We start from the raw sequence: 60274 nt of genomic DNA, 5'->3' as shown, positions 1-60274 counted from the left end.
AATGTTAATGGCGGGAGCTCGCCTTGGATAGGCAGGAGTGGAGCAAGAGAGGAGAGGCCTTTGCCCAGCAGTGGGACACAAAAATAGGCTAGCTGAAAAAAAATGTTAATGATTATTTTATATATTTACTTATACGCATTGTATTGTATCGTATTCGATGTGGACACTGCTTTATTGCTTCCTAGATAATGACTATTGCTCTAAATATATCACCTGAATGGGACTATGTCGCTCGTTATGGGGAGATGAGGGGTTTTTGATGTTGAGTTCGAATCGTAAGAAAAATATTTACGCGCTATCTTTTCCATGTAATAGCTGAGAAAGAAATAGTTCCCAATCCAGGATCTACAATCTAAGTGTTTTATATTATAAGTTTTTGTACTGATTTGTGGTGTGCAGTGTAATAAAGAATATTTGTATTTGTACATGGAAAAGTAATCTTCCCACTTATACTAATACGGTGTTCAGTGACAAAACACTAATGATTGCAGGTGCGGTTACAATTAGCACTCTGGTTGTTTACTCCATGAATTATTTTATAGGTATTTGTGTCAAAAGAACCGAAACAAATCCAATTGTATTCCAAGCTATGTACCGTCAAAATACCTATCTCAGTTAAGTTATTCATTGCACGTGGAAGCGTGACCTTAGGGGCCTAAGATTGGATTATCGGCCCAAGGCAAAGCGAAGGTAAATAGATTTGGTCGACATTTGGTATCAGTTTGACGTATTGTTGATACTCAATGCTTTGTGAAAGGGCTGACAAATTACCGCTCGGGGGCTAGTAGTGAGGGATACGACGGCTCCAGATCATTTTTTTTGGTCCAAAATGGCGATTTTGGGGCGGGTCCAATCCTAAAAAAAAAAAAAAAAAAAAAAAAAAAAAAAAAAAAAAAAAAAAGGAAACACCCCCACTTGGAGCGATTGGACGAGGTCTGAGAACGCTCCGCCCACTCCTTCCTGTACATATGTACTTCACTTCTGGGACAATGGCAACTCCGAAGCACCTAATCATAAAAGGTTCGACCCGCGAACAATACAAGCCGCGAACAATAGGCGCTCATTGTCCCTTTACCTGCTCTCGGCTCTGGCGCTAGCTCTATTGTTCCACTCACCTGACTACCGTACCTTTTTTTCATTCACTTGTTTCCTTTTACTACCTGGGTTCGCCGCACCTCTTGAGTTTTTCGAAATTCATTTGTGGCATTACATTTGAAATTTACCACGTGTTTTACGGTGGAGGAAAACATCGTGAGGAAACCTGCTCAAACCTGCGAAGCAATTCAATGGTGTGTGTGTGTGAAGTTCCAAATCAATTTCGTAACTTTAAGGAATGGCATAAATCTAACCTAACCTAAACCTATCTTTTAGCAATATAATATATACTGAGCGGCAAAAAAATCTGGTCCTCAAATATATGCAATAATAGGTAATTTTGTATGTGGAGTGGGCCAAATTTTGTGCCGCTGAGTATATGAGAAATAGTAAACTATTAAGATTGAAATTAAGAAGTTCGTAAAGTTTGTGGGCGTCGGCTTCACATTAATGCTTTTCATTAGTACTTTATCAAACAAATCGTTATCTTATATTGTTAAAGCACATACATACATACTTACTTTATGTTTTGAGTTATACCTACACTTAATGTTTTATTTAATTACTCCTGTCTTTTTCGTCATACGATGCCAGTCTTAAAAATGCTGGTTTAAACTTGTACTATAAGCCATCAGCGTCTTTATAACGCACGTTGAAACTTTTAAAATTCTCATCTAAGACATCTCCAAATGCAGGTTTGAACTTGAAGGATCTAAGTGCATACACAGTGAATGATTCATGGTTTCCCTTTTACCAAACCACCCAACGTGCACCGTCTTCTATTGTTAAAATTTAATTACTTCGTTTCTATTGACCATGCGCCGCCTTTCTCAAAAAAATGCTGGTTTGTAAAGGTCCGATCCTCTCCTTTGTTCACCGGCATCCTTTGTGTGTACCCACCTCGGAAATATGCCATGCACAAGTCTAAACTTGCAGGATTTCATTGCGTATAAAAGGAAGTTTAAACCATTCCGCTTCATATCGTCTCAAAGAATTCATACGACAAGATCTCCGTCCAAGCGAGTCGTCGCGTAGTGTAAAAAGTTCAGTGTTTGGTTGATATACCTAGCAGTGTTTCGTTGGTCGAAGCGAGTCGTCGCGAAGTGTAAAAAGTTCAGTGTTTGGTTGATATACCTAGCAGTGTTTCGTTGCTGATATGGATGTAAGTAAGCTCTTGTTTTCATTGTATTTGGACCTGTTTGTTTTAATTTTTGTTTGATTGATAATTTTTTACTATGTATCTCTGTGTTTCCTTAGGTACCATCTAACTCAACTTTGTAGCATTGTTTAAAATATCGTTTTTTTTTCATTGTTATAGCTGACTGAAGAAAACACATTTAAGCACTATTATTATCCAGAGAATCACGATGAACTCAGCGATGACGGCGAAGGAACATTAGCTTTCAAAGTAAAGAGGGCAATCGCCAAGAACAAAAGACCTAATAACAGTATTCACGGATTCTTTGAAAAGCGCAAGAAAAAGAAGGTTCCCAAAAACTCTTCGACTGTTAGTCAAGCCACTGCAGATGGTGTTGCTTTTATCAAAGCAAACCAAGACGAATCAGCTTACGCATCACACCTCATTAAAATCGAGGTGTATGATATAGACAAGATTAAGAACATTCCCCCGACAGAACAATGGAAACATGCCGAAGTCCGTGTTAAATATTACGCCCACTCCGAAGAAGATGAACACGTTCAACAGACCAGAGACGTCATCTACAACATCACTAAGCAGTTGTCAGCAAAAAGTGATTGTGTTAATTTCGTTTTAGACAATCAAAAATAATTTCTACTTAATTTCTTTCGGTTACCTGCTTAACTTCTGACTATCCTTTTCTTGTGAAACACTCTCATTGTTTCGTTTGTGGAGGCAAAGTAATAATGTAAAACCTTTTTTTCTTTTACTTAGTCCGCCGATATTTTGTTGTATTGTTTCATATCTAAACATTTTTGCCTGCTATACAATAGCAAAACGGTGCGTGTAATCTTTAAGGTTGAGCTTGGCTGGTATAAATAGAAGTCGGTCTCACTTAAAATACCACGTTTCCAAAAACATTCTCATGGATACGCAGAGCTGCAGTTTCTTCGATCAACAACTTGACCAACTAGTTGAAGATCAGGACTTGTACGAGCTATGCGAAAAAGTCGAGCAAGAATATTTCAAAACGTAAGTTACTATTTTTGTGATAATTGTACTATTTTTTCATGTTTGGACAGCATTGTCAAGACGAGCGTCGCGTTGAAACTTGTTTGATGTTAGCGACTTTAGGAAGGGGTGGCACCCTTGGGTATAAAAACCGAGTCTCCTTGCCACTTCAACCATTGTGACCGTGCCGGCGATTGCATTTTACGAATTTTGTTTAAAATGTATTTCAATTTGGACTTATCGCTAAACGAAGTTGCAAGTTTAGACAAATCTCTAATTTTGAGTAAATTCCATCGTTACATTCGAATGTGGTTTTTAAATAAAGTTTTACCGGTAACATGGTTAGAAGATCTGGATTTTATTCCATATTTTACACCATGCAATGGACACAATTATAACATGGAAGAATCTGAGGCATCTGATGTAATTGATGGTGTATTTCCAATGCAAGCATACTGTTTACTTTGTAAACATGAAAAGAGTTAGTTTACATATAAATTTACCTTCGGTGTGTTTTACAGTTTATATATATTAATATTAATGATTAATTTATTTTTTACAGATTTTTGCAAGCTGAACTAGGAGGATGCGGTGTAAAAAGAAGGTCATCTAAATCGACCAAAAAGACTCCAGTTAAGGCAAAGAAAATACGCTCTAACCCACCAGCCAGCTTCACATCTACGTCAACCGCATCGTCTTCAAATCAAAATGTGAGTACAGAAATTAATGATAATATTGAATGTTCTGTGTGTCATGTGTCAGTATCGCGAAAATATTATACAAATCATTTAAAAAGTAATACTCACAAAAATAATGTATTAAGTATCAGCAGAGAATTTAAAAATGTTCAGATAATTGAAAGCGCGTTTGGGAATAGGGTAGTTACGTACAGAATTGCATCAGATTCAATTGCAAATCAACCGTTAGAAACACCGAGATTATTTTTAGAAAACATTAAAGACAAAATATTTACATTATTTGATCAATCCATAGCAGAGCACTTTGTAGTAAAGGTAAATTTTATACTTCATGCCGACTTTACACAACAAACTAAGCAATTAAATAATACATTCGATTTTCAAACGTTTAATTATGTTGTTTGCAAAGGTGATTCTAAAGACTACATATTTTCATTACTTGCAAACGAAATTATAAATAAAGTAACCAATTTCGAAAAAAAAGACAGCGGGTGGAGTCTAACAAAAATAAACTATTTAGACATGAATGTGAATAAATTCAATCCATTACGTGGTTCATCTTACATAGATTTACCAAAAGATATAAAGAACAAAAATGCAATTATAAACGTCCAAAACAAAGATCATGAGTGTTTTCGTTGGGCTGTATTATCAGGGTTATATGCACCTAATAACAACGCGAACAGGGTTGCATCATATATATCTCACAGGAATAAATTAAAATTTGATAATCTTTCTTTCCCAATTAAAATAAACGATATCCATAAATTTGAAATGCTGAACAATCTAAGCATTAATGTCTTTGGTTTGGAGTACGACTCAGAAAGCAAACAAAATAAGGTAGTTGGTCCATTACACTTAACAAAAAGTAGGAAAGCCACCCATTTAAACTTGCTGTACATAAATCAAGGTACTAACGGACATTATTGCTACATAAAAAGTCTTTCGAGATTAGTATCAAAACAAATGACATCATCAGAACATGCAATCTTTATTTGTGATGGATGTTTAATTTATTTCAAATCACGTGAAAATTTGCAGAAACATCAAGATCATGATTGTTTCCACGTCTGTACAAACTTGCCCTCTCAAAACGTAGCCAAAAGAAACTGGTTTAATGAATTAGTTCCATCTAGCGAAATATCATTTAATAATTACGATCGTAAATTGAGGCTCCCATTTGTTGTATACGCAGATTTCGAAGCATTTTTAAAGCCTATTAATACTTGCACAAACGATCCAAGTAAATCTTCGACAACTAATATTCAGGAACATAAGGTGTATAGTTTCGGATACTATATAAAATGTTCATATGATAATACTTTGTCTGTATATAGGACATATACAGGTGAAAATTGTGCAGAATCATTCATGAAATTTATTAAACGAGATTTAGAGAACATTTGCAAGAAGAACACTTTTGTAAAAAGTCCTTTGCCTTTAACGGAACAAGATAAAGTAACCATCGCCCAAAGTAAAACGTGCTACATCTGTCAAAATAATTTAAATGGTGAATTATTCGTTTCTTACAACCATCATACTGGTGCTTTTGAAGGAGTAGCTCACCCGTCTTGTTCTAAGAAATATCGAACCCCAAATTTTGTACCTGTGTTTTTACACAATTTAAGTAACTATGACGCCCATTTTCTAGTACATGGACTGGGATTTGAAGAGGGTAACATAGAAATTATTCCGCAAAACAAAGAGAAATATATTTCTTTTTCGAAGCAATTAAATATTAATAATAATCGTACTATGAAATTAAAATTTCTTGATTCTTTTAAATTTATGAGTAGTAGTCTTGATAAATTAACCAAAAATTTACTACCTGAACAGTTTCAAGAACTTCGGCTAAATTTCCCCTGCGAACAAGACTTTAAACGTTTATTAAGAAAAGGGGTATACCCATATGAACATATGACATCTATAGAATCATTAAAATTAACTAGCCTTCCCGAATATAAAGCTTTTTACAGCTCATTAAATGATGTCAATATTTCAAAAAATGATTACCAACATGCCTGTGATGTATGGAATCACTTTAATTGTCAAAATATGGGAGACTATTCAAACCTTTATTTAAAAACAGACGTTTTGTTATTAGCGGATGTATTTGAAAATTTTAGAAATGTTTGTATGGAAACATATGGATTGGATCCTGCTCATTATTATACAGCACCGGGTCTAAGTTGGGACGCCATGTTAATGTACACCAAAATCAATTTAGAACTTCTAACTGATATCGACAAAATTACTTTTATAGCAAATAATATAAGAGGCGGCATTTCCCAATGTAGTAACAGACATGCAAAAGCAAATAATATATTTATGCCTGAATATGATCGAACTTTGCCATCATCATTTCTGATGTATCTCGATGCAAATAATCTGTACGGTTGGGCAATGTCACAATGTCTTCCCACAGGCAAGTTTGAATGGGTGGATGTGAATACAAATTTTAAAGTACCTGATGACGCTGAACATGGGTACATTTTGGAAGTTGATTTGGAATATCCTAATAACTTACATGATTTACATTCTGATTTACCATTCTGTCCGGAAAATGTGTGTTTAGGCGGCTCTAAAGACAAAAAGCTGATTCCTAATTTGCATAACAAAACAAATTATGTCATTCACTATAGAAACCTTAAACAATGCTTAGAATCGGGGTTAAGTTTAGTTAAAATTCATAGAGTTTTAAAGTTTGAGCAGAAACCGTGGTTGAAACCATACATAGATTTGAACACACGTATGCGTTCTATGGCCAAAACAGATTTTGAAAAGGACTTCTTTAAGTTAATGAACAATTCCGTGTTTGGCAAAACGATGGAAAATGTAAATAAAAGAGTTAATGTAAAATTACGGAACCACTGGACAAATCGCGGAAAAACTGAAGGCGTTGAATCTTTAATTGCAAAACCAGAATTTCACAGTTTATCTATATTTTCCGAAAATTTGGTTGCAGTTCAACTGAAAAAAACAAAAGTTTTGTACAACAAACCTATTTACCTAGGATTTTGCGTACTCGATTTGTCAAAAACGTTAATGTATAACTTTCATTATGATTTCATGAAAACTAAATTCAAAAACAATCTTAAATTGCTCTATACAGACACGGACAGTCTGGTTTATCAGATATTTACAGAAAACTTGTACGCTGATATAAAGCCAGATTTGGTATCGCACTTTGATACCTCTGACTATCCTCCGGACAATGTATACGGTTTTCCATTAGTGAATAAAAAACAATTGGGATTCTTCAAAGATGAAAATAACGGCAAAATTTTTAAAGAATTTGTTGGTCTTCGATCAAAAATGTACGCAATGGACGTACAAAGTACTATAATAGCAAAAGCAAAAGGTGTCAATAAATGTGTTACCAAAAAATTATGTATGGAAGACTATAAAGACTGTTTATTCAATAGTAAAAAACTGTTGTGTGAAATGATGCGGTTCAGATCAATCAAACATGTAATATTTACTCAAAAAATAAATAAAATATCATTATCACACTGCGACACGAAACGATATCTGTTGCCAAATTCAACTGACACGCTTGCTTGGGGACATAATAGATTAAAGAACATTCAATTTTAATATTACTTTCTGTACAATATGTGATGATACTAGTGATATAAAAATTTATTTTCATTGTACTTATATACTTATAAGGTTTTGTAATTGTTGCGCATGCACTAGCGATAAGACGATAAAAATTGGTTTCATTGTACATATATATAAAAAAAATTAAAAAAGGTTTTGTAATATTTGTGCATGCACTACTGATAAGACAAAAAATGTGTATCCTACTATAGATTTTTTGAAAGAAGAAAAAATTACTGCCAAGTTTCTTGCTACGCATTCTTCTTGGCAATGATGGTCTTTCCGAAACGCTGGTAGTTTCAATAAAAGATTTATAAAATAGTATGTTTGTTTCTTTGCTTTTTTTACCTAAAAACCCAAACGAAAACTATATAACCATATATGAACTTTAATTTCTATCATTTGTGACTAGGAACTTTTGAAATCAGCACGTATTTCCTTGCATAACATAATAAAGTAATGATTCACTTTTGTCATCCTTTCACGGCCATAGTAGCTGGTCCAAGTGGTTGTGGAAAATCAAACTTTGTCACAAACTTTTTAAAGGATTGTAAAATAATATGCGACGTAGATTTTTCGGAAGTAATTTGGTGTTATGATGAAATGCAACCTTTGTACAACCTGGACAATGTAAATTATAGTCAGGGTATACCTGATATCAACATGTTCGACGGGAAGCAACCTAAACTTCTTATAATCGATGATTTGATGAGAGAGGCAGATGGACGGATCGTTGACATTTTCACGAAAGGTAGTCATCATAGAAACTTAAGCGTGTTTTATATTACACAAAATTTATTTCACCAGGGAAAAGGCCAGCGTGACATCTCGCTAAACACAAGTTACATTATATATTTTAAAAATCCTAGAGACAAAACTCAAATACGTTACTTGTCACGACAAGTTTGCCCTGAAAACTCAAAGTTCGTAGATGAAGCCTACAAAGATGCCACCAAAGATGCTCATGGTTACCTAATGATTGATCTGAAACAAAATACTGATGACTTATGTCGTTTCAAAACTAAAATATTTCCATCCGATAAATATTGCACAGTGTATATTCCTAAAAAAGGATTTAAATATGGCAAGAGTCAACTGGTTTTGGTCAGTTCTAAATGATGTCCGAGAGTGTGAGCACATATAAACATTTACTAGAAGCGCTGCAAGTACTCAAACCAAAATATCGCACAGCATTGCTTAAAGCTTGTGATGATGATGAAATAAACATTATATGTGAGTGTATTTATAATGTTTTAAAAGGGAAAATTCCATTGGAAAAAGAAGAAAAATTAAAATTAAATAAACATAAAAATATATTGCGAAAATTAGTTTCAAAGGGAAAACAAAAACTTAGAAAAACCATTATCATTCAAAAGGGCGGTGCTTTTCTACCTCTTATATTAGGCGCAGTTTTAAGTGCTTTATTTAACTCTATAACATAATCAAAATGGAGAATATGAAAAAAATGCTATTAGTGGAGCAAGATTTCGTTGAAAGACTTAAACACAATGAAAATCTAACTGAAAACTCATCATCTCGTCTAGATAGGGAGATGCAAAAAATACTTAAAGGTAAAATGGATGATCGTGAAAAATGGGCATTGTATTCCCAAGCACTACAACGATTTTTGCATTTTGCTGAAGCAGATCGAAAACCTTTTAAAATACCTATAGTCACGGATGGATTTGACCACCGCAACAACGACCACAAAGATTTAGTCCCAGAGCTAAAAAAGGAGGAAAATGTTAATAATGATACAGCTTTAAATCCGATCTTACCAGAACTTGATACCACCCCACCACCTGACACACCGACTCAACATTATCCTTTGGAATTTACTCCATCTCATATCATAGAGAGAGTACCGAAATCTTACAAACAGAAAACCAAAACTTTACTGGATAACATTATGCTTCATAAAAAAAAAATTTGGTGGAAGCCTGGAGGGGAAGTTGTATTAAACAACCACACCATCCCAAATACTAATATTGTTGATCTAGTAAACGATGTGATTAGACCTCTTAAACGTACAAAACCAAAGGGATGGGAAGAATTCACCTTAATTTTAAAAGAAATAAGAGTGCCTGCATCTTGTATAGGTAACCCCACTAACGCAGAATTTTTTAAAAAATCTCTTGGAGAGAGGGAATTAAAGGAGCTCGACACACCATTTTCGTCTACAATTGCAAGAAATTCATCATTAGCGGAAAACGCATCTACACCTATTTCTAGTAGAACACGTGATTCGAAAAAAAAGAAATTAGATTGGGAAAGATGGACCCCCTATTAGATATTCACAGGATTTACTACGATGTGTCCAATCCTGCCGGATACAGTAGCATCAATAAGTTGGCGAAGGAGATGAAAGGTAAAATGAGTAAAAAGGAAGTAAAAAGATGGCTGCAGTCTCAGGAAACGTACACATTACATAAACCTGTTCACAGAAGGTTTACTAGAAACAGGTACATATTATCTAATTATAATGAACTCTGGCAAGCTGATCTAAGTGATATGCGTACTTATGCTCAATATAATGATGGATACAAATATATTCTTTGTGTTATTGACGTGTTTAGTAAATATGCTTTTGCGCGAGCAATGAAGAGTAAAAAACCTGAAGTTGTTAAATCCTGTTTTGATAGCATTTTTACAGAAGCTAATGCCACTCCTCGCCATATTCAATCTGATAAAGGTACAGAGTTTGTTTCAAAAGCTGTACAACAGTACTTTAAAAGTAGAAATATTAATTATTATACTACTAATAATCCTGATATTAAAGCTAGCATAGTGGAAAGGTTTCAGAGAACTCTTAAAATGAAAATGTGGCGTTACTTTACGTTTAAAAATACATACAAATACGTTGACGTCTTACAAGATTTAATATATTCATATAATCATAGTTTCCATTCAAGCATAAAAATGAGACCAAGCGAAGTAAACTACGATAATATCATGACTGTTTGGCAAAATTTGTATGGAGAAAAGGAAAATAAAACATATATGAATGAATGTCCCTCACTTCAAATAGGTGATCATGTTAGAATAACTAAATATAAACATGTATTTCAAAAAGGTTATGAAACTAATTGGAGTGATGAAATATTTGTGATTGATTCCATTATTAGGAGAACTCCTTGGATTGTATATACTTTAAAAGATTTGGAGGGTGAACCAATTACAGGTACATTTTATTCAAAAGAGCTACAGAAAGTATTTTATGACCCCTCCACTAAGTACAAAATAGATAAAATAATACAATCGCGTCGCGTTCGAGGTAGAAAGGAAGTGCTAGTCAAGTGGAAAGGTTATCCTGACAAATTTAATAGTTGGATCCCGGCATCGGATTTAGAACAAATATGAGTGAAGACAGTTTTTACCTCACGCTGTTGAGCAATAGCTCCATTTCTTATTTTCCTGGAAACACAACAGCCAACTTCATAACTAAGTTACCTAAAACTGTTAAGTTAGAAGGGGAATGGGTCGTTGGTTTGGTTGAGTTTCATTATCCATGTACAATGTTTAATGTACAAGAACATGAAAACATTCTATACGTAAAGAAGAAAACACGTTTAGACGAAAGTGCTGATTCAAAAAAGAAAACTGATTCGAATATAATTGTAGAATATAAGGCGCATATTCCTGCGACTACGTACGATAGTGTTAATCATTTTTTAAGTGCTTTTAATGACCACCCATTGTTACGAAATCATTTTAAATTGAGATACGATGAAATAACCAAACTTGTAATATCAACTCGTCAGGATGCTGACGTAATATCTCTAATCGCATCACCGCAATTAAGTCTCCAGTTAGGTTTTGAACCAAATACTAATTTAGTCACAAAACCAAATGGGAAATATCCCATTAACTTGTACTTGGGGCTGCCATCGCAGCTTTTCATTTATTCAGATATTATCCAACCGCAGATAGTAGGTGATGTAATGACATCATTAATACGAATCATACCTCTAGATCCAACGAAGTACATTTATGGAGCATACAAAATGCATGCATTTTCACCGGCGCACTACTTACCTGTTATGCGCAGAGAGTTTGATACGATTGAAACAGATATAAGAACAAGCGTCGGCGGTAAAGTACCATTCCAGTTCGGTACATCGTGTGTTAAACTGCATTTTAGACGTATAAAATGAGTCGAAGAATCGTTAACGGTCTTTGCCCGTACCAACATTATTATTCAAATCAGGCTGGATCTGGGGTTGGTATAGTGTATAAAGGTGTTTCTCATCAACGTGGTCATGGAATTGGAAGTTTCTTAGGGGGGTTATTTAGATCCGTTTTGCCTTTGTTGTCAAGTGGATTTCGAACCGTTGGGAAAGAAGCTTTAAACGCCGGTGTTGGATTACTATCAGATATGATGAATTCACACCCTATGGAAGAGTCTGTAAAGTCGCGTTTTAAAAATGCTAGTGCTAATTTGAAAAGGAAAGCTGATGAAAAAATCGAATCATTAATGAGTGGTTCAGGGTATAAAAGTATAAGAAAGTCGAGAAAGCCCATCATTAAGCGTAAAACACTACAAGGACGACCATCTAAATCATCAAAAAAATCTAAATTTGAAGATATTTTTTCCATCTAAACTATGTCGTTTTTACATAATCATTCATGTGAATGTGCTAAGTCAGAGTTAGACTTATTTGCTCTACCATCAACTCAAACAAGCGTCGAAAGCGGTCAGTGGATTCATTATAAACCAATTTCATCATTAAGTGATGATGGACCTATAGAATTTCAAGTACCAGGTACTGGAGATGATTATATTGATCTGTCCCACACTATGCTATATATTAAAGCTAAGATAGCAAGTGCTGATTCAAATGACATTTCTAAAACTATTCATGTTGCACCGGTTAATAATTGGCTTCATTCACTTTTTAGTCAACTAGATGTATATTTAAACCAAAAACTTGTGTCACCTCCTAATAATACATATGCATATCGAGCATATTTAGAGACCCTACTAAACTATGGTCCAGCAGCAAAAGGCTCTCATCTGACCTGTGGCTTATGGTATGCTGATACTCCTCATAAAATGGATGCTACAGATGAAACCAATATAGGATTTTCTAAGAGAGTGGAGTTGGTTAAAGTGAACAAAGAGGTTGATATGATTGGTCATTTACATGGTGATATATTTAATCAGGAGAAATTTTTGATTAATGGTGTGGAAATACGTGTTAAATTAGTTCGTAGTAAAGAAGCATTCAATCTCATGTGTGACAACGCGGACACAAAAATAAAAGTTAAAATTACTGATGCCAGTCTCATTATCCGTAAGGCTCGAATAAATCCTTCAGTATTAATTGCTCATCAAAAAGTGCTGGCGACGACTACAGCTAAATATCCTATCACCAGGGCTGAAGTTAAAGTTTTGACAATATCTTCGGGAGTTCAGGCTAAGACTCTAGATAATATATTTCTAGGACAGGTCCCTAAAAGATGTATTATAGGTTTTGTAAAAAATTCTGCATTTAATGGTAACTTGACGCAAAATCCATTCAACTTTGATAATCATGGGATAAATTCATTTAGCTTATACGTTGATGGACAACAGGTTCCTTCAAAAACATTACAACCCTCGTTCAAAGATGGGCTGATCGTATCCACTTATCATACATTGTTTTCTGGTACTGGTATCCATTTTTTGAATGAAGGTAATGAAATAGCAAGAGAAGGATATGGAGGGGGATATTGTTTATTAGCTTTTGACTTAACTCCAGATCTTTCAGCCAGTTCAAGTTCACATTGGAATTTAGTTAGACATGGTAGTGTTAGATTAGAGGTCCGTTTTGAGACAGCTTTAACAACAACTCTTAATTGTGTTGTTTATGCAGAGTTTGATAATGTTGTAGAAATTAATAAAAACCGAGATATAACTGTTGATTACAATAGTTAAATAAGACAGCTGTATACTAAATCTATCACATCTATACCGTAGTCTATAATGGATACATCGGAAATAGAATATTTTATGAGTAAAATTAATTTGAACATAAAATCAAATGTTTTTGCCGCTAACAAAATGCCTATGTTTGTTCAACTACCTATTTATCTTATCAGCAATTTGGATCCAGATTACAAGCCTGGTTCTCATTGGATTGCCATTTACATTGATATTAACGGTGTTGGAGAATACTTTGATTCATTTGGTCGACAACCAGAAGGTTATCATAAGAGGTTTTTAAAGAGAAATGCCAAGAGGTGGTTTTATAACCACAAATCATTTCAAAATCCTTTTACCTCAGTTTGCGGTGAATATTGTTTAGTTTATCTGTATTTTAAGAATAAAGGAAAAACTATGTATGATTTTCAAAGCCTATTTTCTGAAAATTCTTTATGTAATGATCTTATTATAAGAAATATGTTTAATTCATTTTTTATGTAATAAATTTTTTATTAATCTATTTTTTGTTTTACTTCAATCCTAAAATTTAAAAGGCGGATTTTCAAGGGAAATATGTTGTGGTACACAGATACAGATTAAATAATACAAAAAAATAAGTTTTTAAAAATTTATTTAAACCAACAATTTACATTATTACTTTGCCTCCACAAACGAAACAATGAGAGTGTTTCACAAGAAAAGGATAGTCAGAAGTTAAGCAGGTAACCGAAAGAAATTAAGTAGAAATTATTTTTGATTGTCTAAAACGAAATTAACACAATCACTTTTTGCTGACAACTGCTTAGTGATGTTGTAGATGACGTCTCTGGTCTGTTGAACGTGTTCATCTTCTTCGGAGTGGGCGTAATATTTAACACGGACTTCGGCATGTTTCCATTGTTCTGTCGGGGGAATGTTCTTAATCTTGTCTATATCATACACCTCGATTTTAATGAGGTGTGATGCGTAAGCTGATTCGTCTTGGTTTGCTTTGATAAAAGCAACACCATCTGCAGTGGCTTGACTAACAGTCGAAGAGTTTTTGGGAACCTTCTTTTTCTTGCGCTTTTCAAAGAATCCGTGAATACTGTTATTAGGTCTTTTGTTCTTGGCGATTGCCCTCTTTACTTTGAAAGCTAATGTTCCTTCGCCGTCATCGCTGAGTTCATCGTGATTCTCTGGATAATAATAGTGCTTAAATGTGTTTTCTTCAGTCAGCTATAACAATGAAAAAAAAACGATATTTTAAACAATGCTACAAAGTTGAGTTAGATGGTACCTAAGGAAACACAGAGATACATAGTAAAAAAATATCAATCAAACAAAAATTAAAACAAACAGGTCCAAATACAATGAAAACAAGAGCTTACTTACATCCATATCAGCAACGAAACACTGCTAGGTATATCAACCAAACACTGAACTTTTTACACTTCGCGACGACTCGCTTCGACCAACGAAACACTGCTAGGTATATCAACCAAACACTGAACTTTTTACACTACGCGACGACTCGCTTGGACGGAGATCTTGTCGTATGAATTCTTTGAGACGATATGAAGCGGAATGGTTTAAACTTCCTTTTATACGCAATGAAATCCTGCAAGTTTAGACTTGTGCATGGCATATTTCCGAGGTGGGTACACACAAAGGATGCCGGTGAACAAAGGAGAGGATCGGACCTTTACAAACCAGCATTTTTTTGTGAAAGGCGGCGCATGGTCAATAGAAACGAAGTAATTAAATTTTAACAATAGAAGACGGTGCACGTTGGGTGGTTTGGTAAAAGGGAAACCATGAATCATTCACTGTGTATGCACTTAGATCCTTCAAGTTCAAACCTGCATTTGGAGATGTCTTAGATGAGAATTTTAAAAGTTTCAACGTGCGTTATAAAGACGCTGATGGCTTATAGTACAAGTTTAAACCAGCATTTTTAAGACTGGCATCGTATGACGAAAAAGACAGGAGTAATTAAATAAAACATTAAGTGTAGGTATAACTCAAAACATAAAGTAAGTATGTATGTATGTGCTTTAATTAATGTGAAGCCGACGCCCACAAACTTTACGAACTTCTTAATTTCAATCTTAATAGTTTACTATTTCTCATATACTCAGCGGCACAAAATTTGGCCCACTCCACATACAAAATTACCTATTATTGCATATATTTGAGGACCAGATTTTTTTGCCGCTCAGTATATATTATATTGCTAAAAGATAGGTTTAGGTTAGGTTAGATTTATGCTATTCCTTAAAGTTACGAAATTGATTTGGAACTTCACACACACACACCATTGAATTGCTTCGCAGGTTTGAGCAGGTTTCCTCACGATGTTTTCCTCCACCGTAAAACACGTGGTAAATTTCAAATGTAATGCCACAAATGAATTTCGAAAAACTCAAGAGGTGCGGCGAACCCAGGTAGTAAAAGGAAACAAGTGAATGAAAAAAAGGTACGGTAGTCAGGTGAGTGGAACAATAGAGCTAGCGCCAGAGCCGAGAGCAGGTAAAGGGACAATGAGCGCCTATTGTTCGCCCGGCTTGTATTGTTCGCGGGTCGAACCTTTTATGATTAGGTGCTTCGGAGTTGCCATTGTCCCAGAAGTGAAGTACATATGTACAGGAAGGAGTGGGCGGAGCGTTCTCAGACCTCGTCCAATCGCTCCAAGTGGGGGGTGTTTTTTTTTTTTTTTTTTTTTTTTTTTTTTTTTTTTTTAGGATTGGACCCGCCCCAAAATCGCCATTTTGGACCAAAAAAAAATGATCTGGAGCCGTCGTATCCCTCACTACTTGTGAATGAGACTGGCACAGGACCGAGTGAAGTGGCGTGACAGGCCTTTACTCAGCAATTAGGTGGATGTGTGTAGGCTAATTTAATTGATTGTTTTGATTGATTGATTTATTACAGAAATGGTGTAATGATTGGGAATGGGCTTTTGTCATACACGCGGAATTTTTCAATGGTATATTTCCGCAAAATAACAGAAATCAAACAGGGCGCTGTATTCTTCGTTTCACATTAACGATATATTAAATTAAAACTAACGATAAATCAACATACTTGTACCTACTACTCCACACATGTACAAGGTGATTATCGGAAATTTAGCGCTAGCTTAAAAACTTATCGCATAGGTAATCTGATACCAAAATAGTCATGACCACTGTCAGTTGCTAAGCTGTTAATGTACGTTTACAACGATAAACACACCTATTATAAATTTAATTGATTAAAACGATAACCCCTCGGCAACTGATTAGCTGACCTAGGTATCTGAGTAGAGTAGGCCAATCAATACCTACCTTTTTGAATGTTTGAACTTAACGGTATACTTAAGTAATAATTTTTACAGATATAGATCATAATTTACAAATTATGAGGAATGCCTAATCCGTATCCGTATGTATCCGTAATGTAGTGTGTGGTATAATAAATGAAATAGAAATTTGTTTTTGGGAGGATCGTCGTAACCGCCACGCTTGACAGGCGGTTTGGCGTTAAAATAAGGACGTTGCTGTACGTCCTCTGGATCTTGGAGGAAGGCACCCAGAGCCTCGACAAGGATGGGCCCCCCACAGTCATCATCATAAGCCGGAAAATGTCCTCTGTTGATCAATAACTTCCCCCTTAGAACGCCACAATGAACGACACCTCGCCGCTCGCGCTGGTGCAAGCAGCTCTCACGATATTGTCAGTCCACCTAGTAGGAGACCCGCAAACGCTTCGCTTTCCGATTCGTGATCGCCCCCTCACAATAGAGGTGTGATAATAGTACATTACTGTAGAGGCCGGGAAGTAGGGGGTTGCCGGCCAAGCAGATATAGACGGCTGAGCGTAGCGAGGCCGGATAGGGATGCGAGGCCGGCAACCCCACGTTCCGGCCGAGGCTTGTATACTTAGTGCTTTTCTCAAACACGACATGAAATAAAATAAATAAAACAAAAAATAAGCTGGCGGGACGCTAGTCTGGTCGCCCTGATGCGTGCGCGCGTGTCGCGCTGGCTGCTGGCGGCGGGCGGCTGCGGGCGGTGGTGCTGGGTGTGGGCGGGCGTGCGCCGTGTCGCAGAGCGCGCGTTGAAACAAAAGACGGTCGCATTGCCGGCCAGCGGCCTGCAAAGTTGTATGAAATCTCTTTGCAGGCCGCTAGAGTGACCGCGCGCACGCAGCTGAGCCGCAGCGCCTGCAGCGCGATACTTCTCGGCCTATTATTTGTAACACAACGTCAATATTTCATGACAATTTCATTTGTTTGAGAAAAGCAATTTTGACGGGTCAGCAGCCTTTCCGTTTTATATTCAAAAACAGTCTATTTTCGTCTTAGGTGCCTGGCCTTACACCTATTACGAAGTGCAAAATTCGATCTTCGTATCTTGCCGTCCCGCTGACTCTTATATCATTTTAACACGAGAGTAACGGGGACGGTACGATACGAACTTTGATTTTCGAATTTCGTAGTATAGCTCTGCACACCTTCGTCAAGTCCTGAGCATAGTACTGGGTCTTCATTTCGGATTTAATCCTTGACATTCGAAAAAATACTACTGAAGTATAGATAGTGTTATCAACTCACCGATGAGAGCTAATCTTAACATACTTAACCTAACCAACAAAAAGTTGGAAAACCCCGACATCGTCACTTCAAAGTTCAATATCTCAAAAACGGCTGAACCGGTTTCGATAAAACATGTCTAGGAACCATTGCGAAAAACCCTGCTTTCAAATAAATAAAAAAAACCGGCCAAGAGCTTGTCGAACACGGCCAAAATAGGGAATCTTCCAAGTTTAGGTATATTTTATATCTTACTCTTAAACTAAGTACTAATAATTCTCAAGCAAACTTAGCCGTTATAGTTTTCCTTGTAAGTTTGATATACTTACTACCATTTTCATTTTTTTAATTTTTTTCCACCCACCAGTTTAGATTTTAGAGGGGGGGAACCCCGATTTTAATGAAAATTTTCAATTTAAAAGTGAATATTTCGCAAAAAAATCACTGAATCGAAAAATCGTCTTAGCAAACCCCTAATGATTTTTAAAGATCTATCCAACGATACCACACTATAGGATTGGACTAGAAAAAAAAAACACCCCCACTTTACGTCTATCGGAGGCATTCGGAGGTAACATTTTTTTTTTAATTTTTTATTGTACCATTTTGTCGGCATAGTTTATATATATATTCGTGCAAAATTACAGCTTTCTAGAATTGATAGTCCCTGAGCAAAGCCGCGGACGGACAGACAGACAGACAGACATGGCGAATGGCCGTTTTTTGCCATTTTGGCTCCGGAACCCTAAAACCCGCATTCAAATCGGTTCACCCGTTTAAGAGCCACGCTATGCCACAGACAGACACACAAACATACAGACACACATAGCGGTCAAACTTATAACACCCCTCTTTTTGCGTCGGGGGTTAAAAAGATTCAGTAAGAATGTCGGTTCTTACTTAATAAATATTTACGATTGATAAAATTAACGAGCGTTTATACCTGCTGAGCTGGCAACGTTGAATTTTTGTTAGTTTTTCTCGATTATTCCATAAAAAATTAATGAAAATTAAAAATGTTTTCTGATAGAACACTTCTTAATTTATAAGTTAATGTGTCTACTCCAATAATAAATTCGTGATAGACTTTTATATTCCTTAAAAACGAATTAATATTTATGACCGGTTTTTAAAGAAAATAATTGCTATGACTAATAAAATTATTGGAGTAGACACATTAATTTATATATTAAGAAGTGTTCTATCAGACAACATTATTAATTTTTAATCAATTTTTATGGAATAATCGAGATAATAATCCGAATGTAATAAATCGGCCACTATGTTTAGCGTTTGTGGACTATGAAAAAGCCTTCGATTCAATCGAGACCTGGGCTGTATTGCAGTCCCTTCAGCGATGCCATATTGACTATAGATACATCGAGGTGTTAAAGAGTTTGTACAGCAGCACCACTATGTCGATCCGGTTGCAGGACGAGAGTACACAACCAATCCAACTGCAGCGAGGTGTGAGACAGGGAGACGTTATTTTTCCGAAACTGTTCACAAATGCGTTGGAGGATGTTTTCAAGCTCTTGGACTGGAACAGGTTCGGCATCAATATCAACGGCGAGTACATCACCCATCTTGGTTTTGCCGATGATATAGTCATAATGGCGGAGTCGCTGGAGGAGCTCAATACTATGCTCAGTGACCTCAGTATCGTCTCCCAACAGGTGGGTCTTAAGATGAACATGGACAAGACTAAAATCATGTCAAATGTCCATGTCACACTCGTGCCGGTTATCGTTGGGAACGATGCACTCGAAGTTGTTGACCACTATGTTTACCTTGGACAAGTTGTCCAGTTGGGTAGGTCCAACTTCGACAAAGAGGTCGCCCGAAGAATCCAACTCGGATGGGCAGCGTTCGGGAAACTTCGTGATCAATATTCCGCAGTGCCTGAAGACTAGAGTCTTCGACCAGTGTGTGTTGCCAGTGATGACTTATGGCGCTGAGACGTGGTCCTTGACTGTGTTGGCCTCTTAGAGAGGCTCAGAGTCACGCAACAAGCTATGGAGAGAGCTATGCTTGGAGTTTCTTTGCGCGATAGAATCTGGAATACGGAAATTCGTCGAAGAACTAAAGTCACGGACATAGGTGGATACATATGCAAATTGAAGTGGCAATGGGCAGGCCACATCGCTCGAAGAACAGATAACCGTTGGGGGAGAAAAGTCCTCGAGTGGCGACCACGAACCGGAAGACGAAGCGTTGGCAGGCCTCCCACCAGGTGGACTGACGACATCGTGATAGTAGCGGGAAACCGGTGGATGCAAGTGGCGAGTTGTCGTTCATTGTGGCGTTCTAAGGGGGAGGCCTTTGTCCAGCAGTACCAACTTATACTAAATTAACTTAGGCAAAATTTGCGGGAAATCAGTATAGTCCCCGCGGGATAGGGATAGGGATAAACGAATTCTTTGCAGATGAAGTCGCGGGCAACAGGTAGGTAGTGCATAATTATTTTTTACTTTTTAATTGTCTTTTTGGCGGCGTTTTTTTCAGGCGTTTTTTTGTGTCGGGTTTTTTTTATTTTTTATTTAATCTGAACTCACTGGTTAGTGCAATGGGCCATATTTTATATGAATTATAGGTTGGTAGGTATTATTATTTTTATTTTCAATTGTCTTGTACAGCATTCAAACTACTTAATTATTAAGGTGATTGCTCTTCCATACAATCCATGGGACAACTTGCATAGCTTCCACAGATATGTTTTCTTGAAGGTTTTTTTTTAATAGATGTAGGAAATTATTAATATTCTCGTCTAGCGAAATACAAAAACCAGCTAACCTGGAACACTGTTACCTAACAACAATAAAAAGATCCATACAAAATTATTCATATTCTTTATTCGATTGTATTTTACTTCTGTTTTTATATAAATTTATCATTAAAATTACGGACCTAAGCAGGCACGTACAAATTAAACTAAACCTACGGGGTTTATATTCGAGACTTAGGCCAAAACTAATCATTTGTGCTAAGAAACTCTGCAAATTCACCGTTATCTATAAACCGCGTCCATCTCTTTTCAAATTCAAAAACAATCTTATCTTTATCAGGATAAGTGCTATAGTACAGAGAATTCAAAGCCAGTTTCTTTAGCAGTCTTAAATCTGCATGGCGACTGGCCGCTCCGACAAACGTGACATAAAAATCATGAGACAAGGGATCCGCTTCCCAAATCCCTGGATCATCAGAAGATAAGACAACGGGTAGGCCCCGAGCCAAAAAAGTAGCTACAGGATGGTTTCGTAGATCCTCAACCAATTTCAGAACAGCGTTCGACAGAACATTAACTTCTAATGCTATGTTCCTCTTTCTGACTTCATCCATCAGTAAAGGATGCTTCGCTAGAGCAAAAGCATGGCCTATACGCTTTGTGTTAAGAACTATAGCATCAACTAGGTTCTCATCAGAAATACCATTCCAATTGGTCTCGCCAGCATGAAAAAAATAGTCAAGATCATCAGCTGCTTCTACTAACAATGGCAGAAATTCTATAATCGGTACTCCTAAATCTTCTTGCCCTACTAAGTCAAAACCGGCAAAGAAATTCGGTAGTTTTTTCTTAATAGCCTTAGCTACTTTAATGTATTTTTTAACTGTGTCTACATCTACCATTCTTAGTGGTGCATAGATAAGTTTAGCACCGAAGAAATCTGGGTAATCACTCATAAATCGATCCAAAACTGCTTTATAAGACTCAGCGGTCGCTACAGAGTCATACACATTACCTTCCAAATCATACAGATGTGGTAAAACACTACGCATTTCAATGTACATGACGTTGTCCTCTCTGAAGGCCTTCAATGTGTCGTAAAAGTATTGCTCCCAGAGTGGTTTATAGTACATCATTCCGCTGGTGGTAATAAAATAGTTTTGGAACCTTTGCCACACTATATTCACGTCAGTATATACACTGTTAGGATTATCAATGAGCAGCGTGAAGTGTTTTCGCAATTCAGCATCAAATTTTTCAACATTACCGGAAGAATAGCGAACGTTTTTTAACAATTGCCAATTATTTTGGCAATTTAAAGTAGGAAGTGCACGTGAAAACAGGAATTGTATATTTTCATCTTCGTAACAGATATATAAGTCATCCCAATAAGTCAGTTCGAGGACGTAGTCTGGACCCAGTAAGGCAGTGTCGTGGACATGTAAAACAGCACCTTTCGGCATTCGCTGAATGATCTTATACAAAGCAGTCTTCTTCACTACATCTTTATATTCAAAGAAGTGCTTGGAGTAATTGAAAAACTGTGGAGATATAAAAGCATTGTCCAACTCGTTGAGTTTCAAATTCATAATAGTATCATTGGCTTTTTGTTCAGTGTCACTTAACAATATTTCACTACCGAGCATCATCCCAAGTTCTTCTTGTAGCAGTTTGTTTCTTTCATCTTGCACGATTTGTACTTTATCCGATAACACTGAGATTATGGAGGTAAATAAAAAACACCCGATCACTGGCCACATGACTGTTCAATAAAATGCCTTGGTTGCACGGTATTTTATAACCAATATCTGGACCAAGGTTGCTTTCTCATGAGTCGACGCGAAAATATATTAACAAATTGAAGGTGTCCGATCGACAGACGCATTGATTCGGTACTGGTTATTATCATAACTCAGATTAGAATCGAATCCAAAGTCAACGATAACATAATATTACTATATAGTACCTTACAATATTGACATGTAGGTATAATGTATGACACAGCGCCATTGAACTGGCGTTAAAATAATTTCCATACAATCTTGATTGTAGATAATATTTACGATTAATTGAACAAAAGGGCTTATTCGATAACATAGTATTAAGATATACGATGTAGATTTAGTTATGTTGATTACGATTTGTCATTTAAAAGTACATGAACGCGGCACGATAAAAAAAGGTAATCAGTCGATTGAAGAAGTCAATCGAGTGAAACTGCGATCGTGGGTTTGTTACCACGATAACAGTTAAGTATTTTTCATAATCTGTCTATAAAAGGCTAGGTTTTTGTTTGCTATAGCGCAATATAAAAGGCTTTTCAGGTTTTCAACTCCCGACACAAAAATAGGTGACACAAAAATGGTGGTGAACGATGACAGCGCGCGTATTAAAACCAGTAGGAATTTATTAACATAACAAAAAACAACACAACAACTAAGCGCCTATCACGTCGCGTCTCATGTGTGATGATTATTTTACTTATTATCTATCACACTTTTTGTACGATCTTTGGATTTTTACGAGCATTATTTTTAGTTATAATATGTAAAGTAGATAAAGGGCAAAAAAACTTTATTTAGTTTAGTTATAGAGTAATTTGGTGACGGAATTTGGTTGCACATTTTTTTTGTAAAAAATATTTTTTTTAAAGAAAACACGTATTTACCATAAGCTTTAAACGTAAATGAATAAATATTTATATAGAAAGAAAACAAAAAACTGCATCGCGTCCGACGTAGATTTGAAATCAAGACCTCTAGTTTATAAGTCCTACATTATACCGCTGAACCACCACGCTGATAGATAACATAATTACTTATCTGAATTACCAGTCTTAACTAATGCGTGTAATTTTTCACTAATAAAACATTATTATTCGAAAACATGAATTTCTCAAGGGATAGGACTAATCTAGTTTAGATTATGCCCCCGCACATAGAAAATTTTGTCCAAATCGTTAGATCCATTTCCGAGAGATTTTTGTACTTTTCATTCATATTTATAACTAAACAACACACATTTAACATTTATCTAAATTTACTGCGTATAAAATGGAACAATAGACTACCTACATAACGGGTAGTGTTTTCAAAGTACCTAGTAAGTACTTACCTGTTACAATAATTAGCAAAGTGGTGTCATGTAAGCGAGTGAAAGAAAAAGGTCTGAAAAGATATCTATAGCATCTAAAAGCATTCCAAAGCACTTGACAATATCAAGCACTAGTAATCAGAAGATTAAAGAGAAAGGTGACAGCTCTTGGGGACTAGCGTAATATTCTCGGAATGCATATGCGACCTATGCAGCAGCCATTTTTCTTTTTTATCGAATGCATCGCGGGGCGGTACTGTAAAGTACCACTTGTCCTGCCCCAACCCTTACACAAAATCAGCATGGCGGATGAGACGAGTTCTTTATATTTATTTTTTTAGTTTCTTCTGAATGCTTTGTAAGCGAAACCCCTTTTAGCCGACGCCGCGGTCTGTAATTTACACCACTACCAAGTGTTTTGATTAACGTTCGGTATAAGCATACAGTGTTAGTGAGTACTTACCTGTTTGTGTTGGTGTGTACTTCATAAAGTACATTCTACAGAAAGGTTATAAGTCGCAAGGGTATAAATCTGCCTGTCAAAAGGCGTTCTTAGTAACTACATAGCTAACATGCAGGCATTTAAACGAACCAAAGAATGGGAAATTGTAAACAAAAAACGGTTAACAGAAATGTCGATTTTATCTTATATGTTTCTTCTTAATAATTAAAGATTTTGTATGTTTTGTCTCTTTTTATAATAGTTATCTATCTCGAGTAATATATTTAATTCTAGAGCTGTTCATCTACAAAAGCATTGTTATATTTCTATACAACACAACAACAAAAAACAGAATTCGCAGGTTTCTTGTTTTAGTTATGTAACAGAAAAATAAATGTAGGTAAGTTAACAAAGGCACCATTACTTTTATGTAGGTACGTAATAATTACATACAAGTTTTAAATTACAAAAGTTAATTTCGACCTAAACACTTGTACCTATTTAGAACATAACATAGCACAGATAAGTAAAATGCATATTTATTACTTACCTTATTTTACTCTGTGGACGTTTTTGACGTTGAATGCATATTTCTATATAGGTACAGCCAACGTCAAAACACTGTTTAAAAAACCGTCAAATTAAACTGACCATTAAAGAGCTAAAAAAAAAATAGAATTAGAAAATTATGCATAATAAGAAACTATAACAATTTTATACATGCCTAATTAATTACACGACTCAAAGAAGTTCGTCTACTTAACAGTTTCATCAAAAAATATATTCAAGTAACCAAATCATCATCAAATAACTAGTATGTAAGTAATTAGGTAGTTCATATTCTTTACAAACTTTATCGATATTTTGGCACACTCTATGCTTGCTTATCTAACGACCATTGACCATCTCTCTCCCGCGTCTTCAATCGTTCGCCCTCTTTTACTTTACAGCCATTATTAAAAATTATGGAATATTTTCAAATGTGTCTATTATATGTAATTAACTATTCGTAACTGACCAGCAATGGACCTTTATCTAACGCAAACCTGACAGCTTTAATCTCATGTCAAGATTTACCGACTTTACAAGAAAATGCCGACTGGGAAATGTAATTCTTGTTCCACGACATAATAATCATTCAATTTTGACAAAAATAATAGATTGTCACTCGACATTATGTCAATGACAATAGTCACGTTTGGTGAAATAGGGCCCTGATGATGGTAAAAAAGAAAAAAAAAACAGTAACCTTAAGTTCATTCAGGCCTTGAATAACCGGGTTAATTTAGATGTTATATTATAACCCTAAATTGTATGTATCCAGAAAACACGAAGTAGGTAAGTACCTAAGCGAATTCCATTCCCTAGCAAGTTCACAAAATTGTACCGGAGTATCAAATAATCATGATGATTATCATCTATGTATCTACCGCACTATGCTTTACATTGCCACAGAACATGGACTGTCAGTATTCAGTATTTATTTATTGCAACACCTTTTACAAAAAAAGTCATGTCATAAACATGTAGTTTACATAGCACATGCTGCAGTACTTACATAAGGCGTGTAATTTTCCATTGTTTAGTATTTAAGCACGTGTCGATAAGTGTACAACACAACTAGCGATGTACATGTATTTCACTCGAAAATCGGTTCACTTTTTTAGAAGTAATACCTAACTACGAATTTACTGAGTTTAAAATCTATAATTCTATTACAGATTCTAGGTATATCATACTAAAAATATATAGCCGGAAAGGGTGTTTACAGGAATTACAATTCATAAAGAAATAAAATTTAAAAATAGGTACGACTAAGGTATTTAAGATTAGATTACTGATCTATAGCTAGCAGTAAAATGTGTTTTAATTTATTTTTTATTTTATGTACTTAGTTACTATATTTTTTTCATCAAAGATTTCTTACAGAAAAGTACCTACCTAACGAATCGCAGTTAAAATTTATGATTAAAAATTTGAAGATAAACAAACACAATATCAAGAGTCGTATTTACAGCATTAATTCCCAGTAGGTGTACACGCATAGATACAATGTCAAACAAAATGTGCCAACAACATCAATATTTTAATTTTACCCTAAAGGTTTCTAACTTTCCACGATCAATCTATACATATTTGGAAACAAGCACGTACCTCAATAATAATTTAAGTGTAAACAATAGTACTATGTTATTAATATTTGTGATCGTGAGCGTGGGAGTTCATTGCGCCAGCGCGTTTCGCGACTCAGTCTGCATTCGGCGTTCGGGCGATACGTCAGTGCACACGCGCTCTGTGACCTCTCAACATGCGCCCTTTTATCACTCTTATATCCCTACTGCTCTATCAGTGTTTCGCTCTCAGCTCGGACTCTCACGCATCCAACCGAGCGAAGATCCTCCACGATGAAGAACTACTAGCTCTCGGCGGAAACATCACCCTAACAGAACAAGAAACAAAAGTAAACAACTGTCTAATGCAATACAAATTAAACGAAATAAACTTCGCGTTCAACAACCCAGAATACTTCAACTTTACTTACCACTTCTTCAAATACAAAACAAACATCCACACATCAAAAGTTTACAAAATAATAAAAGATTTACCTAAAGGTGCAGCGTTGCATTTACACGATGTCGCCATTCTGGGGCCAGATTACTTAATGAACATAACCTACATGAATCATCTTTATGTTTGTTTTGCAAAAGACAAGGTTCAGTTGAAGTTCTCGGATCAATTGCCGACTGACCCTTGCTCCGGACATTGGCAATTGATGAGTGAAGCGCGGCGATTGTCGAGGAACGTGACAAACTTCGATGCTCAATTGAGACAACACTTCACATTAGTAGTGAATGACCCGGCCAAGGTTTATCCTTGCATTAAAAATACTTGGGAGGCGTTTATGAACTATTTTATTACAGTTGGCTCGATGCTTACCTACAGACCAGTATGGGAACAATATTTCTATGACACTCTCAAAGCTTTCAGAGAACAGAACATTATGTATGTAGAAGTGAGAAGCACTTTGCCTAAACTGTATGAGCTCGACGGAACGACTTATGACCCTTTTATCACCGCCAAGGCTTATAAAAAGTCTATAAACAAGTTCATGAAAGATTACCCAGACTTTACTGGAGCAAAACTGATATACGCTCCCATTAGGGATACAGACAAGAAGTCAGTGACCAAATATCTCGAATTGGCTTTGAGAATAAAAGCAGAAATGCCTGACGTTTTCGCCGGTTTCGATTTGGTCGGCCAAGAGGACAAGGGAAAGCCTTTGATAGAGTTTGCAGATCAATTAACCGCCGCTGCGGATAATTTGACGTATTTCTTCCATGCTGGTGAAACTGACTGGTACGGTACGTCGACAGATGAGAATTTAGTAGACGCCATTCTATTGGGCGCCAAGAGATTGGGGCATGCGTACGCTTTGCCAAAACATCCGTTGTTGATAAAGGAAGTACTGAAACGGGATATAGGTTTGGAAGTGAATGTGATATCGAACACCGTGTTGTCTTTAGTGCAAGACGTTCGTAATCATCCACTGGCATTGTTCTTAGCTCAGGGTCTGCCTGTTGTTTTATCCAGTGACGACCCTGGTGCTTGGGAAGCGGATCTAATATCCGAAGACTTTTATGTAGCGTTTGTAGGTGTGGCCAGTAAATCTTCGGACTTAAGGCTATTAAAACAACTAGCTTTGAACTCTTTAAAATATAGCGCGCTTGAAGGCGATACTAAGAAGACTGCTTTGAAGAAGTTTAATTCTGAATGGAATGATTTCATTAATCGTTTCGAGTGTTCTGCTTATTAAATTAACTGTAGAAACCCGACTGCCAAAACTAAATGGAAGAAAATAAGCCTAATGGTCTAGAACTCTGTTAAGTAGCTAATGTAATGTTACACAGTCGGGACCCATTTAAATCGTGACGTTAAAAAAAGCTTAGTATTGGGTCCTTTTAGTTTTGGCAGTCGGGTTTTTGTTTTTTTTTAATTTAATGTTTTATTGGCTGATGGTGAAGGAAAACATCGTGAAGAAACCTGCACAAACCTGCGAAGCAATTCAATGGTGCGTGTGAAGTTCCCAATCCGCACTGGACCCGCGTGGGAACTATGGCCCAAGCCCTCTTATTCTGAGAGAAGGCCTGTGCCCAGCAGTGGGACGTATATAGGCTGGGATGATGATGATGTTTTATTGGCTACAGTAACTTGAGATGGGCTGGGAACCTAGGATGTTTAGCCCTTGCATGACTGACGTACGATCCTTTCAAAGAACGTTATTTCCATTCAAGGTAGCGGTTTAGTCAACGGATTCTATTTATACATCTGGCTGATAGATAAGATACACGCGGCCGCCTGGCAAAGTTCGGTCAGTTCCGACCACATCTGTGAAGTGCACTATCGTGAATGGGTGTCAAAACGATTTTCTCGCAACGAATCTTAACATTGAGAGAGATGAGATGATGATGAGATTTAATTCGCTAGAATTCGTTGCAAAGTCTAACATTAGGCGTATCTTCAATTACCTAATGAAACCAACAATAGATACGTAAGTAGGTACCTACCGTTATGGAATTATACGATGTTTATTATTTCATCTAAGTTTTATCTGGAATTGTTGTTGGAATAGTTTCGTTAAAACCTACAGTTTCGTTAAAAACAAGTTAATTTTCCTGTTTTGTGTTATTTAAGAGATATGATGTACAATAATAATAAATGGCATTGTGTTATCGCGGAAGCTTAGGTAATATTCAAATTAGGTATTTAAGTGATGCCATAAGTACCGCAAAGCAAATAATGGGAATAGAGTTTACTGAAACTAATTGAGAAAACAAAATAAAAACGAACTTTTATCCGACAAATTAAGATGGTAAAACATCATTTACTACATCTGTAATTTGATTACGGACTAAAAGAATGATTACGAATTTTATTTATTAACTAAGTAATTAAGTAAGAACTACTTTTTAGTAAATATTGTTGATTTTTGTAATTTTAACTTTGACATGTATTTTATTTTATTTTATTGCCGACGATTATCATGGTGGTAATCTGCAGATGCACATTACCGCGGCCGGATTTAGGAGAGGGCATCCAGGGCTACAAACAGCCCCGGGGCCTCCACAAAAGAGGGGCCCCACAATAGACTACGGTTTTTTTTCAAAATCGGACGAGATAACACTAGTAAACAACTTTACCTTTGATATTCTTTTTCGCTGTTTTATAATCATAAATAAACAAAACCATTTTTTTTTTGGAAAATTGTTTCTTCCACTCCTTTGTTTCCCTAAGGCCTCCAGACCTCAAAATCCGGCCCTATGCACATTACAGGTAATAAGTACCTAGTCGATAACGGGTGTTGGTAACTGGTACCTAACTGTCTTGTTGATTACTGGAGATTCAGTGTCGATTATTGGAGATTTAATTACTTATATTTTTTGGATTTTCTTCAAAGCTGTTGTATATAGTTAAGAAAAATAATGCATCTTATTTTTATCACAAGAATAAACCTTTACCATACTCAATCGTTACTTTTGGTTTATCTCCTAAAAGTGTCGATCCCTGGTGCCACTACGTTAATCTGCTAAAACAGAAAAACACAGTCGAGCAAGAGAGGCGACAAAGTGTCGGATCCATTCTAGAAGAAAATACACACAAGCACAGTACTATCCTTCTTCTGTAAGTTAAAAGAGTTCCATCCCCTTTTCAAGTAGTTCGCTTCAAGGATTAAGTTCGCTATACCGTCACTGTTTGCTATCAGGGGTTCCCAAACTGTGCGACGTGGCTGTAGGTAGTGGCTGCCTGTAGGTACTACGAAGTGCAAAATTCGAACTTCGTATCTTGCCGTCCCGCTAACGCTTATATTATTTAATACGAGAGTGAGAGGGACGGTACGATACGAACTTCGATTTTCGAATTTCGTAGTAGCCCCCCAGTACCGGGTCGCCCCCATAAGTACGAGTATCTAGTCTTAAAAGTTATTTAGGCTACAAGTGCGGGTTAAGGCCCGGAACAGCAGATGTTCCTGCACTCTGACTTCTGGCCAGGTGGTTCCGTCGCTTTAGGGAGGCAAGAATGAAAATTCCTAGTTTTATTTTTATTCCTTTTTTAGGGTTCCTGTCCGTCTGTCTGTCTGTCTGTCCGCGGCTAAGCCCAGAGACCGTTAGTACTAGAAAGCTGTAATTGGCTTGAATATAGGTACATATCAGTCACGGCGACAATATAATAAAATAAAAAATAATAAAATAATTAGACGTAATGTGGGGGTGATTTCTTTTTTCTCGACTAACCCTATAGTGTGGGGTATCGTTGGATAGGTCTTTTAAAATAATTATAACGGCTAAGATTACTTGAGAATCATAGTAGGTTAAGAGTAAATGGGCCAATCAACTTTTTTACCGACACTAATCTGTCCGCGACATTTTTGAAACAATTGCAGATTTTTTTAAGTAAACATGTTTTTTCTGTAATTTAATAGATGTGTACATGAATACATGCCATCCTACGTAAGTTCAAGCGATTAAACAGTGAAATATCTTGTTGGAAGTATGATTTTTTAGTAACGCCAGAGACAATTTTGGTAACGCAGGAGACGCCCAAAGTGTCGGTAAAATAGTTGATTGGCCCATTTGGCCCATATAGCAGTCTAAGGTATAAAATATACCTAAATTTGGAAGATTTCGTACACAATACGAAATCCTTGGAAAAATATTACTTGATTTTTTCGTAATGGCTACGGAACCCTATCTTGGGCGTGTCCGACATACTCTTGGCCGGTTTTTTTGTAATAAACCGTTGAAAACAAAATACGACTTTCAGTTTGTCTTAAGTAAGAATTGGTCGTAAGTCAGGGTCTCAGGGATATCCACGCCTGGGCACAGAATAGATAATAGTACAAGACCTGGGCCGAAAATACGAAGTTCGTATCGTACCGTCCCTCTCACTCTCGTATTAAACGACAGAAGCGTCAGCAGTCGTCCCGGCAAGATACGAATCTCGTTCGGGAGTCTAAGCAAAAGATCGCTTTTGTTTTCTTTCACATTTGAATCTTCAGGAAAACGAAGAAACCCGACGAGTCCCGAGCGACATTAGGTAATATTCTATAAGTAATTTTTACTGTATGTTAAGAGAGTAGCAGTATAAAAAAGATTGGGTATCCCTGTGCTAGATATTCAGACTAGACTCTAGCACACTTCAAACGAGTACACTCCTCGCTGCTAACGAACTCATTGTGTTGTTCTGTGCGATCCATCTGTTTTGTGTGTGCTATGTACTTAGTCGTACGACGCAGTATACAGTGGATATACAATCGAGGGAAATATCTATACAGCCATAGCGTCAAATTTACAACGTGACTCTACCCTCTATATATTGTCCAACTTCTTCCTCACTTGTAACAGATCTAGTCTAACTTGTTACATACTCGATGATCTCTATTATAATTGTGTAGGAGGCAGTACATACAGGAACAGTAGAGTATTTCTTGATCGAAGATTTCTTGTCTTGCATTTCATGTTTCTATAAGGGTAAACTAGATGGCGCTTTTTTGCCTTGTCGACAACGACATCTAGTGTATGTTAACGGTACCACGTACTTCCTTACTTACAAAGTCTAAGTTCCAACTAGGGATGGATAAACCCACATCTGAAGATTCAAAAGAGACAGATCCTCAAGCGGACCCGAATACCTTATCAGCTCCTTTCAAATGTTCGGTACGCCGGTAGTAAATCTGAAGTGACTCATAGATTCAAAAGTCACTTTGAAGAATTTGTACTGCAGTACCTCGGTGCCGAACCGATCCGTATCGGACGGAGCGGATATACTTAGCCTTCGCTACAGACAAATTATGAAATTAATGATCGCTCGCCAGTTGATAAGCGGAGTCGGTTCCAAAATTGGAGCTGGATTCAGTGAAACAAAACAGACCACTTTTCGGAGTCAAGATTACATGTCTAGTTTCAACACGAAACCCACTATAAAAAAGAGCGATACATAAATTAAGAATGGTTTAATAGGGACAGTAAATGCTTGAGCATAAATTAATATTTACGATACAATTAAATTAAAAAAATATGGGTAATTAGTTTTCTGTCAAACAAAATATCCCTAGATGGCGCCACTGAAAACAGCTCCATTTGAAATTACATTCTTGCTTGAGATGGGCATCACCTCAGCTTTCAGGATGACATGTTAACTCTGTCTGCGTTCAACAGATGGCGTTGTCCGAACGAACGTTGTAGTTTAATGTCACTATAATGTTTTTTTTCTCAGGCGAAACCGTGGGTAAAACTAGTTTAGTTAATAAATCAATCCCAAGCGTGAAACAAACATCAAACGGACCTCACGATACTTATGCCATCTAGCAATCTGTCAGTGAAACCTAAAGGTTACAGTTCATAAGATCCATTCGGCACCCGATCAGCACACCGCCTCGCCGCGAGCGGTTAGTATTCTTTATAATGGATTGCGCTCATTAACACCAACTCCGTGTCTCCGTAGCGTCACCGGGTCGCTTCGCTCGCGAGGTGTCCACGCGCGGACGGCGAGTAAACCACTCGGTGATAGCTCGCTCATCGCTGCTCGTATGCTTGCCTCGCGTGAACCGCGGGCGGTCGGCGCGGCGCTCCCCACCCTCATTTCATAATAGACTACTCGGAAATTCGTGGATCACGCGACGTCCACTCGTTGACCACGCGGCGTTCACTCGTTGTCCACGCGAGGTCCACTCGTTGTCAACGCGGCGTCTACCGGTGGCACCCGTCGACAACGAGTGGACGCCGAAAGTCGAGACGGTGCTGGTCGGTTGCCGGGTGGCTTTAATGAGCTGTGACCTTTATTCATTAGCCGTGAATCATTTGAAACTATTGTATTAGTTTACATAACAGCATACTCGATCAGATTCGGAGGCCTTGTCTAACGCACTTGAAATGGGGAATGGATAAAAAATTTAGAAACGCTTGAAACTTTTTATATCAATATTCTAATTAACAGAAAAAAATTGCAGATTTTTAAGTAGCATCAATTAATTTAAAAAAATGAAAGAGTTCTCTTTACCGCCATATTACGACAGTCCGGTCGGTTACGGGTTGTTACATAGTCCAGAATAAAAACATATAAAAAGAATCTGTGTCTTTGACTCGATCGTTTTGACAGGTGACACTCTTTACCGGGCCGAATAATACTGACATGGAAATACCGACCCCGTTTTTCATGTACACGCCCATAGAAACTGACATGAGTAGAGAGAGATGGTGAACGTCAGTGCGTTACTATAATGCCTCAGACCACCTCATTTCGACCTAACATTCAAGACTGACAGGTTTAGAAACAATTGTCATTTATACATGACTACGAAGTTCGATTTTCGAACTTCATATCATTGCGTTCCGTTCACACTTATAGTATTCAACACAAGAGTGAGAGAGTTGACACGATACGAACTTCGAATTCCGTAGTAGCCCCCAGGTTCGTCTAGACGCACAAAAAGTAATTGAAAGCATCTTGAAACATCATTTTACACAGCAACCATATATTTCAGGAGTATGAAGTATGACGTAAATATTTTGGCTTTCAGAACATTTGCTTAAATAAATATAAGACTTTTTAAAAACGAAAAAAAAAACTGGACAGTATTTGAGCCCGCATTTCTCGGCTAACCAAGCTGAAAGTCTTTCGTTTTTAAAAGAAAAGTTTAAAAAAACAAGTTTATCTATATACCTATATAACTTAAATAGTTTATAATAACAGAATATAGCTAACAGTCAGATGTGATTAGTCTTCCCCGGCCGGCACAGCATCTTCTAGTCTCTTGATGTATTTCACTCGTAACTCTGTGACTGGATCTCCCTTCAGTTGATCCTGGAATGTGTAATATAAAATAAGTACCTAAAGTAGCATAAACTAGGGTAGCTTTAATAAAATTGGGGCTACCTCAATCATTTGAATGATTATTCGAAAGATTGAATTAAATCCAGCAGTTGAATTAAAATTCCGGGATTTTAATAAATTCCCATGAGAATTCCCAACGATTATGTTCGAAATTTTATCCTAATTTGTGGGAATATTGAGTTCAAAGTAACTTATATGTTATTCCAGACGTCCAGCTATCTACAAACAAATTTCATCCAAATATGTGCAGCCGTTTTATTTTAGTGTCACAGAACTCATCATAGGTGAAAAATACAATAGCATTTTCCATAAGGTGTAATTTTCACAGCACTAACAGTACTGGCATTGTACTGTTCTGACTGAAAATTATACCTTATGGAAAATGCTAGTTACACGGTATTGCAGTATCACCGACGCTATGTGTTAATCCAAATGTTCAGCTATCTATAAACCAAATTACAACCAAAACCGTACATCCATTTTATTCTGAAGGAGTAACAAACATACAGACACATACAAACTTTCGCATTTATCATAATGAGTCTTTCAATGAGGCTGGCATAGCCACACAGGTGCACTTAAGCCTCGAAAAAAAAAAATGGAAAAAAAAACATACCATTGTTTGAAAGAAGAAATTGACTAAGCTACATTTTTGTGAAAATTTTGAGACAGCTCAAATTTACTGATCCTTTACTTACTATCTTAAAAAAATATTGCTTAGTCAATTTCTCCTGTTTTGGATTTGATTTGTGTCACTGCTGTTATAAATAATTTACTTTTTTTTTCTTTCCTTTCAAGCGTAGATATTAGTAGGATTTAGTTAACAATAAAGAGTGTGAATTGTATTGCATTGTACTTTTAAATTACCTGAACAAACCAGCACTGAACCTCTAGTTGCACCATTTGCAGGGCCCCTCGAATGGCACCGGGTATCAGCATGCAGTACTTGAGTCCGTTATTAGGCATTTCCACCCACTCACTCAAAGGACACTGGTCCCATACAAGCGAGAACTCGTCACCGGAACTGCTCCAACTGGTAACTGTTGGCTGCATGTTTAAATACAGTCTGAAATTTGAGAAAAAAATGATTTTGTACAAAATTTCTATTGAACCATAAACAATTATTTTGCTCACCTACAGCCTCAGGTCCTTAACATCAGATTCAATAACCTAACCAACAAAAAGTTGGAAAATCCCCGACTTTGTCACTTCAGTTTAATATCTCAAAAACGGCTGAACCGATTTTTATAAAACATGTCTAAGAAACATCACTACAAAACCTGCTCTCAATTAAAAAAAAAACGCATTCAAAATGGTCCACCGGTTTAAGCTACGGTGCCACAGACAGACACACATAGCGGTGAAACTTATAACACCCGTCTTTTAGTGTTGGGGTTAATAAAAACAATTTTTATTATCAAATATTAATCCAAAATTGTCTACTGAAGTGACTGTAAGCCTTAGCGCAACAAACAACTTCTTAGGCAATTTTAAGTGAGTATGCTATGTTAAAAGGTGATTTAAACTACTGACTAAAACCTTTAAATCATAAGTGGGTATTCTGTTACATGCCGACAGGCGCATGGGGCATCCAACAGGTGAAGTTAGTCGAGGATATTACAGCAGATGTCTGGATTAGTTTACCTGAATAAAATCCTTAAAAACATTTACAAAGATGTTTAGCCAAACTAACCCAACCATCTGCTGAATCATATTCCTCATCAGCCTGTAGCAGTCCACTGCTGGACATAGGCCTCCCTCAAAGAGCATGTTTGGGTCCTGTCCTTAGCTAATTGCATCCAGTTTTACCAGCAGCCTTTCGCAAATCGTCACTCGACCTAGCCGGAGGGCGTTCTACACTACAATTGCCAAAATGTGATGTACCTAAAAGCTTGTTGTAGTTTATCTGCGGTCTCCCTCATCTCCAAACATCGGGTAGAAGTCGTGCGAGCTAAGAAGTCCTCAATGAGCCGTACACCCATGTTGTAGCCGATTCTCTCTAACTGTTTATTAACATCGTCAGTGTTATCAATCTCTTTTAACATCTGAGACACTAGGGCACCATAAGTGAGCGTCAGAAGTTCTGAATTCTGAAAAATACAATTATAATGAGATAATTATAAATTATTACAGTACAGCAAATGTAGAGATAGAAATCGACTTACAACTTTCTTTGCGTCCAATCTAGAGGTTTGCCGAGACATTATTGATTTAGTGTGAAGAACTAGAATGTAGTCCAATAGAATTTGCAAACAAAATCAGCGCAATGTCTTTGTAGAATGTGGTAACGACGAAACAAACAAAACAAACCACCCACAAATCCGACAATCCAATTATAAGTTATAACGCAAGCAAAAGCAATCGCAATATTCGCAATTGTCAAATTGACGGTGACGGATGATATTATTTACCGGCACGGATAATACTGACACGGAAATACCGACTCGATACTTCGTGTACACGCCCAAACCATAACTGCAGGGCTACTACTACGAAACTCGTGTCGTGCGGTCCCTCTGACACTTATACTATTTAATACGAGAGCGAGAGAGACAGCACGACACAAACTTCGAGTTTCGAGGTTCGTAGTAGCCCTGCTGGTGTCAAGTCAAACTGACAAGAGATGGACAAGAGTTTCTATGGGCGTGTACACGAATTTCCGGCCGGTATTTCCATGTCGGTATAGTTCGGCCTGGAAATAGTTACACATGAGTTACACCTAATTTGACAACTAAGCTATGTACAGACAGACAGTGCTATTCTATAACTCGGGGGAGGGGGGACAAAATTTTCCTAGATTCGATTTGTAGCATTCGAACATAGCGGATGTAGACGATATCTAATTTTGGTATTTCTGCTTCTTTGGCTAGTTGAAGTATAATTTTAATAGTGTTTTATGCGCCGATTAACCTTAACAGTGAACAGTGATCACAAAATTCTATATTACTCACGTGTCTGACATTTTTTAATGCGCAAGTTGTCTCCGCGTGGTTTCTAGAATTTTGCAAAAAAAGTTTAAAAAACTACAATCACCGTACAACGTGAATAAGAAGAATAATATATTTATCTTCAATTTAATTGACATTGGCCCAAGCCTTATGGCCGCCATTAAGAGGAATAAATAAAAAAATAAATAAATTTTCCTACTTTGAAAATAGAAGTATTCAGTTTCGCCATCTATTAGCGAATTACTTTTTAGCATGTCATGTTTTTTTCCATGTCATGAAATAAATGTTACAGACCTATTCCAGCAAAACATAATATCACTTAATCTTAATTTAAAAAAATTGCAAATTTCATATGTTTTTCAAATAATATTAAAAATTATTCGATTTCTTTGTTGTGATCTTATCTTACTCAAAGATAAGTATAGAAGATTATAAGCCGACTTAATCATGACATGTATGACTTGGCTTATAAAATAAATGAGAATAAAAAAAAATATTATTATAATTTGTTTCTCACTCCAGCGATAACATTACCAACTTTTTAACGGTATTTGAAGCCCTGCTTTCTATGTATTTTGTTTGACTGTATTTTCTAACTGGATTAAACTTGATGTTAATAAATTTATCAAATCAAAAAGTGCGTTGTTTAAACCTTGACTTGAGCAATGTTATTTTGTGCAGTAGCAACATTGGTGCTGCGCTGCATTGTTTTGTTTAGCGAAGACGTCATATTTTTTGAAAAAGTGTTGGTTTTAAAACCGTTTTAAAAGAGAAATCGCAATGTTTTCGTTGTTTAATTCGAGAAACTACACATTTAAATATTTCTTGTGAAATATGGAAGGCGATGTTAATCAAAATGAACGAGTTTTATTGAATGACTCCGACGAAAGGCCGCGTTCAGCTGTGAACTCAACGGTGTTGGATTATTACAAAAAGTTTGGCAGAAAAAGAGATTTAGAGCAATATTTCTCGTTATCTACGGCGCAAAGTGAAATCAGGGACCCCACGAGCTTATTTTGGAGAAGAATGAAGGAACAAAGTGATACATCCGACTCTGGTGAAAAAAAAAGCGAATCTTCAAGTGAAATTTGTAGAATTTCGATTAAATGTTCCATCCCAGACAGTTATAAACCACAGGTAATATTTCGTTACTCATTAAAACGAAACTAACTAACTTAACTAGTTTAAGCTTAGCATGGGTTTTCAACTGACCTTGGTCTAATGGTTGACTAACAAAGTTGAAGGACTTTTCATTGTTGCTTTACTATTTAACTATTCTTAGATTCACCAAGGTTAGTATGTGGTTAGTGACTGATTTTTGTAAAAAAGTCTCTTATAGACTATGATTTTTGATTTCTTTTTAAATTATTAAGCCTCTTAGTTCAAACGCAAATACATAATAATAATTTCATAACAGAATCAATACAGTTGAAACGTTTTATTACAATATTGAAGGGATAGCAATATTTGATAATTATAGTGCCCTTCCTCTAAGAAGTCAATCCTGACACATTACACAACTAAGAAGTTCCTGATATAGTTAATGTCAACCATTAAAAAAAATGCTATACTTACTACTGTCGCACGCGACAAGTAAGCATAGCATTTTTGTCTATGATTCATATTGTATATATTCAGAAACTTTATAGTTTTGCAATGTATCAGGATTGACTTCATAACAGCCCTTGACTATTTATAATCACAATGGTCATTATCATTATATGTAACCAGTGTTATTTTTGTATTTAAGTTCATGTTGATCTATGGTGGCCTAGTGCTTTGACCTATTGACTCTTGAGCATAAGGTTGTGGGTTCTAACCCAGGCTGGCACCTTTGAGTTTTTCTGAATTTAAGTGCGAGATTACATTTTAAATTCACCACAATCTTTGAGATGATGGCAAACATTGTGAGGAAATCTGCAAACACCGGCTAAGAAATTCAATGGCATGTATAAAGTTCCCAGTCCGCATTGAGACCGCATGGGACTCTAAGAGGAGTGCTCTGCAGTGGGACATATTATGTAGACTGAGATGAGATATTTTTGGGTGCATTGTCTAAATCTAGAAACTTTTTTGTAGGTCTGTCTGATGATTATTAGCAATCTAGGTCAAATTTTTTAAGTAGGAATTTGTTTTCTCACCAACAGAAGTTTGATTCACCACCCAAGAGTGATTCAGAGTCACCTCCCATCATCACAGATGCAATGCCAGGACCATCATGCTCCGGTGATGATTCAGCTGATGATGATAATTCTCACAAATGTAAGTATTTTTAGGGTTCCTTAACTCACTTGGCAAAGACGGAACTCTAGACTCTTTTCACGGTAATGTATGGAGGTATCAAGCTGGAATTAATGTCAAGTACTCAGGTCTGCTACCTGTGGTGCAGTGAAAAAAATCAAACTTAAGTCAAAGTAATCAAAATACAATCTTTAATAAAGGTCTACATACAAATTGCCAGAGAATCAAAACCAGTTGTCCTAGAAACTTGAAATTTGGTATAACAGTACCTCTTATAGCATAAACAGTGAAAAACCTTAATTTTTTATTATTATGTTTATCTTTGTCAGTAACCAATTAAAATTTATGACTTCAAAGAAAGAAAGAAAGAAAGAAAGGTTTATTTTGGCTCCATAAGTACCACCTAAAACTAAGACTAGAACTAGCACTAAAACTATGTTACTTGGTGACACGGCAGGATACCAAAAAGGGTCTCCACTCAGCATGTGTTGCCGCACATTATGTGCAGTAACGCTGGTTTTCTGTGGAGCCCAAATGTTAAATAAACATGTATGCATGAGCCAGTTCCTTTGCCCCAGTCAGACGGAGAAAAAAAATAATTAAACCCATAGACAAGGGAGAAGTGACGTGGCTCAGTGTAAAAGTAATAATACAAATACTGCACACTACACACTGCTTACATTTTGTTAAGCAGTAGGTCTCCGCTATCATTCCTATTCATAAAAACATCATAAATTTGTGTGTAACCCTCTGTGCACAAGTCTTTTTTGCTGGTTTTTTTTTTAATGACTCATTGCTAAATTTGCCAAAACACATTTTACTAATTCAGAATATATGGTTTAAAATTAAAAGAAAGGAAATGTGGGGAAAATTAAAAATGCTGAAAAAATTTTTTTTATCAATAATGTATTCTATTCCAACTCTTGGTTGTGTTCTTGATTGTAAATCATAAATTATAAGTAACATATTTATCATCAATTAATTCATTCAAAATTGTGTTTCAGCCATGGATGCAACATTGGACACTTCTATGAACAAACCTTTATCACCTTCAAGTAGTGTGACCTCTCAACGAAAACTTGAATGGGATTCACTAGCTGATGTTGGCTATGGCAATGAAAGTGATCGCAAAACTTCAGCTTCTAGTCTCAGTACACTAGAAAGAGAAGTCCTAGCACAAAAACAACAATACACTCTTGATAGTAAACAAAGTAGTGACTTAGGGCTTCCCACGGCTCATTCAACTCCTGTAGATCCAAATGACAACAAAGCCAAAGGTAAAAAAGGACAAGGGAAGAAAACAATGACATTTTCTAAAAAAGAAGTTGATTTTGTAGAAGTGCGCATGCCTGAAAATAATAATGCTCAAGCAATAAATGTTAATTTGACAAAACAGTTCTCAGTCAATCTAGACAAAGATGGTGGATTTACAGTCGATAATGTCAAGAAGGATGTCACTGTTTCTCCAGAGAAAGCATCTGTTTGTAAAGAAGAAAGCCCACAAACCAAAATTGATAAAATTGTACAAACTTCATTATTGAGAAAAAGAGAAAAACCCCAAAGTTCCATAGAACATACAGAAATGGCATCCCCATCTGTACAAAAAGTTCCAGTTTTGATATGCTTAAATACCTTAAGAAGGAGGCACAGAAGAAAGAAAATGAGAGTAAGGAGAACAAAAATTAAGGGCAAAAAGAAGGCAAATACTTTAAAGGCAAATTCACAAGAAAAAGACAAGAGTGGAGAACAAGTATCAGAAGCAGAGAGTTTTGAATATATGCCTGGACACATGTACAATCAAAACCAACTAGATGATAATGCAATAAGGCAAGACAATAATGCGGGAAATAAATCTAGTCTTGAATCCAGTGCTGTACAAACCACAGACTCTAGTAAAGAATCAAAATATTCATTTACTAAAGATTTAGAAAAAAGCTTAGATGTCCTTAAATCAGCTTTAAAAGATAAATATGATTCAGATCTGAAAAAGAAGCTTGTCAAAGAAATAATTCAGAGGTTGCTCAAGTCGAAATATAAAAACGGTGATAGTACACCAGATTTTCTCTCTGTATTAAGTTTGACAAGCAAGAAAACTCCTACAACTAGTACTTCTGACCCAGATAATACTGGAGAGAGAGTGCTGCATACAAAACCCAAAAAATCTATACTCAGAGTCAGTAAATTTAACTCAAATGATATAGCTTCAACTTCTCAAAGTGCTCCTAATTTACCATCTGTAGTGAATAACGAAAAGCCAATCATACCTTACTTAACTGAGCTGGTTTCATCACCTACTACAGATACAGACACATCTGCTGCGAACAGTTCTACAAAAGAAAATTCCTCAGACACAGTTTTTGCTAAAACGTCGTCAGAAGAACTATACAAAAAATATATTGATGCTCTCAAGATAGAAGAGGCTTATAAGCAGCACTTAAAGAATAAGGAACGGTTTCTGAAGCAGAAACTGGTCCGATCAGATACTGTTTTAAAAGTACCTTCACAACTTGACTTAAAAATCAATAATAAACTTAAAGAATTAATTAAAGATCTGACTAGAAACAACTACGATGATGGATCGGGCGATGCAAGTAAACTAGAAGGAGGTTCCACCTCTAATTTTGAGATGGAACGCAGACTTATGGCAAAACAGAGAAGCCACTCTGTATTTACATTATCTTCTGGTAATTCAGACTTCCAAAATAAAAAGTGCACGAAATACAAAGAGAAAAAAGAAATTTCTACTTCACCAAGGCCAGGGCCTAGTAACTGCCGACAAACTATAAACAAACCTAACATGACCGACAGCTCAGTACAAGTGTCTCTAAAATTCACAGACAATCAAGAAATTAAAGATGTAGGAGTTCAGAAAGGTCGTCCCAAGGCGTGTGGCTCTCCCGCCTTAACTGAAGAAGTCAAGTATGTCTGTTTGTGTTCCGAAAAGGCTCTGGTCTCGCAACATCACCCTGATGAGTTTTTAATTTACAAATGTTCAAGACTCAGTGGTGAAAATCCAATACATATGGTATCTAAAGCTTCCAACACTACAATAAATACAGAACAACGTACTTCACCTAGAAAACGTAACAAAACGCAGGCAAACGCCTCTAGAGAAGATACACTTCAAGATTGCTGCTTGAAGAAGTCTAGTGAGCCGTCATCAAGCAAGATGTCAAAGTCATCTCAAACTAATATAAAATTGGCTTCAGATACCCAACAATCTTCAAGCGCTAAAAGCGCAGAATCTTCTTCCTCATCATCGGAAAAGCGACAAATTGGTGACGGACTAACTAGAAAAAAAATTGATAGCTCCAAAAATAAATGTGCAGGCACTTGTTCCAGAAAGCCCAGCAACGAGAATATTAAAATTATTCAGGAATCTACTAGATGCCTTCAAACTGAAATAAGTATTCATCCCAAAATTTCAGACCCTTCTGTATCTGATATCAACGTTATAAAAAGTGCTGACTGTGTGAAATTGATTAGTGAATTGTACAGGAAAATCTCTCAATCTAGTTCGGAAAATGCCTGTGTCTGCTCAAACGATAAATTTGATGCGAAAACTAATACCTCGAGTAGATCTTCAAAAGATAATATTGTATTTGAAGATAGATGTGAAGAAATTTTTTCAGCAGATGAAGATAACAATGTACCATTGATAAATCAGCCAATAGAAGAAGAAGTAGTCTCACAAACTTGTATTGGTTGTTATCATGAACCTCCTAAACAATCTGAAAATATTGCGGATAGTAATATAGTTATACCTATACAGGGAACTAATATGACTCTTAAGGTGACTATAGCCGGAGGTTCACTAAAACCTCAGGAGAAACAAGACTTACTTAATACCGGAGTAGTCACAGATAAAGTTGAAAATGATGAGAAGTTCACTTCAATTGCAGCTGATTGTTCTAAAGCTGTACAGTCAAAAAACTTAGCGGATCTCAAACAAACTGTAGTTCTTGCATCTAGTTGTAAATATAATTCTATTGAAGATAACCTAAAGCCGCAAAATAATGACAATCGATCATTTACAAGAACTTCTTACCCTGATGAGGGGCTTAAATGTAACACGTACCCGAAAATGCTGCAAATTAACGAAAATAAGCCATTGCAGCGTTCTAATACTAGTATAAGTAATTTAGGCGCGAGTTCTGGTGTTCAAACGGAGAGTAACTCCGATAAGGAAATTCAATCATGTCGTCCTACGTTTAATCAACAAGAAAAGAGCACAACACAGGATTTGATATCTGACTATAAAGTACAATCGCAAAATTTTAAAGAAACTTTGACTTCGCAAAGTACCTCTGAGAAATCTCATTGTGACTCAGAAAGAAAGAGTAAGAGTTCAAATGACAAAATTATATCACCTAAATCAGAGCGTCGAAAACCTAAAGCTGAAACATGTTCTAATTTGATTACAGACGAAGGTACTCCCAAGGACCTTATTTTAGACATGATACAGGATATTACTAAACGTTATTCAAAAACAAACATCGAGAAAAGTAGTAAGAAGAAATGTTTTAAAGAAATTATAACGGTTTTAAATTATCTGCTAGATACAGATGACAGTGGAGAGAGTATTGTGGAAGAACAGGGAGACACGCAGAGTACAGAGAAAAGCAAAAGTTCAAATAAACAAAATCATGACTCCGAAATTGTTTGCTATCAAGAGGCTAAAAATACAATATTATTTAATAAGGCTTTAAAAATAAATGATGTACCTCCGCGTAAAACAAGTAATAGTTCCAGTCTTGAAAAAAATTTTCAAAAATCGCAAAAAACTGGTGGAAAATGTGCACTAAGAAGTCGGAACACATCACCGGAAGCAGAAGAAACTGACGCTGCTCCTATTTGCAGTAAGAATATGTCAGGACAAGGCGATTCAAAAACTAAACGCTCTATTGATACTAATGCTTCTTCGAATTGCAGTAGTTCTTTGGAGCGTGAAATTTCATCTTCACCTAAGCCGACAACTAGTGATAAAGGGTGTCAATGTGGATGTGACGAGTCCACAGAGTGTAAGGAAGGCTCAGGTCGCAAATGTGAGAACACTAAAGTTGATAAAAGCGACGACCAGACATTGATATCTAAAAAACGAGAAACAGAAAAAAAATCGTCTATAACTTCAGATAAAGCGTGTGGCTGTGGTTGCGATGATTTTGAATGCGATGAAAAGTCAGATCATAAATGTAAAGAAAATATAGCTGAAAAAGACAAAAGTGATGCACCATTTTTGAAGTCTAAAAAGCAGGAAACAAATTACGACTTACCGGAAAAAAACGATAAGGCATGTAGATGTGGATGCGACAATTTTGAATGCGATGAAAACTCAGATCATAAATGTAAAAAAAATATAGCTGACAAAGAAAAAAGTGACGCACCATTTTTGAAGACTAAAAAGCAGGAAAGAAATGAAGACTTACCGGAAAAAAACGATAAGGCATGTGGATGTGGATGCGACGATTTTGAATGCGATAAAAATTCAGATCACAAATGTAGAAAAAATATTGCTCACAAAGACAAAAGTGATGAGCAAAATTTGAAGTCTAAAAAGCAGGAAGCAAATAAAGGCGCACCGAAAACTTGTGATAAGGCCTGTGAATGTGGATGCGATGACTTGGAATGCAAAGATAGTTCAGACTATCATTATAAAAAAAATAAGAGGACTGAGAAAAGAGACAACCAATTTTTGAGGAGGACCAAAAAGCAGGAGCTGTCTAGAACATCCGACAAATCATGCGACGTGTCCTCCGAATACAAGGAAAGTTCAGAACACGAATGTTGCGAAATTAAAAGCGACAAGCAATTTTCTAAGTCTAAAAAACCTGAAAGAAATGGAAATTCTCCTAAGAAACTTGTTAGTAAATGTGTTCAATCCACAGCAAGAAGAGTAAAATCCATGTATTGCCATCGCGTAGATTCCTCAGACGTTCATATTTCCACTGATCAACCAACTGCATCAGACTCTCCGACGGCAAAAATTATAAATAAAATAAGAAAAGAGTGTGAAAAATATCAGAAACGATGTAAATCGCACTGCGGTCATAATGTAGAAACGTCTAGCAGTACGACGATGAACTGTGATCGCTGTAATCGTATCCATTCATGTTCTTGTAAAGGGCACAAGTGCCGAAATCACAGATCGAAAACTACTATGGAGAAAATTCAAAAGAAATGCGTGGCTTACAATCTTATTCTCCAGACGTCTGATAGTTTGATCAGCGAAGAAAATTGTTTTGACGACCACCGCCGACCGTTGCCGAATATCGTTGTAAAAGTTCCTAAGAGGAGACAAGAAAACATTCCCTTTAAAGAAATGGCAGCGAAAATAGAGCAAAAGTTTGCTTCTTGCAGTCCTAGATGTTGTCCCAAAAGTCGATCAAGAAGCTGGCCTAACGAGGGGATTTCAAGTACAGATGATGTCAAAATGGCACAAGCCAACACTGTTAGGGATTACTTGGAGAAAAACCGGCCAGACTTCGTGGAGCGATGTACGACTCGTCAAAACTGTATTAAAATGATCAGTGACTCCAGGTAAGCATAAATTAAAATTTATCATTGATAATTTCTTAAGGCAGTGCCGGATCTACGAAATATTCAAACCGTGGCGAAAGTTTTCCCCGGTTTATTTAGAACTTGGAATTTGGCGCCCTCTCAGAAGTGCCGTCCGGAGAAAGCAAGCCCCTCGGCTTGCCCCACCCTAGTTCCGGGGCTATCTTTCTTGAGTACATATAATTTTAGCGTATCGCTTCGAGCACGCGTATCATAAGAATGGACACTTACTTTGGCCTCAACGTATGTACTTCTTACTAAATTTTTAATGTGAAAAAATACGTCCATATAAATATGTCCGTAACCTAACAACGTATCCTTTATCATTCATATCAAGGTACAGTCACCAGCATTAATGTCTGCCATAGCGGAGAGTGCAAAAATATCTGACACGTCCATATTTAGAGCACGATATTTATTGGCTTATTGGTACTGGTGACTGTACCATACCCAATTAGATTTTCGGGGAAAAACCGATTCTAGATGTAGTATCGCTATCCGAAATTTGATAATCAAAGTTTATATCGTACCGTTTCGCTCACTTTCGTATTAATACTATTAGCGTGAGCGGGACGGCACGATATGAAATTTGAATTTTGAACTTCGTCATAATTAGACTAGACATGGCTTGTTGCATGATTGTGTATCTTTCATCCGAAGTAACGATCATGATCATTTGTGCTAAACGACAGAGAGACGATACGCTATTTTTTTTATTTTTTTTTTATTTGACTGGATGGAAAACGAGCAAGTGGGTCTCCTGATGGTAAGAGATCACCACCACCCATAAACATCAAATGACAGAAATGTAAACCCAGTTTTAGTAAGATCTTATAAACGAAAAAGTTTTTTGGAACGAGGTTCGAACTCGCATTTGCTATCTGTATGCGCTAAGTTTGCTAACAACTCTGTACCACGGGACTCTACCAACCCACCCGAAAATGTTGGTCACTTGCGCACACCAATAGCCTCCTGAGTCCTCGCGTACTTTATAAAGGACCAATTAACACTAAGAATAACGGCCGAATGTACTTTGTAAACGTACAAATTGTTCATAGAATAAAGCATTCTAAGAATTTTAAAATAATATCCAAAGTAACAAAGCAGGTCAACCACGTCTAGGTCTAAACCCTTAAATTGGCAGTGTGCCACACGAGTCTCATCATTCAAGACTATTTTTTGTATTTTTATTTAATGTAGAATTTTTTGGCCTATAATGTAACGACGAGGTGTAGTGTGAATCAAACTTTTTAAATTTTGTCTATTTAAGGGTTAAGCGCTAAGGTTGTTAAAAAAAGTCAGGATTCATGAGGATAGTGGCGTATTTAGTAGTTTGAAATCTTACCAATATTTCTCACTTCAGCCCCGAAGCTACGTCGGTCTCACCGCGGTGGAAAATGGTCGTTATCCATAACCCTAACCCTTGCATGAGTTGCACGGGACAAACGAATATGTGTTGTGGAGGTATTCTAGTACAGATGTAGTAAATAGTCTTTTTCCATCGTATTTTCTCTGAAACATTCATATTTTTCATGCTACTTCAGTCAGCCTCAGTACTTATCAAGACAGCGTAGGGGAAGATCGCATCGAGAGATTAATAATCGATATAGAGATGTCAACACGACTTTTATCCAATCTTTGTTTTTTACACTACATTCTCTATATAATTTGATCGTAGGGGTTATAACATCTCCGTGTGATATACTAAAAAATCGTGGTTTGAGATTTGACACTAAATAATAGAGTTTTTTTTATACATAATCCATACTAATATTATGAATGCGAAACTGTGTGCGTTTGTGTGTATGTCCGTCTTTCAACGTCGTAACGCACCGATTGGACCGACGTGATTTATGGCATAGAGATAGTTTATGGGCCAGAGAGTGACATAGTTAGGCTACTTTTAATCCCGGAAAAATTGCAAAGTTCCCGAGGGAACAGCACGTGATAACTGAATTCCACGCGGGCAAAGCCGTGGGCACAAGCTAGTATAATATAATACAATAATTAATTGACACGACGGGTACCGTCGCATTCCGATGGGTCCGACTTTTCCCGATGGAAACACATTATGCACTATGTCTGTTATTTCTATTTGTTTTAGAATTTGTTAAATAAATAATCTCGTAACGTTATTATCTAGTTAATTGTTTCTATAGGTGTCCCAATGAGCTATAATTGTAACGATCCGTGCATTCAAACTGTTGAGAATGAAGTGACAAGAATTGGTAAGTCCTCGTAATAAATAAAGTAACTCTCAGTCGACACACTGACCTTTATTGAAGCAGATGATCTAACCAAGTGTTCATTTTTAAATATCGGTGCAGACGGGACACACATATTTACCTACTGACGTCCAGTCGACATAAACTTAAAAAAGCTTTATATTCGCCCTATAAGACCGAAAAAGAAAAATTATATTTTAAAAAGCTTACCTATAGCTTTTTTTCATCACATCATCGATGCCCATATGTTATATAACGAGACATGATATGAAAAAACTAAATATTGAACAATAAATTAAAATTAGGACTTGTTTATGTCATAACACGCAGGGCAGATCATCTTTGATTACGTGAAATCAGTCCGACCGCGGCGCGACGTGAAAATGTCAAACGCTTGCTAAATGTTGTACCTACTTTCCTAGCGCAATGTTATTAAATGCACACGGCGCGATGAAGCGAAGCGAACGCATTCATATAGTTTGACATTTCGAAAAACTTGTAGTTGTAGCCGTAGATCTAGCCTCGAGATGTTGCGTTTCTTTCGAATCGGATTGAATTGTCTGTCCAGGATGCTGGGTTTAGTTATTTTCTGATAGGATGTAAGTTACCTGCGTGTAATAAAGCCTAGTATAAAATGGATAATATCCAGTTCAATAAACGAATTTTAAAGTGAATGATGATTTGATTAAGTGCTAACTTTTACCTTAAACAAATTTTTTTTTTAATGTTTCTAATAAAACTTTACAAGTTGGCCTTATTATTAAAGTAGGGTAGGGTAATAAAAGCCTACTTTATTTATCAAGAAAAAAATGTAGAAGCCGTGGTGGCCTAGTGGTTTGACCTATCGCCTCTCAAACAGATTCAAAGCTCACACCTCTGAGTTTTTCGAAATTCATGTGCGGAAATTACATTTGAAATTTAGCTTTGCGGTGAAGGAAAAACATCGTGAGGAAACCTGCACAAACCTGCGAAGAAATTCAATGGTGCGTGTGAAGTTCCAATCCGCAGAACTATACTGAGAGGAGGCCTGTTGGACGTATATAGGCTGGGATGATTGATGATCATTATTAAACAGTTACTATTTTTTACATATCTTTGACTATTTAAGATTACTATTGATCTCTACGCCCAAATAAAAAAAACAACAAACAAGTATAGGTTCACAACATAACATTTAAATTTACATTTAATTATGCTAAGCCCGTAGGCCTTATTACCCCACTACACATTAAATTCTGAAAATTGTCTTGTTTATGGTAACGTTATCACATTTTCTTTATGGTTAATTTTCGTTCCAGATATATTTCTACAGATACATATTTCTGATATCCTTAGCTCGGCCTTATTACACGCAGGTACTTTGCAGTCCAAACATTTGATTTCTTACCCACCGTAGAACGCTCTCATCGCCAGTTATCTTCCTTGTTCGGCATATTCTATGAAAAGGCCGGAGTGGAGGCCTTATTGTCTACACTTAGCATCGCAATCGTTTTCACCACTTTTTTCTGTCACACCGTAGGTATACGACGAGAATAGAAAGAGATGGTGAATGCCATATTTGCGAACGTCAGCGTGTTGCGTTAGTTAGACAATACGGCCTCTGGTCACAATTCAGTTGGTTTGATTATACCTTATTCGCTTCATAAAACTGTAATTTTTTAGAGCAAGTGAACGTTCCAGGCAGCGAGAAGTGCTGTCAATGCAAATGGGGAGCTTGCCGACATTGACTGAAGACGAAATGCGACATTTGGCAAAACAACTTGGTTTTGGACGGCGCCAACGTAAGTACAAATAGTTGATTCAGGCTTTCCATAATTTTATTTCATGAAATAAACCTAGATAACTGACGCCTTAAATCGAGTTTAGCTCAATATGTTTCCAGCTAATTTGTACCCCTTCTTCTAGTAGCAACGCGACACGGAGAAGAAAGGCTACGAATTAGCCCGAAACGTGTCGAGCTAAACTCGATTTAAGACGTGAGTTATCCGGGTTTATTTAATTAAATATTAGTGTTCAAAATCTATACTTTACTGCTTTTGGGTACAAGTAATGCAATTTAATAGTTCCTACATGTCGGTATGTGCACTGTGTTGACAGTCGAATTGCCACTTGTTTATGGTCAAAGATATGTTTTGTACAAAATTTACAATTAACTAACAATAACAAGAAACAGTCAAGTGCAAAAATAAGTATCTATTCGAACCACTCAACATATATTATGTTACTACGGCCTTATTGCGTCGGAATAAGAGTCTGTGGTACTTACTTATTTTTGAAACTTTGAATAAGTTCATATTTTTACACTTGACTGTACCTACTAAAGTGTAAATATAAATTTGAACTCCACTGTACAAAGTGAAATGTTGAACACAGGAAAATTTCATCTTCTCATACGAGTAGGTATCTATCTATCTTAGGATGCGAATTGGAAACATCATACACCATAGAATATTGCAAGTGTATACATATTTCCTCACAATGATTTTATACACCGAAAAGCCACTCGAACCCTCGATCATCTACTCGAGGGGTTACAGGTTCATACTTATAATAATTGTTTTCATATTTTGTTCTAGCAAGTCAACCCAAAATTATAAGTGAAAAAGAAATGAAAAAACATTCTGAGAAAATTTACAAGTCTCTTCCCGAAGTGGTGCAAAAAAAGGAAGATGCCAAGAAGGAAAGCATTAAGAGGACAAATCTGCTTATGGCCAGTATTTTTAAAAAGGTATTTTAAATTAAGAATTAACCCGACGACCCGGGTCGGCAAGAATAGTCGGTTAGCAAGCAATCTGCTGCATCACCGATCAGAGGGCCTTGTCATAGTAAAAGGGGAGAAGTATGTAAACTCCGACCCTTTAGGAGACTTGACTGCCTACTCCGGCGCGGACGCTTAGGGTTGTCGATGTCTATTTTAGATTAATTACCTACTGGCAAATTATTTTAGTACAAAAGTTAACTTAAAATTGTCTTATATCTGTGTCTAAACAAACAAGATTCTATGCCGCTATATTATTATTATTATACAAGGTAAATTTAAAAATATTATTTATAAATTCGCCGGAGTGGTGATGGCGACTTTGTACATACTACTCATGTTTACCTACACATAATACTATAACTATATTGTTTATAGGTAGGTAGGTATCTATTATTTTTTCATGTGTCCCTGCACGAAACTATTACACTACACTTATATACTACTAATTTACAACTATACCTAATACAAAAAAATACGTAAGTACGAGTACGCGAACGTAAAAGGTAATCATCTCGCGAAGCGATCGCAAGACGAGCGAGCTAAAATCAAAACGTACAGACTACAGAAAACTTAATCCTCCTTAAATTATCAGTGTGTGCGTGCGGCGGGTGCTTGCCAGCCCGACGCGCACACATTTAAGCCGCGCGATGTACTTTTGTTTGTAGTGAACTTACTTCTCCTCTTTTACTATGGCCTTATTGTCTTACACACTTGGATTCACAATCGTTTCATCACATCTTTCTGTGACACGGTATAAGACGAGGGTAGAAAGAAATAGTGAATGCGATCGCGAACGTCAGCGCTTTTGACAATACGACCTAAAGCTGAGGGCCTACTCCGAAGTTCGAAAATCGAAGTTCGTATCGTACCGTCCCTCTCGCTCTCGTATTAAATAGTATAAGTGTCAGAGGGACCGCACGACACGAACTTCTTGTTTCGAGTTTCGTAGTAGCCATGCTGGGTCCACATTTGTTTCATTTTGCTGATCACGTTCATGCGTATAGTATCGAGCTCGCGTATCCTAAGTATGGACGGTCACTTTGGGCACACCGTATCACTAGCATCGTCGCGTGCAAAAATGCGTCCATACTAACCGTAGCGTAGCAGCGTTTCGTATCATTAAGTGTGGACGCTATCCGTATCCCCTTTGATGGTCGGGGAAAAACCGCCCCGAGAGCGATCTCGGCGTATCGTAACTTCGTATCGTGATACAGTATCAAAACACGTCCACACTAGCGATCTTGATACGCGTCGGTGCAACGCGACAGAGATACGATACGACAAAATGATACAAATGTGGACGCAGCTTAATGCATTCACCATCTCTTTCTACCCTCGTCTTATACCTTGTGACAGAAATAAGCGGTGAAAAAGATTGTGATTCAAAGTCAATAAGGCCTCAGGACGTTTTGGATTTCTGGCCGGCCGGCGTTCCGTTTTTGCCCATTGAGGTACTAAATTCAAAAAACCAACGTTTGCTTCATCTAATAAATATTTTTTTATTTTCAGAATTTACAGAAAAAAACCCTGCGAGGTTCAGTGAACCTGTCCAACTACAGCGCAATCATTAAAATTTGACAATGTTGAAGTAAGCTTACATTCCAACTTATTGTGTTCAGTGATACTAAATATACCGTATATTTTTTGTATTCTATGATAATTGTTGAATTGATGTTATTATTGACGTTTAAAAAATAAATTTGAATATTTACTGGAAACTTGGCTATCAGTCAATTAAAACATTCATTTATGCCCGAGTGGTTTTTGTTCGATTTGAAAACAAACGACTCGAGTTCTGCCAAAGTAACGATCGTTAACCCAATATAATGCTGCTCCATCATCACAATGAAAGCTACCTGCGGTCAAAGTACACCCTAAGGCAGTTGTCTCACCGCCAGAGAGGAAACGATTGGCTATCGACTATTTTCTCGCTCAAGAAACGAACAAAAGATATAAGATCCTGTGTGAGTAAAAGAGACACATATTAATAGTTGATCGCTGGCTGTTCACACTGTCGGCGAGAGCTCGCTCTTACATCTTTTGTCGCAGCGACAAGAGCTATAAAACTCGCTGAGAGATACTCGCTCAGCGATGTCAGCTTGGCGGCCGCCCCGCACGAGCGAGTCGAGTGGAGCGAGTAATCGCCCGTCGCACTCGAACACTCGCTTACAGCCAGCGACAAAACTACACTCGCTTCTCGCTGCTCACCCACTCGTTTCGAGTTACTCGCTCTACTCGCTTCTCGCTCATCGTCGGCGGTGGGACAAGTGCCTAACTAAGACCATTATTATTAAAATATAACAAGCCCAAACATGTCTAGGTTATGTCGTTCTGCCTTGGAGTTCCATTAGTTGCCATCAAATAATTATATCGTAATCATGTGCGGAATTACATTTGAAATTTACCACGAGCTATGCGGTGAAGGAAAACATCGTGAGGAAACCTGCACAAACCTGCGAAGCAATTCAATGGTGCGTGTGAAGCTCCCAATCCGCACTGGGCCCGCGTGGGAACTATGGCCCAAGCCCTCTTGTTCTGAGAGGAGGCCTGTGCCCAGCAGTGGGACGTATATAGGCTCGGATGATGATGATGAATTATATCGTAGCGGGCAAGGTACATACTCAAATATTTCGGAGCTTAGATTTCAATAAATTCCCCGTTTCAAGGGCCCGATGCGGGTCCCTAGGCTGTTGGTTACTATTATTACAGATGTAGTAAATAATGTTTTGCCATCGTATTTTGTCAGAAAAGTCAAGTTCCTATTTATTTTGCTTCTTCAACTAGCTAGCTGAAGTTTACTGTTTAATTGAGAAAGCAACATAAATACTCCAACAAAATACGACGGAAAAACATTATTCATTGGATCTGAACTTACTTACGCCAAAGTATAGTCATGTGTGACATTGGATTGTTAATGGAATACATATTGGAAAGTGAATGAACTATTATGTGTAATTAAAAGTTTGAATGAATTCTAATGCTTTGGGAGAGCAAAGTTCAAACTTATAATAGAAACTAGAATTAATTTGAATGGGAAATTGAAATATACATTCGATATTTTTTGTCCGTCATTTCGCTGGATACCTATTGTACATTCGTACGTTGTCTGTATTTATTTGGGTATATATATATATATATATATATATATATATATATATCGTCGCTTCGGAGGTAAAGATACTAAAGCGACACTTTGGGCCAAATTGAGTTATATATACCACCGGAATCAGCGAATTTTTCTGCATCGATCTATCGGGGTTTCGGGACGATCAGAGGACTTTTTTGGCGCTTTAGTCCCTGAAAAATCAGTGAAATTTGGGACACTTCTTACTAATCCGACGCTTAAATTGAGTATTTTCTCTTTAGTGCTTTTACCTGTTTTAGATTCTACACGTTTATATTGTTAAGTCATTTGTAATTCTTCACCTTTAAATACATTTGGCGTTTTAGTACTCTGTGCATATCAAGAAATATGATTCTTCGTCGCTTTAGTAAATTGTTCCAGTCTATTCTGAAGTTTTGGATGCGTTTAGTATTTTGGTTAAACTGATAAGAATATATTTAAGTCGTTTGAGTATTTAGTACAAAACAGTTAACAGAATCTGTGGTGTATTAGCGTCATTACAACATAGCAAAAGAAAGAAAATATTTAAATTTGTAAAAAACATAATATTAAAGTATTATGTTTGGTCCAGTAAGTCAATAATCTGACATTTTATTGTCAAAAAAAGAAGTGTTTAGGTATTTTTCTTTTCATCCCAGCCTATACCTATAGCCTATTTCTTTTACGAAAATCAATTATATTGGCCAGTTAGTAAAAGTAGCCACGATATTTTCATACGAATTGTAGATATCATGCCAAAGTAATCTGGACTTTAATCTTAGGAATTTAAGTTACAATCACTTTACCAAGGATAGGTAAGGTACTATGCGCGTCTTTTATATCAACGCAATAATAGAGCGTGTTGTCAACAAACCTGTAATAATTGATTGTGATTACGAAAGGTATGTTTGTAAACGAATAATTATTATGATTATGTGCACTAACTCTATTAACTGTTATTAGAGTTAGGTACGAAGGAACATGATAAAAAGGTAACCTTATTGTGAGACTTCTATGTATCGAAAATAGGGTATGATATAGAAATATGATGAATTGACATCTAGCTATTTAAACGTCCAGGCTTTACTATACAAAAACAAATCTGCTGTGATCTCATTTGAAATAAAGCATGAGATAACATGCAACTTAAGTACTATATAAAAAAAAAGACAGACAAGCAACTGTACGATGGTTCTTGAGGCTACGTAGCCTGTCCTGATCAGCGGACTGTCACCGAAGAGTCTTCGGGCCGGCGCTCCACCGAATCCAATGAAGCTAACTGATACTTGGCGGAACCATCCCAAAGGCGACAGAAGTTTTCATACAGGACCTTACTGCGTTTGGTAAAGAGTAAAAAGCCGCTCAGGTGTGAAATACCGTTTCACCTTATATCGGACACTAAGTTTTTTAGCAGCCGTTTTCGCTCTGGACTCAATAGCCGCACCGAAGTTGAGACTAGATTGAAGGTCTAACCAAGAACCTCAAGGTGTCTTTAGTTGGTAAGGATACCCTCCTATGGACTGTAGGAGCCAAAGTGAACGGTCTCCGCTTAGCGGTAAACAGACACGCCAGTGTCTTGGCAGCACTGAACTGGACCGAGTTGGCCGAGCCCCAATCGGACATGGCCTCCGAGGTCGAATTCGTCCGCTGTACCATAACCCCCTGAGTGCCCGATCTTATCATCGCTGGCCTGGGCCGTTAGAAAGGTACCTCTCTGCAATTGTGCGTCATCTACGTACCCAAAGACATCGGGTATGAGCAAATCGTGAATGTGCAGCAATGATAGAGTTGCAGATAGGACCGATCCCGGAGGCACCCGGCATTGATTGCCATGAGATCAGATGAGCATCCGTCAATAACGACTCCAATAGATCGGTTCCGCAGGAAATCAGAGATCCATGAGCATAGGACAGGAGGAATCCTGCTAAGAAGGCCTCTGTGCCAGACACTATCGGATGCCTTGGAAGAGAGACACAGCAAGAGCTTCGCCATGCTTCTCAACAGGTTCACCCCAAATGTGAGTAGCATATACCAGAAGGTCCCCAGTGGACCGATTTCGGCGGAACCCGTATTGGCGGTCATTGAAGAGATCTTACCTTCTAGATATACCAACCAGGAACTTAGCATTCAATACACACTCCATTACCTTACATAGTATGGAGGTGATTGAGATAGGCCAATAGTTCGACGGGTTGGCACGACTGCCTTTTTGGTAGGTACTGGCTGCACATTAGCAATCTTCCACGATACCGGGACCTACCTCATCTTGAGGGAGAGTCTGAACAGACGTGTCAAAACCGGAGACAGTTCCGGAGCACAGGTCTTTAAAACAATTCCAGGTATAGTTTATTACTAGTTTTATTCACGTCCAGAGAACGCAGCGTTCTTAAAACCTCTATTTGGTGTATTTCGACCTCCTGCTTAAACGTATCACAGTGAGGAATGGAGGGAGGCGCTGCACTACCATCATCAAGACGCGAATTTTCCGCAAACAGAGAGACAAACAGGTTTGCCCTTTCCGCTGCAGTGTAACCTAGCGACTTATAACGGACTACAGAAATTGGACTCCACCGATTTGGCTAAGGACGAAAACGCTTATGGAATGTATTTTCTTTATTTCTTTTCTTTTTCTTTACTCTCAGAGGGGTAGAAAGCAAATTTGGCACCGATACAACCAACATGGAGGAATCGCGCTTTCCGTATGACCTTTTTGCAGGACATGGCAGCTTTGTTGAAGAGCTGTTTCTTTAACGTGTACGTCCTGTCCGGAGCTTTGCGACATGAGCATCAGCCCATAGTAAGTAAGCAAGTAGAGTGCTTAATTGCTTCAGCTTAAGCGCACTCAGCGTTAAACCATGGGCGAGATTGCCACCAGTGGATACGTCAGAGAAAGGAATGAAATATTCCATACTCTGATGCAACACATCGTAAACAGCTTCTGCGCAGCTCGACGAATCGTCACTGGGAAAGCAAGTTTTCTGCCATGGATAGGAAGCAAAGAAATGACGCATCTCATCCCAATCTGCTTACTTGTATCGCCATACTTGCAGAGTACCGATTGAGCAATCGGGAAGAGAGTACTGCGACACAAATTTCACCAGACAATGGTCAGAAGTACCCAGAGGGAAGACACCGACACATTATACCTGTCTGGATCAGTCGTCAGCAGAAGGTCCAAGCAATTAGGCGTGTGCAAGGCAACATCCGGTATGAGAGTCGGCTGCTTAACCAGCTGGGTGAGATCTAGCGAAAGCGCAAACTTGCGCGCTTCTCTTCCTGCATGGTCCGTGACTCTGACTTGATACGGGAACAACCAGTCCTCGCGGTGAGCATTAAAGTCCCCCAAGGAAACCAACTACGCACGCGGATACCGTTGTTGAACCACACGCCGTGCTGTAACACTGAGGTGATCAAAGACCCTGGTCGTTTTCAAGTCACCGCTGTGCGACCGATATATAGATTAGAGCGTAAACCGTTTGTTCAACACCAGTGTCCATCAGTAGCCAAAGAATGGAAAAGCTAGGATCCTCAGGTTGTGTGGAGACGCTGAGTACAGATGTCATCACGAACGTACAAGCAGACCCCAGCACGTGGCTTAAAAGTATGCTCCAGGCTGTACCCTGGGTAGTGTGGGTAGTGCGAGTACGCCGTGTCTAAGGGACATTTTATCTGCGTCTGGGTATCCTGGTCTCCTGATGGCAAGAGCTCACCACCGCCCATAAACATCTGCAAACCAGGGGTATTGCAGACGCGTTGCAACCTAGAGGCCTAAAATGGGATACCTCACGTGCCATTGCAGTAATTTCACCGGAAGAAAAGAAGAAGGAGATGAGAAAGACAAAAGTGAATAGGTTAGAAAAGACGGTAGTTGAACAGACACAGTGCTGCTAACCCAGCAGCACACGAAAGTGATCCACAACACAAGGAGCCCGGTCTGGTGACTGCGGGGATGCCCAAACCCCCCCAAAGACGGCTTTCGGGTCCTCTCTTTGGTCGCCAACCGGCACTACAGCACATCTTCAAGATTTTCGCAAGTTAGCGGGGCAGCCTTTCAAAGTTGGCGAAACCTCTACTTGGGCCCCTACTAACTGCGGTCGGCCAGCGGAGCACCGCGCTTCGGGTTCCGCTACCCTCCACGAACAGGCACCCGGTGCAGTAAACTGACGGTACTGAAACTGGTTTGCACGCAAGTCCCTGCCCAGACCCGTCCCTCCACATGGCTACTCCTAACTTTAATATGCTGGAACACGGCCAAGACCGTTTTGCAGCATAACTTAGTTAGGTGGGTGGTGACAAACCGCTGCCGAAGCCTACCACGAGGAATGAGGTTGTTCATTTGGCGCTACCTAGGGGACACGTGTGGGCAACTAGAGCTAAAGCCCACGGACGCGAACAACTCTATCCCCCAATAGTTGACGATAGGCAGATAACACGATAACAAGAACCAATGTCAAATAAAACTTAAAAGTTTCTACGATTTCCTGTGTTTCCTTTGAATTTAGTAATATTGATTAAAGTCGAAGTTCGTGTCGTGCGGGTCCCTCTGACAATTATACTATTTAATACGAGAGCGAGAGGGACGGTACGATACGAACTTCGAGTTTCGAGTGTCGTATTATCCCTGCAGACGGTCCTTTAGTGATCATTCGTTAAAGCAATCTGAAAATAAGTATTTTGTATTTCAAATCATTTAACTTGCAAGCCTATTAAGTATTTGTATTGTTTTATGATTATCATTTAAGGGTGCTTAAGCATTATGCAGTTGTAAAATAGCTTGATTATTGGTGAATAAGCATTAAACACAGTTTGATAAGAAATTGATCAACGCCATTAAGTAAATTGAAGATAAAAAAACTAGAATAAATATCCCGTTAGTCATCTGAAATTATGATATATTAAACCAATTCTTACGTTTAGTCCTTTTACCTTATTGCGTTGTCTCAAAAAGTTGAAGACGAATGACTAAAGCGCCACCTATCTCCTGAACTATTGTACTTAGGTCAAAATTATACATTTCAGATCATAGTATGCTGAATTGACTTTCATACAGTCTTATAAATTCTAGAATGTGTTCACAAAAGAACGAGTTATGAATTTTTTCGTCAAAAAAAAACTTCAAATCGCTCTCCTGTAAAGTTGGCCAAATGTCGCTTTAGTATCTTTACCTCCGAAGCGACGATATATATATAATGGTCGTTATTCGCACTACAAACCTTGCTTCGTGCACCTCAGTTAAAGTCCGTGCGCCACATAGGTACAGTCACCAGCATTGATATCTGCCACAGCGGAGCGTGCAAAAATATCTGACACATGTTTCCGGCCCTAGAATAGAGTCGTATCAGATATTTATGCACGCTTGTTGTGTCAGATATTGGTGCTGGTGACTGTACCATCAGCCAAATATGTGGTGTATCACCCTAAAGTTCATAATCGTTGGCATCTCATAAAACAATAATGCCAATAGACGTGTTGGCTAATGGTACAATCAAGTGAAATATGAACTTATTCAAAGTTTCAAAAATAAGTCCACAAACTCTTATTCTGACGCAATAAGGCCGTAGTATTAACATATTTTTGAGTGGTTCGAATAGATACTTATTTTCCACTTGACTGTACCTACGTTTTAAGCAGATACTTTCCTCTTCTGGGTGACTGTCACAAATACTACACAAAAATACCGACGCGTTTCGTACTCTATACGAGTTCATTATCAAGCCTAGTTAGTTGTCTCGAGTAGTAGTTTACACAAGCAATGATAATAAAATTCGTAGATAGTTCGAAACACGTCACTATTTTGGGTGGCATTACATGTGTCGCACAGACTTAGATGTGGTGCACGTTTTGTAGCGAAGAAATGAGGTAAAAATAGTGTACCTAGTTCATTAATAGAGCCTGCACAAATACCCGGATCAATCAGTGATAGAGAATACAAATAAAAAAACCGGCCAAGAGCGTGTCGGACACGCCCAAAATAGTGTTCCGTAGCCATTACGAAAAAAATAAGTAATATTTTTCTAAGGATTTCGTATTTTATACGGAATCTTCCAAGTTTAGGTATATTTTATACCTTAGGCTGCTATTACTCATAAACTACTAATAATTCTCAAGCAATCTTAGCCACAACACCTTTCCTTTGTATGATATATTTACTACCATTCTGAATTTTAATCAAATTTTCCACCTACCGGTTTAGATTTTTAGAGGGGGGGGGACGCTCGATTTTAATGAAAATTTGCACTTAAAGTTGAATATTTCGTAAACAAATCACTCAATCGAAAAATCGTCTGA

At 37.3% G+C, this 60274-nt stretch overlaps 6 protein-coding genes across 9 annotated transcripts; 3 read left to right on the top strand and 3 right to left on the bottom strand.

The window, feature by feature from the left end:
* Positions 1–1050: 1050 nt before the first annotated feature.
* On the top strand, positions 1051–7867 carry LOC141431096 (uncharacterized). The gene is made up of 3 exons (XM_074092096.1): positions 1051–2257; positions 2414–3265; positions 3807–7867. The coding sequence occupies exons 1-2, from the start codon at positions 2252–2254 to the stop codon at positions 2882–2884; spliced, it is 477 nt and encodes a 158-aa protein (XP_073948197.1). The 5' UTR covers positions 1051–2251; the 3' UTR covers positions 2885–3265; positions 3807–7867.
* Positions 7868–13978: 6111 nt separating this feature from the next.
* Positions 13979–16128, bottom strand: LOC141431097 (uncharacterized). The gene is made up of 2 exons (XM_074092097.1): positions 14825–16128; positions 13979–14668 (listed from the first exon to the last, which is right to left on the bottom strand). The coding sequence occupies exons 1-2, from the start codon at positions 14828–14830 to the stop codon at positions 14198–14200; spliced, it is 477 nt and encodes a 158-aa protein (XP_073948198.1). The 5' UTR covers positions 14831–16128; the 3' UTR covers positions 13979–14197.
* A 4710-nt stretch (positions 16129–20838) lies between these two features.
* LOC141430802 (adenosine deaminase-like) lies at positions 20839–22701 on the bottom strand. The gene has a single exon (XM_074091657.1). The coding sequence runs from the start codon at positions 22488–22490 to the stop codon at positions 20976–20978; it is 1515 nt and encodes a 504-aa protein (XP_073947758.1). The 5' UTR covers positions 22491–22701; the 3' UTR covers positions 20839–20975.
* Positions 22702–24529: 1828 nt separating this feature from the next.
* On the top strand, positions 24530–29790 carry LOC141431095 (adenosine deaminase-like). The gene has a single exon (XM_074092095.1). The coding sequence runs from the start codon at positions 26574–26576 to the stop codon at positions 28077–28079; it is 1506 nt and encodes a 501-aa protein (XP_073948196.1). The 5' UTR covers positions 24530–26573; the 3' UTR covers positions 28080–29790.
* A 3984-nt stretch (positions 29791–33774) lies between these two features.
* On the bottom strand, positions 33775–36548 carry Bet3 (blocked early in transport 3). Its single transcript, XM_074091656.1, has 4 exons — positions 36319–36548; positions 36038–36243; positions 35021–35219; positions 33775–34123 (listed from the first exon to the last, which is right to left on the bottom strand). Exons 1-4 carry the CDS (start codon positions 36355–36357, stop codon positions 34037–34039), a joined length of 531 nt encoding a protein of 176 aa, XP_073947757.1. The 5' UTR covers positions 36358–36548; the 3' UTR covers positions 33775–34036.
* A 1232-nt stretch (positions 36549–37780) lies between these two features.
* Positions 37781–52601, top strand: LOC141431094 (uncharacterized). 4 transcript variants are annotated; one of them, XR_012451698.1, is made up of 7 exons: positions 37781–38238; positions 39249–39363; positions 40347–45879; positions 47261–47361; positions 48057–48125; positions 49803–49903; positions 50699–50791. XR_012451698.1 is itself a non-coding variant. In XM_074092093.1 (6 exons), exons 1-6 carry the CDS (start codon positions 37936–37938, stop codon positions 52459–52461), a joined length of 6273 nt encoding a protein of 2090 aa, XP_073948194.1. In that variant the 5' UTR covers positions 37782–37935; the 3' UTR covers positions 52462–52601. The 4 variants fall into 4 exon arrangements, 2 of the variants coding, with proteins under 2 accessions (XP_073948194.1, XP_073948193.1); XR_012451697.1 differs by having other exon boundaries at positions 49785–49903; XM_074092093.1 differs by lacking the exons at positions 47261–47361; positions 48057–48125 and adding an exon at positions 52393–52601 and having other exon boundaries at positions 37782–38238; positions 50699–50850.
* Positions 52602–60274: the final 7673 nt, after the last annotated feature.

Source organism: Choristoneura fumiferana, chromosome 9 (assembly GCF_025370935.1).
Source record: "Choristoneura fumiferana chromosome 9, NRCan_CFum_1, whole genome shotgun sequence".
Classification (NCBI taxonomy): Eukaryota; Metazoa; Arthropoda; class Insecta; order Lepidoptera; family Tortricidae; genus Choristoneura; species Choristoneura fumiferana.
This window is presented reverse-complemented; position numbering and strand designations above follow the sequence as displayed.

Excerpts from the sequence above, each read along its gene's own strand:
- LOC141430802 (XM_074091657.1), bottom strand. The coding sequence starts at position 22,490 with ATGTGGCCAGTGATCGGGTGTTTTTTATTTACCTCCATAATCTCAGTG.
- Bet3 (XM_074091656.1), bottom strand. The coding sequence starts at position 36,357 with ATGTCTCGGCAAACCTCTAGATTGGACGCAAAGAAAGTT. Across the intron at positions 35,220-36,037 it reads AAACTACAACAAGCTTTTAG|ACTGTATTTAAACATGCAGC; the intron begins GTACATCACATT and ends CTCAAATTTCAG. Across the intron at positions 34,124-35,020 it reads TTCAGTGCTGGTTTGTTCAG|GATCAACTGAAGGGAGATCC; the intron begins GTAATTTAAAAG and ends TACACATTCCAG.
- LOC141431095 (XM_074092095.1), top strand. The coding sequence starts at position 26,574 with ATGCGCCCTTTTATCACTCTTATATCCCTACTGCTCTATCAGTGTTTC.
- LOC141431094 (XM_074092092.1), top strand. The coding sequence starts at position 37,936 with ATGGAAGGCGATGTTAATCAAAATGAACGAGTTTTATTGAATGACTCC. Across the intron at positions 45,880-49,784 it reads AAAATGATCAGTGACTCCAG|AGCAAGTGAACGTTCCAGGC; the intron begins GTAAGCATAAAT and ends GTAATTTTTTAG. Across the intron at positions 50,851-52,392 it reads TGGCCAGTATTTTTAAAAAG|AATTTACAGAAAAAAACCCT; the intron begins GTATTTTAAATT and ends TTTTATTTTCAG.